General features: G+C 36.6%; 1 protein-coding gene across 1 annotated transcript; it reads right to left on the reverse strand.

The window, feature by feature from the left end:
• Positions 1-16,752: 16,752 nt before the first annotated feature.
• On the reverse strand, positions 16,753-45,455 carry LOC149183052 (proline-rich receptor-like protein kinase PERK10). The gene is made up of 6 exons (XM_089414801.1): positions 45,332-45,455; positions 27,231-27,301; positions 27,043-27,147; positions 26,486-26,700; positions 26,252-26,399; positions 16,753-17,109 (listed from the first exon to the last, which is right to left on the reverse strand). The coding sequence occupies exons 1-6, from the start codon at positions 45,453-45,455 to the stop codon at positions 16,753-16,755; spliced, it is 1,020 nt and encodes a 339-aa protein (XP_089270927.1).
• Positions 45,456-72,089: the final 26,634 nt, after the last annotated feature.

Below are 72,089 nucleotides of genomic sequence, written 5' to 3' on the forward strand. Positions count from 1 at the left end.
AATTGGAATCCATGGCCAGTCTCTCTTTGTAAGCAATCTAGTGCAGGATGCCAGCTAAATCCTATGCCTTATACCTTAAGGAATAATGGTTGTAGTTCCAAATCAAGAACTTGGCACAGAGAGACACTATGCTATTTCAGGATTATAAGCAGTTCATTGATCTTTGTGATGAAAGTATATTGGAAGATAGGGCCAAGATGTCAGAGTTTTATTTGCATAACATGTCCTTAACAAAGATGAAAGTATGGGACCCTAATGCCAAGCTAGGAGATTTACAGATGATGGCTTTGGCATCATGGATGAACCATGAAGAAGCAAGGGCTGTAGAAATGAAGAAGATATTGGCAATAGAACAAGCAGAGCCTCTTATGATCAGAGCTGAGCAGTCCAATCCAATGGCCCTCATTACTACACATAATTTAATTACAAATTATCCTCAGCTTGTACCTAGGTATCTTGCCTCCCAAGAGCAAACAATTACACATTTTGAGGACAAGTTCAGGTTCTTAGGAGATGACAACATGCAAGATTGCTTGAGGAGATGGAACACATTGCCATACTGTTTAAAGATAAGAGAGTACCACTCTCCTCAAAGAATGAGAGAAGCACTAAACATGACACCTATGCACAAGCAATCAATTCAAAGGCTTAAAGTCAATTGTATTGGCTTGAGACTCAGTCCACCACTGATCTTAGGGTTGCTAGAAGGAAGGAAGGAAGAAGAAGAAAGGAGGCAGTGGGAGGAGGTAGAAAAGAAGGCAGGTTTCTATGCATAAGAAGAGGAAACCACAACAGAGGCATGGGATGTCAGGGAGGCCACTAGAGCTATGAAAGACATGGATATTGATTGAGTTGCTCAGAGGATGAGCAACACTTTCAGTAGGGGGGTGATGATGAGCCTCATCATTGGGTAATTATATGGGCCTTAATTCACCTCCTAGCTTAGTCAAACCAACTCTTCTCACAACTTATTACATGTTTTGATTATATTTTGTTTAATGAGATGAGTTAAAGTGAGATATTATGCCTAGTGAACTAATATGCATTGAATGTAGGTTTGGAAGAGAAAATCAAGGAATTTTAGCAAGACTAAGGTTTGAAACTCGAATGGGACAAGGGAGAGATATTGTAGGAGGTAAATCCTCCTCATTTACTCCTCCCCCATTCAAATATTCCTCCATTAATCCCACCAGCTCGGAGTGCAAGCAACCAAGTCATGAAGATCAGAAGGCAGTCGAGCAAGTGATAGACAAAGAGTTAGTTCATCTCGAGTTTGGGAGCCAAGCCTCCCTAAATTTAAGGAATTCATTGGGGACTTTAGTTGTATAAGTAGAGAGGCCTAGAGCCTCATTAGGATTTGAATTTTTGTTGTAAAAACTCTAGTTATTTTCGAGCTCCAGACTTGTGGAAGACTTTGATGTAATTTTCTATTTTGGTAATAAGAATGAGCTTTTTCTTGATCCAGTACTAAGTTAACTAAGAGGGATGAATCCCTTGGGTTAGGGCCCAACCCTAGTAGCAAAGGCTCCTGTTCTTGTACCTATATGCTTAGCTTAGTATCATAGTTCATGGTTAAACTGTCTTTAGAGGTATTTCGTTGCAAGTAGTGTAGATTTGTTTAATTGTTTATTAGTTTGCTTCCATTTGTGCCTTACTTCAGTAGCAGGTTAGAAGGGATAAAAGAAGCACCACAAAGCTATCAGTAGGCTTCCTAGCCTCGCTTCTTCCTTCTAGGATCATGATTTGAGGAAAAGACCCTTATGCAGCCCCAAAAAGACAGATTTCGTTTTTTTCATAATATTTAGAGTTGATTGTACTTGGACCAGCATTTGATCAGTTTTTCAAAGTAGGATTTCATTTCCATATCTTCTATCTTCGTTCTTGTAGTAGATCTCATCCATGATTCCATTTTATTCAGCAATTTACTCATGCATAAGGTAGACAATTGGTTCATTAAATTCTGCTTTTCTAGCTCATGAGAATTCTTCTTGTTTACATGAATTTTTGGAAATTACACATGTTTGATGCAGAGCAGGTGCTTCAGAAGTAGAAATCGATATCATAGCAAGAAACCACCTTCTAACTTCATCCACCCATAGGCATTCCTTTTTTTCATCAAGACCTTCGCTAATTTCATCATTTTACATAGACTTTCCCTCATGCATGTTTAGCGAATCCAACCATCTCCTAAACTTGGTTTTGGCTTCTAAGTAATCCTATGCCTTTTCACACTCCATTCCACCCATAAACCACCTTCCCTAAGCCTTCCATCACCTCCAACACCCATCGTTTTTCTCTCATCTATATCTTGTAGAAATACAGGGAATCGTGTAGGTTTCTAATACATTCTGTAGGTTTTCCTGTAGGGGCCTGTTTTGAGGCCAAATTGAGGGTAAACCTCTAGGATGCCACCCAAGGGTCTCCCAAACCTTCCAACTATCTCTTGAACCTTCTAGCCATCCACCAACATCCCTAAGCCACCTTCCACCTCACCCAAAGAGATTAGCTTGCACATTTGATTTTTCATGAAAAGCATAAAAGACAAAATGGATTTATTATAGTCGTTTACATGCATAATAGTGATGTTTGATGTTTTTAATTTCCATGCTTAGGACAACAACATTTTTTTCATGTTAATTTATCATTATTGCAAAGCATAGCTCTTTGCAGTTAATTAGGAAATGTTGTGCCTTAGCATTGACTTTCATTCTTTTTCATTATTGCAGTAGATCAACTCTCTCTTAGACTAGATTTTTATTTCTTTCATCAAGGAACCAAGCTTCTTCTAAATCCATAGAAGTTTGGCTTGAAAACCCTAGTGGTCTCTCGCTAGCTGAACAGTGAAAAAAGGCGGAACCATCACTTTTACTTGTGTATACAGCACTGTCACCTCCAAGTTTGTACGAACCCCGGGTTGATAAAGTAAAGCTGGTAGCCCAAGAGTTGCAGAATTCTTGCTGCAATATTGGTACTAATCAATACACTTAGTTAGATCTACACTCAACACCACACCATCCTTCAAATCTTCTTGTTTTCATACTTCCCATGGTAGATCTGGTTTCCCCTTGCTCGGATCTCACACTTCACTACATGCACTGCGCAATGTGGGAGATCAAGCCCTCTGCCTTGGCTTCTGAAATTGTGCAAAGCCTGTCCTAGGCTAGCTTTACCTGCCTACTATGCAGTTTCAGGAGCTAGTCTCCTAGCTTGGCCACTAATACTGTACAATGAGCAGTCTTTCCCAGGCTCTATCCCAGACTGAACTGGGCAGTTCAAGTCATCAATATTCCACATTGATTGTTGGGAATGTGCAGTGCAGAGTTCCCACAATTAGTCAGTAACCCCTATCAGTCAAAACTACGTAATCCCTCTCATTAGATGCCATTATTGCTACTTGATCATGTTGTGAAGTTGGATTTGTAAGAGCTAATGTTTGTTTGCCATGAGTATTTGCTCTGTCTGAAAGGTACCAAACTTGTGAAGCACTTCTCTCTAGTAATCATTGTACCATGGCGTGAAAGAGAGTTGCTTCAAGAAACACCACTAAAAGCAATACCAGGGAAGTAGTTGAGAAAGTGCAATTTTACTTGCAAATAGATGTGGATGCCCAATTGTTTACAGAAAATGAGTCAACACAAACATCGCAGCAAGACCAGCAGTAGTGGTAGAAGGCAAAAATCCAGTACATGATCAGGGAAAGAAGAAATCGTTGACATAATAAAGGGAGAACAAAGCTACAGATTAGAAGCGGATTCAATATTCATGCAGGATTCTTTGACAGCAGAAGGGAAGAAAAGAACACAGACAACAAAGAAAAGGAAGATAGAAAAGAAGAGCTCGTAGGTAGTAGAACTGAGATTGCAACTACTAGAACATGAGTCAAAGGAAGAAAAGGAGATGAGAAGCAGAAATAGGACGAAGAAAAAAGGAAAGGTGCAATGAAAGAACAAACAATGCTAATACAGGTTGATGAATTATAAAAACCAGCAGCTGAGGAAGAGACTGAACAGATGTAGGTTTCATCACCGAAGCTAATCACAAGGACCAAGTCTAGTCAAAGGTCGTCAGGTACATGGAGTAGTTGATGTGTGAGGCCACTAGTGATGACTTGTAGTTGAGTGTAGAGAACATGCATAAGTACATTATTGGTCCCGCCACACTCAGGACAATGTTGTGCATGCCTCAGGATGAGATAGACACAGATTCGAAGACCAAATGCCTAGATGTCATGGAGACAAGAGTACGCTTTCAGCAAGATGACAGTAAGTAGTTTGGGGACATTATAGCACAGTACCAATATTGGCATCATTACATGAATGAGAAGAATCAAGTGGATGTTGCCAAGTTGGTATTTTCCCAAACCTTGGAGTCACAGTGTTTTGTCTTGTTAGGTTGTCTCTAGCCTATTTTGTCTCACATGGGTCATGTGGAAAATTGTATTATTGTAAATATAATGTTGTAAGTGAAATTCCAAGTGTCACTAGTGGAATGTGTACAATCACTATGTAATGTGAAGAGTCATGAGGGTATTCCAATATTCAAAGGGGAATGTGAAGGGTCACCCCACCCTTTTCTATATATAGAATCTCATAACTCGCAGTATAGGCTTTTGGGTAGCCAAGCTTTTGGCTAGGCATTGCTTAGAGAAAGCTTTGAGAGTATTGTGGTGAGCCTTAGCTTCTCCACATCATAGAGTGAGTACATCTCTTTGGAGAAGCATGTTGTGTTGATTGTTATGTTCCACTATTAGGGTTAGTGGTTGTCAATGGTCTATGTATGGATGGAACTTACACTTAATAATATAACTAAGCTAGCACGTTTTCATGCATATGTTGTTATTGTAGTTCGACTATTCTGGTTACTTTAGAAATGTATGTTATTTCACTTACGCATTTGTGTATGAACTATTTTTTATACGATTGTACGAATCTTGTTGAAGATGTGTTGTTGGATTAACCCGTCACTTTGGGTTGTGGTCTATTCTGCTTCTAACCTGTGATGTCATTCAACTCGTATTTTCCTTTTAGGTTGTGTACTAGTACATGCTTCTAAGGGACACACTTTCTTTTCCCCTCTATGTGTTAGAACCCCCATGCATCTCACTTGACTTGTTGCAAGGTCACACACTTGCTTCTAACAAAGTTATTATACTTACCTATGAACTACAACAGTCAAGGCACTACTGTACTACCCTCTACTAGAACTCCTACTCCAAACAGTCTCTAAGGTGTAGTTGGGACTTCTTACCGAGGAGATCCCTTGACATGTTGGCGGGTCAATTATCATCAAAATTTGTAGTGCTATAAGGAGGGATAGATGACAAGCTGAGTCCTCAAAGTCTATTTTGAATCTTTGCACATCATTCATGACTTACATTATAATGTCAACTCCGGCATGTTTTTCTCATGCACATGATTTCAAAGTGTTGGAGGATGTGATTTATGAATTGTGACAAATTAAGTATGATGGTGAAGGTAGAGAAACCCTGTTAAGGCATGAAATTTCCTTCACATGCATCTCTCACAGGAATGAAATCCCCTTGGATGACATTGCCTATGGCTTGTTCGCTTACACACTCGATGGGCATGCTAATCAATGGTTTCGTACATTGGCTTCAACATCTATTCACTCGTATGATCATATGATCAGAGAGTTAATCCATGATTTCTATCATTATGATCGCAAAGCACTCAACAAAAAATTCAGAAATTATGGAAAGCACCTGATGAATATCTTACACAATTTTGGGTGTACTTCTTGAATCTTGCTTTTCAAATCCCTGAAGATGAAATTGATTGGAAATTTCTCAAGGAACGATTTCAACATCTTGTTCACATATCTGCAAATCCTCACTAGTTAGAATCATTCAAACCCCTCCCAACATACCTCGATATTAGAGCTACCAAATCTAAGATAGAAAAGGTTCATGTCATAAGCGACCTGTCATCCGCTCCTCATCAAACAACTCTAGCTCCAAAGGACGAGGTGGGAGAAGTTTCGAACCCATATGTTGAACCGTCACCTCCTCCCACACCACCTGCTATAAATTTCTACACATATGTGGACTATAAGCCTGTTGGTTGTCACATGAACTTATTTTCTCAACCTACATCCTCTCGTTTTATTGATCCTCCAGATTTTCATGTCTTGTGTTCATCCATTCTAGACTCCACATGTGATGTTCACGAGGATCAACTTGTCGATGGAGTTGGTGTTGAACAACCAACCTATGCTCTCATTTTTTATGAGTATGTATGGGAATCTGAAGAAGAACTTGCAGTGAAGGATGACCTCCCTCTGTCCGCACCTCGTCTGCTCTATCATGACATCTTTTGTTATCCTGCCATTTCTGATTTTTCTTGTGAAAATTCATTCTTGGATGTTTCTTTTTCCGATCATTCACAGGACGCAAAGGATGTCAGTCTGTCATTTGATTATGCTGAGGACCAATATTTCTTTCCAAATCACTCAATTTGTCATCTTTCATTTTCAAAAATTTAGAGGTTGAAAATTTATGTTTCTCATCAACCCCTCTATATGATTTGTTAGACCATGAGGATGCCAATGTACAACTTGAATTTTCTAATCATGGTTGTCATGATCTCTTTACTGCATTTCATCATGATTCAAATTCACTTGTTGATGATCTTTCTAAGCCACCGGTATTTCATGATCTACCCGCTGACAAAGTGGAAACCCCTCAAGCTTTCGAGGAACTTCATCCCAAGCTGATAGCTATATCAGGTTCTTATTGTCTTGAGGTCAGTTCTGCACCCGATCATAAAACTGTTGAAACACCCCAGGCTCCTCATCACTGTCTCATGCACATTGAAAATCAATCTAATTTTCATGTCTTACATCCTCCACCAGAAACTCACGATCCAATCGCTCTCGCATTGGAGGAGTCATATGTAGCAAGTCATGTTGCGAAACACAAGTTGTCTTCTTTGTGCATGTTTGCTCATATGTCAATGTAAAAAGAGTGTACATGCTTGTTCTCTACGCATAGTGTGTTTCCACACCATGGAACATCCACAGAGTGTCTGTCATGCACTTTTATTCTTTTCTTTTCTACGGATGCATTCAAACTTCGAGCATGTTGGTTTTCATTGTTTTATCTTTCTTGTGCACTAGTTTTCCTTAATATATTTCTTGTTAACAGTCCCTTGACCTACATGGACCAACCAATGTGTTGATGGCTGCATTGGAAATATCACTTCAGGTGAGAAGGCCCATGCACTGTTTAGCTTTGGAGTAGGAGTAGTCACTAGTGTTTTATTTCTTGTTTGCTTTTTCTTTCGGTTACTTGCTTTGCTTTCATTTTGCTTATGTCCTTTGCTTTCTTGTTTGTTTGCTTGTTATGTACCATAGGATTAGTTTCACATTATGTTCAGCTCTTGAGACAAGCAAGGTGAAGTAGAAGAGGACTTGTACAACTATCAACATTTGGTTACTTGTTATCCCCTCTCTTTATGAAGAGTTTGCGCTCTTTATTCGATGATGCCCTAATGGAAAATACATTTTTTTTAGAGTGGGTCTTGGTGAAAACACAATGCTTGCACTTTTAACTAGTACCACGTACTCTAATCGGTTTTTCTATAACCAGTTAACCCTTTTCATCTCAGTCAGGTAGAGTAAGGTGAGGAGGAAAACCTTAACATGTATGTCAGAGGTATATATAATATACTTCTTTGAAGGGACAATCTCTTCTACTCCCAATAAGTTGGGGTCCCTCTTCCACCTCATGAAATAAATAAGTGCCTATGCACAGTTCTCTGAAAAATGAAAAGAATGAAAAGTGAAAAAAATAATAAATAAAGGAAAAAGAAGAGAAAGGCTTCCTGCGCAGAGAGGTGAAGCAAGGAACTCCACTAGAGTGTTTTCTAGGCTCATTGTAAAAAAAGTGTTGCTTGTGTTCTTGAAGTGACTCTGCCAGGGTACTATCTAGGCTTGCTGACAGTGGAGCAACACCATAGGTGAAACATAAACTCTGACAATCTACATTACTTGTGCATAAATATACCCTTCATCCCCAATCTTAACAACTCATTTAACTTGGCTTGATATGTGTGCTGACCGATCAAGAGAATGGCAGGGACTGTATCTTTAACTCAAGCTAGTGAGAAGCCATGACGATCAAAGAATCGAACGATACTTCCAAAGGAGTTAGACTCGCGTTACACGAGACAAGGTCCATACAAACAGCTAGAGTTCTACTGGTGTGTTGCCAATGTTGTAGAGGCTACAACCAACCTCCAAAATTTTGCCTTTGGTTCATTTTGGAGCCTCCCTCCTTAAATATCAACAGCTTGTCTTGCACTTCTTAGGTACTTGTGTTTTCATTTGAATTTATCTTTTGATTTACAGCTTGTGTTCGCTTACTTTCTTTGTTGTCTAAGCACAAGTTGAGCCCCCATGACTTGGTTGCATCCATTTCTTACACCACCTTCGAAAATTACACAGTCCTAGAGGGCAACCAACCTTTCTCTCAAGAATTGTGAAGTGCAGCCCAGTTGTGAGCTTTGCTTTCAAGAATTGCATAGTGCAACCCAATAGTGAGCTTCAACTCTAGAATTGCATAGACCCAGCTGGAAGCTTGTCTTTGGTTGGGAAACTATGTAGAGCAGCCCAAGCCAGCGAGTAAGCCTTCAACTCTAGAATTGCATAGAGCCAGCTGGCAACCTTCCTTTAGGTGGGAAATTGCACAGATCCTGAGAGGCAGCCCAGAACCACTCAACCCAGAAATTAAGAAGGACATAATGTGCTCAGAAACTACTCAGTGCATGAACTAGAGAGTTGCCTAGTCCTTCTCATAACTACACAATCTTTCAGGGCAATGCATGCTAGTTTGCCCAAAAATCAAGAAGCTAAGAGGAAAATCATCCGCGGGAAGTAAGGATCCATTAATAGTTTCCCGAAGGTGACACGTTTCCATCTTTAGAAGTTTCTACCAAGTGTCATTGTTGTCCTTAATCTCAAGCATACGCGTCATGAACTCCATTTTCTCAAATCTATGTAATGAATGCCTCTAAAGCTCAATTATGCATTTGATCATCAAGCTCTAGCATCCCTAGGAGATGAAGGAGCCTTTAGAGCATTATCATCGCTTTTTGAGGTGAGTTTTTCTTTTATATCCTTATGCCGCTTTTTTCGTTGCTTCTTCTTGTTTTGCTTGTGAGCGTGTTGTTTCACTCATTTTGTTGAATGAACGTTGGCGTTTTGACTTGTTTTAGCTTGTAGAAGTGTTTTTTCAAGTTATACATTTCCTTCCGTAAGTGTTGCATGAATTTTCTTGTTTTCACACAAACAGTCGTCATTGCAGTGACTCTCTTCACATGCTTCATGTTCCTTCAGTTTGATCCTTTGATGCACCTGTTTTACATGAATTCATCTACACTTGCTAAGATATATACTCAACACCATACCATCCTTCAGCTCTACTTGTTTGCACACTCCCCATGGCAGATTTCAGCTTCCCTTGCTCGGATCTCACACTTCACTGCATGCACTGTGCAATCTGGGAGCTCAAGGCCTCTGCCTTGGCTTCTGGAATTGTGTAGAGCTTATTCTAGACTCGCTCCAACTACGCACTGCATAGTTCTAGGAGCTAGTCTCCCATATTGGCCACTAGGACTATGCAATGCGCAGTCTCTCCCAAGCCCTATCCCATACTGAACTACACATTTCATAGTTCTAGTCATTAAGGTTCCACACAGAATATTGGGATTTAGTAGTGCACAGTTCCCACAGCAAGTCATTCACCCCTATCAGTCAAAACTGGGCAATCTCTCTCATCAGATGCCCTGATTGCTGCTTGATCACGTTGTTAAGTTGGATTTGTAAGAGCTAACATTTGCTTGCCATGAGTATCTGTTATGTCCCACGAGTACCACAGTCGTAAAGTACTTCTCTCAAAAAATCATTATACCATGGTACCAAAGGGAGTTTCTTCAATAAACACCACTAAAGGCAGTACTAATCAAGAAATTGAGCAAGTGCCAGTTTACTTGCCAAAAGATGCAGATGCCCAATTGTTTACAAAAAAAGAGTCAACGCAAACACTACGTCAAGACCAACAGTGATGGTTGAAGGCTGCAATCCAATACAGGATTAGGGAAAGAGGAAATTGCTGACATAATAGAGGGAGAAAAAAGATGCAGAGCGAAAGTACATTCAATCTTCATGTAGGAAGAATCGACAACCAAAGAAAGAGGAAGCAGATGAGATAGATAATAGAGTGAAGGAAGAGAGAAAAGCAGAGCTCTCATGTAGGAGAACTGATATTGTAGCTAGCAGAACAAGAGTTGAAGGAAGAATAGGAACTAAGAGGTAGAATTAGGAAGAAAAACAAAGGCAAGGTGCAATGACAGAACAAACAACGCTAATATAGGTTGACAAGATGCTACAGCCAGCAGCTGAGGAAGAGAGTGAACAGATGCAGGTTCCCTCACCAAAGCTAAGCACAAGAACCAAGTCCGGTCAGAGGTCTACAGGTACATGGAGAAGTTGATGCACCAGGCCCCTAGTGATAATTTGTAGTTGAGAGTAGGGAACATGAAAAAGTATATTGGTGGTCCAACCACACTCAAGACACTGCTAGGCATGCCTCAGGGTGAGACAACATAGGTTCCAAGACCACGTGCCCAGATGCCATGGAGGCAAGAGTTCACATTCAGCAAGACCACATCAGGCAGTTTGGGGACATCATAACATAGTACCAAGCTTGGCATTAGTACATGACTGAGAAGCATCAAGTGGATGTTGCCAAGTTGGTCTTTCCCCAAACCTCAGAGTCATAGTGTTTTGTCTTGTGGGTTATCTCTAGCCTATTTTGTCACGCAAAGAACATGTAGAAGTACAACGGTGGTCCAACCACACTCAGGACAATGCTGCGGATGGCTCAGGACAAGATGGACATAGTTTCCAAGACGACATACTTGAATTCCATGGAGGCAAGAGTTCGCTTTCAGCAAGACTGCATCAAGCAGTTTGGGGACATCATAGCATAGTACCGAGCTTGGCATAAGTACATGACCGAGAAGAATCAGGTGGATGTTTCCGTGTTGGTCTTCCCCAAACCTTGAACTCATATTGTTTTTTCTTGTTACGATGTATCTATCCTATTTTGTCTCACATGGGTACATGTGAAAATTTGTATTATTGTAAATATGTTGTAAGTGAAATTCCAAGTGTCAGTAGTGGAATGTGAACAATCAATATGTAATGTGAAAAGTCATGAGGGTAGTCCAAGAGTAAAAGGGGAATGTTAAGGCTTACCCCATCCTTTGCTATATATAGAACCTCATAACTCATAGTACAAGATTTTGGGGAGCCAAGATTTTGACTAGGCATTGCTTAGAGAAGGCTTGGAGAATATTTTGATGAGCCTTGGCTTCTCCACAGCGTTGAGAGAGTAAATCTCTTTAGAGGAGTAGGTTACGTTGACTGTAATGTTTCACTATTGGGGCTAGTGGTTGTCAATGGTGTATGTATGGATGAAACTTTCACTTAATAATATAACTGAGCAAACACGTTTTCATGCATATGTTGTTATTGTAGTTCAACTATTCTGGTTACTTTAGCAATGTATGTTATTTGACTTATGCATTTGTGTATGAACTATTTTGTATACGATTGTACAAATGTTGTTGAAGACGTGTTGTTGTATTAACCCGTCACTTTGGATTGTGGACTATTTTGCTTCCAACCTGTGATGTCATTTAACTTGTGTGTTCCTTTCATGTTGCGTACTATTATAGGCTTCTAAAGGACATACTTAATTTTCCCCTTTGTGTGTTATAACCCCCATGAATCTCACTTGACTCACTACAAGGTCACACACTTGCTTCTAACAAAGTTATCATACTTACCTATGCATGCTACCGCAGTCAAGGCACTACTATACTACCCACTGTTGGGACTCCTACTCCAAACGGTCTGAGGTATAGTTGGGACTTCTTATGGGGGAGATCCCCTGACATGTTTGCGGGTCCAACACTATTAATAGATACATAGCTTAAGTTCTGATCAGTGGGGGTTGAAGTGGCTGCTACTTTGTACTTCTATAATTGACCATTTTGGAAGGATTTACGTTTTATTTGTTTACTAGTTGGGTCAATATGATATGTACTCTTAAGTATTAAGATACTATTTATTGACAATTGTGGGCCCAATAAATGTTTTGGGAAATTTTGGACATAAATTAAAAGATATTTTCACTTAATGTTATTTGTTTTTGTATAGATATTGGTTTCATATCCCTCCATTTCTGGTGGCCTGGTGGGACTAGTACTATAACAATTACTGGTCCCTGCACAACATTAGACATCTCTCCCCTAGGTACAATAAATGCCAATCGAGTTTGGTTGGAGAAATGATTAGTTATATGTGCAGAGGCTTTCATTGTGTGAAGGTGCCGAGTAACTCCGACCCTCCACACCAACCAATTTTCAGAGGTAAATTTTTCACTTGGAATGCTTGCCATCCTCTCTTTGGGTATAAGGTTTGTATTTGCAAAGGGAAAATCTAAATGAGTGGAATGCAAAGGAACTTCCTCCGCACCTCTTCACCTTTGAACAATCACTTATAGCTAGACCTTTGGAGGTTCGATTCTTGTCCATGACGCAAATGCGTTCTCCCCACAATGTGAATGTGCCTCCTCCATAATTGGTACTCGAGGTAACCCTGGTCACTCCTGGTTTTGTTTCTGCAACATTTATGTGGAGCATAGGAATCTCATACTTACTTCTCCAGACTAGTCAAAGCAACTACCACCACCCTTCATGCAACTCTGGTAGCTCTCTCACATGTTTAATTTACTCCTCAACACATATACCCTATGTTGGATAATTGTTCATGTTGTAGGAAGGCATATGGAGATAAGATATAGTGATAACGCTAACAAACATGTCTATGGTGGAAGCAATGCTAGTGAATGAATTCAAATTGTATCATTTATGTAGTCATGGAATCATGTCATATCATACAATGCTCTCTAAAATCAACACCAGGGCATATTGTATGCAACCTAGAAATGTTAGACCTTGAATTGTCCCTAACACAATCGTTGATTCAAGTTGTGGATGTCGATTTGTTATGGAGCTACGAGGGATTGTTTAAATACTTGCCATAACAATTTTCTATTGCTTAAATGTTTGCCATAACAATAATCGATGTTATGGAACTCTAAGGCATTGTGCACTAACTTGTTGATCCTTGCAACCATAGTTACCAAGTTCGGTCATACCGGCAAAAAGAATTCGGAAATTCGCTGATTCGGTTCGGTACGACGAATAATTCGTCAGTGTCCAATTCGGTACAGGTCAGCGGTGAAAGATTTTGGTCAAAGCTTTCTATCAGTTTATTTCCGGCGTCCACTGTGCTGCTCCCGCTGACTTGACGAAGAGTGTGTCCACTGTGCTGCTCCCGCTGACTTGACGAAGAGTGTGTCCACTGTGCTGCTCCCGCTGACTTGACGAAGAGTGTGGCTGTGTAGGCTCTGTGTAACCATTGATAGGAACACTGACAAATCACTGCTAAATAAAATCACAAAAGAATAAATCAAGTTTTTCAATTACCTTTTATAAAATAACGCAGGGAAAGTTGAGAATTGAAATTTTATAAAAATAATGCAGCTATTTTTTTAGCTTTAGTGATATTTTTTTTTAGCTTTTCGGGTATTTTTTTATGTGAGGATTAATCAGAAAATTGGAAAAAAATAAACAATAATTTTTATAAACATAAAAATAAAAATAAAAATTAATAATTCTTATATTATAAAAAAATGATTTTTATTAAATTTCTCTATAAAATATTAAATATTATTAGAAATTTGGTTAGAAATTTGATTATTTTAATTTTAGTTTGATTTTGATATTTTATTATACATTATTTACAAATTATTCTACCACATAATATGGTATAATAGAAAATAAATTGCTAATACAAAAATCTAAATTTTTTATTAAATAATTAATTTAATTAAAAATAAATCAATATTATCATTGACATTAAATAATATAAATAGCTCATATTGAGAGATGAGTTAGTAATTTCTATATAATTGCAACTAAAAGAAATATAACTTCTATTTTAACAAGAATTATGAAATAATGAATTGGTTGCAAATTGGTACCTCTTTTATAAAAAGAAAAAATCTAATTTCTATATCGTGTTAAATGAATAACTCTTATTAAAAAAAAAGAAGATAAATCAATATTATAAAAAATTATAAAACATATAAAATGGTAAGCTTCCAAATCCATAATTTTTATAAAAAAAAAAAAAATAGAAAAACAGTAATTTCTATATTACAAAAAATTATAAAATGGAAAAATTCATTATTATAAAAGATATAAAATGGTAAGCTTCCAAATCGACAACTTTTATAAAAAAAATAGAAAAACAGTAACTTCTATATTACAAAAAATTATAAAATAGCAAAATTCAGTTTACAATGGATAAGACTTATAAAAAAATAGAAAAGAAAAGATAAATCCAATATTAAAAAAAAATATTAAATATTTGTAAGATGTATTATGTCGAATTTTTTCCAGGTCAAATTTTTTCCATATCATTCGAATTCAAATTCGGTAACTATGCTTGCAACCATCATCCAAAAAAATGTTACAGCAGTCCAGGTGTTTTGAGAGCCACGATTTTCATTGACCAAGAGACTTGGCTTCTCTAGAAAGCCATGTAAGTCGACCCAAGATAGTTTTATATCGTGTGCAGCCCAAAGAATAACCATTTTTCATTGTGATGGAGTGCGGAGCTTCACACTCCTTTATAAATGTCTGCCCTTGAATCAATAACATAATTTCAAATAGTTTTACATGTGCAATATTTATGATGTTTTAAGAGTTCTTTAAAATATTTTCTTATCATTACTTTATGAATTCAATAATAAAAAACTACGCGCTAATCGTTTTATTTGCGTTAAATAATGATGTGTCATGGTGCCTTGTTTCACCAAACTACATTGACGTGGACGTGTCACTCTTGTCGGGTTGAACGAACGATCTGGCATGTCGAAAACAAACATTAAAAAACATTGTTCCAAGAATTACAAACTACATTGCGTGATAGTTTATCGTTTTGTAGAGTTGGCCTTACCATAATCCACTCATCGTTTCTGATGAGTGTCTTTAACTACGCTAAAGCTGACAAGAATGATTCCTCCACATATGTCCACATTGTATATGACAATGAAATCCCTGTGCTGGAATAAATTTAATTGATTATGAGCTCCTCTGTGATTATAGGTCTATAGAATTTTGTCGTGCGATGAATGGTGCGATGAAGGGTGTGCAGAGATTTTCTTGTGTAAATATTTCTACAAAGTGAAATCTTCGCACAAGAAAACCTCTGCATAAGGGAAAGGAGAACAATTAATGGAAGTCGTTCATCCTTCTCTTTTTGGCCTTTGTAAAGAAGCTGTACCAACATCAGTTTTAGCATTATTGGGCAAAGCAATAGCATAACAATGTCATATTTGTTCAGCCCCATTCTCCTCACCCCAGCTACATAAAGGACCTACAACTGTGTTAGTTATGACATCATTGCTAGAGCAGAGTAGCATAACAGTGTCAATATCAGAGCACTCACTAATAGAATGACCACTCATAAAATTAGTTTTTTGTATATTTTAAAATGAAATGTGAAACATTGGGAGAATTATATCCCATCAAACTTGTTCATCCATTTGATACTTGGAAAAAATATTTCTAGAAAATTAAATTTTTTTATTGGATTTACTGGAAGAATAGAAATATTAAGAATTTTCCTTAAACTTTGGTTAAAATTGCATAAAAATAACAGAAAATGCAAAATATCGAGAGAAACTTAGAGTTCTTACCTTCATTAAAGACCTTTTACATCAAATTAGATCAGATTTAACCGACTGCCCATTGTTTCTGATACCGGTTTATCTTTAGTTGGTTGATGGTGTTTCTGATATCGGTTCATCTAGAGTCGTTTTATGGCGAATGAAAAGTATAAAAAAGAAGGTGACATTGTTGGTAGAAAATATATAATACTGAATACAGTATAATACTAGTAGTATAATACGTAATATATTGGTAAAATATTATGTTTTCTCAAAATATATACAAAATCATGAAACTGAAGGCGGATACATAATTCGGTGGAAGTTTCAGTTTTTTCATAGTTGTTTTCCCTTTAGTATGCATAAGTATTGGCAATACCAGAATTGCATAGGCCGAGAGGGCCCTTCGGCAAGGGTGCCCTCTGTCCCCCTTCTTCTTTATTCTTGCGATTGATGCCATCAGTCTTCATATCAATCGTGCTGTGGCTCTGAAAGAAATTATTCCGATAAGGATCTGCAAGAACATCAAGATGTCACACAATCTCTTCGTTGATGACGTACTCATATTTGCTATGCTCTCCATGGCTACTTGGCTATGCATAAAATCCATCCTGGATTGTTTCCACAAAGCTTCGGGGCTGGCCATGAACAAAGCAAAAACAATTCTCTACCATAATGGTGTCGATGAACACCTCATCTGCCAGATCGCCCAAATTTTCGACATTCAATATAAGCCTCTTTCAGATGGAATCAAGTATCTTGGATTCAGGTTAAAAGGTTGCTCCTACAAGTCGACGGACTGGCGTTGGCTCATAGATCGCTTTCTCAACAAGCTCACTCTTTGGAGCTTCCGCACCCTCTCTTTAGGAGGCAGGGTTGTTCTCGTCAAATCGGTTCTATCTCAGCTCTCAGTCTTCTGGGGTCACCTATTCCTTCTCCCGACTTGCATTATCCAAGCAATCAACAGAATTATTTCCTGCTTCATATGGGGAGCAAAGGCTGAGCGTTGCAAAATTCATCTTGCAAAGCTGGACCTTCTCACCTTGCCGAAAAGTGCTGATGGATGGGGCATTCTGAACATCAAAATTTTTGGGGCTGCTCTTATCTGTAAATCCCTTTGGAGGGGTATATATGGCACCAACCTGTGGAGCGACATCATTAGACAAAAATATCAAAGAGGCAGGGGAATCGAATTTTGGTTCAGATTTGATTCTATAGGCATCAAACGAGGCTCCGCAATCTGGGTCAGTTTCCGAAGGGTCCAGCAATATTTTCTCAGCAATCTAAAATGGAAAATTTACACAGGCAGAAAGATTTTCATAGCTCTAGACTCCTTCACTGGATTCAGGGGAACTTTACATTTTGCTCCTCCTCTCCTATTCTTCCTCCGCAGATCTGGCTACTTCACATGGAACCAAATCATAAAGGAATGGAGTGGCTCTTCGCCCATACTTCGGGATGCTGATGATATTGGCCTCCCTTTCGACCTCCTCCCTCTTTGGTCTGATCTATCTTCCTCTCTCCAGCGGGGTGGCTTGCAGCGATCCACCATTGATGACCACTTGATTTGGTCCCTTCCTTTCTCTGTTCCGCATGCAAATGTTAAGGACATATACTCTGATCTCATTTCTGTTAACTCATCAGCAAATCGGCGCTTTCCAGTCTTCTGGTGGAACCTTGGATGCCCCCTTAAGATCATCTTATTCTCGTGGTTGGTGCTCTTCAACAAGAATTTAACTTGGGACTCCTTGAGGCGGCGGTCATGGCACAGCCCCAGCTCTCTGCAAGATGGAAGAGGAGACAAATTTCCATCTCTTCTTCAAATGCTCTGTCACACAACAAATCTGGTATGACCTTGCACAATTTTTCTCTTTTCAACATCTTAATTTCATCTCTGTGGATGCAGCGTTTGTCTGGTGGGGGCGCCAAAACACTCTCCGGCCCATTCTGCCCATCACCATCTGGTCACTTAGGAGGTGGCGGAACCTGAAAATTTTTGAGGACTCTTCTCTATCTGCCAATTTTGTCCTATCATCTGTCACAGCTCTTTTCCTTCCGATCAGCTGAATGGTTTCTATGAGTTTTTGTTTTCTTTCTGAAAATGCTGTTAATCAGGTTCATGTTTTACATGATGGTCATCTGCTCAAATTGGTTTTGAGATGCAGTCTATCAGTAGCATAAGGTGTTTTTCATCAAACACATTCAGAACTATCTGAACATTATGTTATATATTTCCTCAATATAATATCAAGATTTTCTTTCTAGAAAAAAAATATTGGCAATACCACTTGCGGAGTTGCGATCAAATTTAATCATTTGACCAAATGAATCTCTTGGTTGTTTCATACTTTTCACTCCGACTAAATCTTATAAGCGTCGGTCGCTAAACTATTATGTAATTAGTAATTTTCTCCAGTCTCATGCTGACGGTAAATATAGAGTAAATCGATAATGTATTTTTAGATAATGAAAAAAAATAATTCATGCATCTATCTGACTCGACTATGTAGGAAATAAATAAATGGCCATAGTTCCAGCAAATGGATGAGGTGCAGTAGCAGAAGTTGAGCTCGCATAATCAGTTGCGACGGCGGAACACAACGATCTGGTTGCAGTAGCGAAAGTTGAAGTTGTAGAGTTGGTTGTAGTGGTGGAACTCACGCAGGTCTGGCTGCTGCGACACCTACGAAAGCTGGTTGTGTAGCCTGTAAAACAATCTCTGTATCGGTCGTTAATATGGAGGCAACCTCTGACATCGCCGACCGTAGCTCCAAAGAACTTTGAGTGCAAAAAAGTGCAATTGTGATCACCCTTAGCACCTTCTCTCTTGGATATCGGTCCTCTTGCGGTTAATCAACAATATCCAAACAAAAAATATGTTTGTATTTATCCCAAACCTGCAGCACCAAGCTCATTCTTTGAATTAAACGAGCGTCTTGTTAGAATAATAAACCAAAGTTATATAACAATTTATTAAAATAGAAACGAACCCATTCAAGAATGTACTTAGGGCCTGGCAGTTTTGCATCCACGCACTTTCTACCACTCAGGATTTCAAGAGCCATGATACCAAAACTATAAACATCTGCCTTTTTCGTCAATTGCCCATGAACGACATACTCAGGGTGAGCATAGCCCGTGTCACATAACAAATTTGTGGAGACATTAAATTAATGCTAGGATTATCTGCCTTCAAGGATATGGTGAATGAATTATGCGAGACTCCTTAGTTTATTGCTCCTTTATGGTACAAGTTATGGTTCCATGAAATTTACTTCATTAATAGGTTCACATTTCAATTCAAATTACTACAAGAACCTACTCAACATCAATTAATGGATTACAATATTAAGTGCATTCTATTAAAAAAGAATGGATCCAATTTAATACATATTGACATAATGAGTATATCATGTTTCGATCATAATTATATGTTTATCATATCAACTAATTTAATGAATATTCTTAATCACATCTTTATCATGATTCTAAATGAAAATGAGATAATTTTGTTCATTTTATATAAAATGATGTACTACAAAGCAACATGCAACTTACATAGAGTCATAAACATAAAACCTCCCAATTGTCTACACATTAATAAATATAATAAACATAGAGCCTCTCAAAGTGTCCCACATATATAAACAATGCATCCAATCCCATTAATAATGCTAGTGAAATCAACTTCATCATAATGCAAAACCCAATATCCCACTTTATAACAATAATTTGGGAAAAAATCGTTGTAACTAGGCATTTTATAAAAAGAGGGAGATGCATAATCTTTTTTTTCTCAATTCTTGAGGAGTGTTGATTTTTAAAAACAAAAACAAAATATTTATTGAATAAATAATAATATTGGTTATAATAGAAAACAAAAATAAACAAACATATTTCATTAGTTTTAATTAAAATCATTATAGAACGTCAATAATATCAGTCACACTAATATCAATCACATTATGATTGTTCAATTCATTGTAATCCCTAAATATTATGGTTGTTAGGTTTTTCCTCAATAAGATACAGTTCACTGTGAAAAAAATGTAACACGATAAAATAATTGAAACCATATCTATATATATATATATATATATATATATATATATATATATATATAGATATAGATATATCTATTAAAAACATAATAAAAAATTTAAATATTCATATTAATTAATATATCCATATTTATAAATAAACTCCACTTGCATCACTCCCTAATCGAGGTGCAAAATAGTTGGAGGCCTGCCTAGGTTTGATTGATATGACAGAGCCTTTATTGGTTTGGGATGGTGGGTGGTATCCCCCATGCATCACACGCTTATTCACTGTGATAACATGAAATGTCGTAGATCGTGGAAGATCTAAGACGTGAAGGTTGGTTACCCTTGGTGCCTACAGTTGGTGGGAGAAGAGGTGAAGCTAAGACCATTTTTCCAACGTATAAACTCGAGTCCTCAACTTCTTAGGGAGCCTAAGTTTGATGTTTACAAGTTTACAATGTTGGGAACACGAGAGGTATACCGAGCTTTTTCCTGTCTCTGTTCGAGGTTGGCGTATAAAGTATGGTATGTTATAATGTTATCTTTATATCCTGGGATGGGGGATGCTACTCGTGATAAGCCTCACGTCCGGAGGCGAAAGGAAACATTGGTCAAATTAGAAGTTTCTGTGACTACAAATATTGTCTTTCTCAATTATGTAATGTTGATTTCCATCTTTTTTGTCAACATCTTTTCTCGTATGGTCTTGTTTACTAGTTTCCAGTTTTTTCTTATGATGTTTCCTCCGCATGTTGATAATTGGGTTCCCTATTTTAAGCTTGGATTGTCTGGGCAAGCCCTGTGGAGAGTAAGGGTTCTAGTAAATTATTAGGGCCGAGTCTATGGACTCATGGATCAGGGGGACATGGGGAACACCGTTTTTATTCTGGTGGTACCTCCCACTCCCGAAGGGTTACTATTTATGTATGCTTGCTGGGTCGGGTGGAGAAATTATGAAGGGACGTAGTGTCGTCTGGCATTTCATTTGTTTTCTTGGTCATACATTAAGTTAATGCTTGTCTTTCTGGTGATTCTCTGTACAAATCATATTCCAGGTCCACCTATGTTGTATCCACTTCCTTCCTCTATAAAGTGGGATGGTTTACGAGCACGGGAAGATAGGATAAGGGTGAATAAAGGGGGACCTACCTTGGCAGATATGGTGAAGTCTCAACCTTGAGGTGGAGCCTCAGGCCAAGGCGAAAGGGGCCGCAGACACAAGGAAGGAAAAGGTAAAGAACCTGGTTCATCTTCTAGTCGAATTATGTGATAGAGAGATTGAAAAATGAACTTTGAGATTCTTCAGGCCACAGTTCAGGCATACTACGAAAGGGACCCGACTTAGGTGAAACAATTGATCGTGACCTAGGAGGTAGAGTTGAATTTGAAAGGTGAGCATCAATCATCAGCCGAAGATTGGGGGGAGCTAATCACAGACCCTGGGTATATACACCATTGTCTCACCCTGTTTAGATAGTCCATCCATCTCTAATGGTTAATGAAATGCATAGTGGCTAAACCAATGACTGCGACCATCAACACAATAGTGCAAAGTGAGCCCAAGTTGTGTCTCTGAGACATTCAAAAAGAGCTCCAACTTATTCAACCTCAGTTGTAGAATTAAAATGCTCACCTGGGCTGCATTGAATATCCCAATTATGCCGCTATCTGAATTTTCCAGGATCAAGTGCTAAAGATCTTTCTCTGATGGAATCATCAAATGATTAGTTGGTCAAAGTTATGCCTATTAATTTTGGCTTAATTTTGGTTGTATATGTCGGGTAGCATTTATGTTTTCAATGTTATGCTTACTAGTTGGTTTCCAAACTATCAGCCTTATAAGGCTTGGTTAAATAGACTCAAACTATTTATGTTTTGGATGGCTTATAATGTGATTCGATGGCAAACTGACCTAGTTTCCCACTGGGCAGGTTGAGGCCACTGAACGACTTATATATTTGTAACCTGCCTATTTATAGATGAATGAATGAAAGGTACTAGTAATCTTACAAAAAAAACTCCACTTGCATCACATGCCACATAAATACTTCATTTGTTATCCTTTTAAGTGATGACATTTTGAACTATATTAATAACCATATTTGAATACTAACTATATGATGTTTTGTAATATTTTTTTTAATTTCTTTATAATAGAATTCATGCAATTATATAAATTAAATAATTGATAAATATTAATAAACATCAAAATAGTTAACGATACATTTTATATTAATAAATTATTTTTTTTCCATTTTATCATAAAAAAAATTAATTATAAATACATGATGATGATGATGATGATGATGATTAACATCCACTAAGACCATTGTAGTCTATAGGATCTAAAGAAAATAGGAATTTAATTGTGATTCTTCAAGACCTTATTTCTATGATAAAAAAGAAGGGAAAGAAGTGCTCCAAGATCACTATAGTTAGGTTGACTTAACAAGTCAAGAAGATTGGAAGGGTGACAAATGTTATGGAAATGAGAGTAGATGTGAGTAAGAGCTTGGCAATCTAAGAGGACATGTTTTTCATCTTGCACCCTCTTAGCATTGCAAATGAGACAAATTCTTGGAATTTTGGGAATAGACCAATGCCCGGTTTCACTACTAAGCGTATGAGAATTAGTTCTTATCCTAGCAATGTTAATTTTTTTCTTAGTACTAATCAAAACATAGAGATAATTATGGTTAGCAAGGGTGGGGTTGATCACCTCATTATAATACCTTTGCTTCCTTTTTCCCTCCAGCTCCTTATCATCCCCCGATTTATCCTTAAATTGGGAGGTAATAGTGTTTTTGATACTATCCTTATTTCCTAGGATGATCTCCTCCTTTATCCCCCAATGATCGAGCCAAGACCCTTATGCCATCCATGCTTGGGGCAGAGGTGGGAGTTTTTACTAGAGTTAGAAGCAATTTTGGGAAGCTTCTTGGGATCCATGTTTTAAAGCTTCTTCTTATATGTCAAATACCTTAGCATAGTCATGCTTTCAATGGGGGGAAGGCTAGCTTCGATGAAGAGAATAGGATAGGGAATATTTCCCTTGATATTGAGGTTGTAGGTTACAAATTTCTTTTGAATCATCTCAATCTTTCTCCATAACTCTCTGGATATACTTCAACCCCAAACTTTACATCTGTAAAAAGTAATAGGGGTGACGAGAATCTCAAAGAGGAACCTTTGTTTTACTCCAAATACAAATATCAACCAACTTACAATTGTTTTCAAGCTCATAATAAGCTTTCCAACCTCCAATAATCTTTTTTCCAATGATATAATTCTATTTGAGTTGATGATGAATGTTAATGCCTAGGTATTTATAAGAAGAAACTTGCTCCAAATAATTGTTTTCATAGACGAAATGTAGTGTACCTAAGGGGGATAGTATGGGGTATAGAGGGAGGTACCTAAGGGGAGGCACCAGCTAGATCGAGTAATCACCTTTCTTTTGGATGGCTACATGCACGTGCATGGCACCAGTGGACTACTCTTTTGAGTAGATCTTATTATTTGTGTTCTTCTTGTGTTTTGGGGACGAAACATGTTTAAGCGGGGTGGAATGTAGTATACCTAGGGGGGATAGTATGGGATGCAAAGAGAGGTACCCAAGGGAATAATGTAATAATGGGATGGGCCATAGTTAATAAATAAAGTGGTTAACCTGCATCATGTAAGGGACCACAAGTAGTTAGCAATAATGTAATAAGTCCATTGTATTAGATATGTGGTATTGTAAGAACCATGGTAATGACCCATTGTATTGTATGTATGAGGCCTATATAGAGGATAGAGACTCCCCATGGAGAGATGTCAAAGAATATTGTATTGGCAAGCATATGGCTTGTGGAGTGTTCTCCTTACTTAATGAGTGATTGTATAGTGTTACCCTACCTCAAGGGTTTGATATTAATAAATATCTGAAGTTCATATATTTCTCTCTTGTTATTTCTGGGCATATTTCTATTCTTATACATTTGTAGGTTAGATGATACCACTTGTAATAGATTTGACTTGAAACATATATACAAATAGAAATATGCCCAGAAATAACAAGATCAACCCAATAATATAACATGAAAATGCTTCTCTTTATTGATCAAACCCTTGAGGTAGGGTAACACCATACAATCACTCCTTAAGAAAGGAGAACACTCCACAAGCCATATGCTTGCCAACACAATAATCCTTGACATCTCTCCATGGGGAGTCTCTAGCCTCTATATAGGATTCATATATACAGTACCATGGGTCATTACCATGGTTCTCTCAATACCATATATCTAATACAATGGGCTTCTTACATTATTTCTAACTACTTGTGATCTCTTATATGATGCGGGTTAACCACTTTATTTATTAACTATGGCCCATCCCATTATTGCATTATTCCTTAGGGTACCTCCCTCTGTACCCCATACTTTCCCCCCTAGGTATACTACACGAAATTACCATGATTGATCTTTCTGGATTTAATTATCATAACTTTGGTCTTGTCAGTATTTACTGTCATACCCATCTTGGAGCAGTAATCATGAAGAGTCTTAAGCTACTTATCGAGGTCATCATGGCTTCTGGTAAGAAGAGTGATATCATTGGCATAAAGGAGAAGAGTAATGATTATACGCGCAAGTTTGGGGCCATTGCAACCCACAATTTCCAAACACTGCTCTAGCTTTTCGATGTAAATGACAAAAAGGGTAGGGGATAGGGGAGACCCTTGCTTAACCTTGATATTGCATTTAATGTCTTTAAACCACCCTTCATTGGTCTTGAGCTGGGCAAAAATAGTCTTGTAAAGATGAATCACAACAATCCTCAACTTCGAGGGAATCATTATCTCTACAAGTATTTTCCAATATTTATCTTGAGGAACAATGTCGAAAGCTTTTATAAATTCAACAAAACAAAAAAATAGATCGGTTTTACGATTGCGACACGCCTTGGCAATGATCTTGAGGATGACAAGATTGTGGATAGTCGAGTGATGCCTCCTAAAACCAGCTTGCCCTCTAGCTCTTTTACCATGGTTTTCAAGCCAAAGGATAATCTTCCTTTCCAAAATGAGCCCGTAAAGCTTGGCTAAGATGTGGCTAATCATAATGGGCATGTTGTTAGAGGGAACATTTTTGTCCCCACTTTTAAAGATAGGGACAATAAAGCTTTGCATCTAGTGCTTAAGGGAGTCATGCTTTACTACCATATTAAAAAGCTTTTGGAGATGAGGGATGATGATAGACCTTCCCATTTTAAAGATTTCAGCTTATTAATCCCAACCTCTCATCCTCTAAAAAAAATATCCTCAATAAAAATATTTAAGATGATACACATGATAATATTGTTACGATATTATAAACCAATACCATATCATATGCCAAAAAACTATATATTAAAAAAAAAACTACCTTAAATATTTAATATAAATTTAAACTTTTAATATTGTCAAAGATGTACAATACTAATAAATTAAAATTATGAAAACTTATTCCAACATAAACTCATGTAATTTATTTCACCATGAAATGGACATTTACTTCACCATGGACATTTACCTACGATGGTAAGCATATCTTTATGTATAATATTATAATCCTAGCGCAACAGTATTTATTTGTCATTACTATGTTAAAAGGTTGTTATTTGTCCAGATATGCGGCATAACATTATTTCTCCACGATTAAATCATATATATCCCCTAATGCCCGAAGGCTATTTCGATTGTTGATTCCCAGAATATTAGGGAATCAGACGGACATGCGCCCATGTCCTTTTGATTCCCAAATATTTGAGGAATCAACAATTGACATTGCCCGAACTAATGAACACACGAGGCTCGCTAAAACATTATGTTATAGTGTAATTTACTCCATAGTTACCAAGTTCAAATTCAAATTCGATTTGATATGGATCTAAAATTTAATATCGAAAATTTCAGAAATATACATACTACTATTATTAAAAATGTTTTTTCTTAAATTTTGAATAATCTAAATTAACAATTTTGACATTCAAAATCTCAAATACTCCTTGTTTTCAATCATACTATAAAAGATGGAAATAAAATTAAATATTGAAATTAGTAAAAAAATCTCTTTCAATAGAATTGAATGAGATGCACTGAGGAGAACACACTCCATTTAAAAAGAATACATGTCTCATATCTTTAAAATGGTTAGTTGATGAATCAAAAAAATAATAGCCTTGTTTCTAATAATACATTTTTAAATAATTTCTTAATTACTAACTAAATAAAGTATAGATAAAGAGTAATCTAATTAATAATATCAGCGTCAAGTTCATTCTTTGAATTAAAAAAGCGTCTTTAGAATCATAATCCAAAGTTATATAATAATTTATTAAAATAGAAACGAACCGAGTCAAGAATGTAGTTAGGGCCTGGCAATAGTGCATCCACGCACTTTCTGCCACTCAGGATCTCAAGAACCATGATACCATAACTATAAACATCTGCCTTTTCCGTCAATTCCCCATGAACGGCATACTCAGGTGCAGTGTAGCCTCTGTCACATAACAAATTTGTGGAGACAATAAATTAATGCTAGGATTCTATACTTGGAGAATATCCTAAGTGAATTGCACAACTCACAATGTTCCTCCCACTGTTGTAGAGACATAGGTTTCACCTTCAGGGAACAATCTAGCCATTCCGAAATCTGCTATTTTCGGATGAAATCTGTCATCTAAAAGTATATTTCCACATTTGATATCTCTATGTATAATGCGCATGTTCGAATCTCTATGTATATTTCCACATTTGATATCTCTATGTATAATTCTCGTGCAGATACGATAGGCCTCGAGCTGTGCCCACTTTAATGTCTAAACGGTTTTCCCAGATTAAACCATTTCCTATCTCTCCTGCGTGTCTCCAACAATAGCATTCGGAACCCTCAATACAAGTAATAAAAGGGTAAACATGATTTCTGAAATTAAAAACTCGGATGTTGAAATCAACAGCTTTGATGGGAGTAACGTAGCCAAGAAATGCTTCAATACAATACAATACTGGCATACACTATTCTAGAAATTTAAAACTTGAAACCTGAAATCCACAGAAAAAATGAGCGCTACATACCAAACAAGTGCTTGTGCAGACCGTTATTTGACATAGATTAGTAAACGAACGAGATTTCGGTGACGGACGCTGGTTAGAAGCTTCACTTCTGTCTGAAACTCTTCCTCGCCTTGAGTCTTGTGCCTTCCATTCAGTTTCTTAACAGCAACATCCCTCCCATCCGGAAGTATTCCCTGCTCACCAAACTTAATAAAATTAAGCTGCCAACAACGCATAATTCAGGACAGACTCATCAAATCCGTGTTTGAAAGTATACCTTATAAACTTCACCAAATCGAGGCGCCGAACTGCGAAGCTCCTGAAGCAACAGGCCATTGTTTTCATTGACTGCAAATGAAAATTTGAGGACGGTATTTGCTTTTTCAATTTGTCCAATTATTTTTTATTACATATAAATTTCTTACAAATCTATAAATTTTGTACTACTTTGAATGATGGATAGATGTGTATAAATTAACGCTGTAAGGGGATCGCTGAGCTATACAAATTATTTTATCAAAAACAAGAAAAACAAATAATGAGTTTATTAATGTAAAATAAAGTAAAAGGTGTCGCATAATGAGTTTTATAAAGTAAAATAAAATGAAAGGTGTCCTTTCACGTGAGAAAGCACTTATTTTATTGAAGTGTAAAACAAGTAACATCATTAAGAAAAAATAATTTGAAGATTTTACATGGTTTTCGTGAGTATGTAGAAATTATGTAATTAGAAGAAATTCATGGTGTAAAAAAGGTAGAGATTTATGATGTAATTGATATTGTTTCTTTAGAATATGTGGAAACTAATTATCTAATTATTTAAATAGAAGAAAATATTCTACGTTCAAAATGATGTTTTTGGAAATTTTATGGTCTAGGTTCAAAATGATGTTTTTTTGGAAATTTTATGGTTTAATTAGAAGTTATTTCATGGTTTAGATGATGCTTCTCATGGATAGGTGGAAACTCATGGTACAATTATTTAAAAAAGAACTTATATGGCCTAAAATGTTGGTTCTCATGAATAAGTAGAGAATGTTGGTTCTTATGGAATAAAATGTTGTTTCTCATGAAAATAGAGAACCAATAACATATTTATTTATTACTTTATGGAAAAAAATCACCCATCTATATATACTTTCTAAAATAAATAAATAAAAACCAAGTATTGAGCTACACATAACATTATGCAGACATGTAATAACCATACCATACGCTCTCGAAAATACTATAGAGAGCGACCTTTAGTATAGGGTTTAAAGTAAAAGAGAAGAAAATGCCCAAGAAGAAAATTTCAAATTAACTAACTTGTTCCAAAATGGCATCATAAAATTTATTATCTTCATCATTGTTGGAGTAAGAAGCACATATGTTCATTCCCTCTTTCGCTCTTCCATAATGTTGATCTTGAATTTTTTTCGACCAGAATCAAAACCGCGACCTCACATCATCTATAGTTTTGAACTCTTTTTCCAAAGGCAAATTCTCATCATTGTCTTCATTGAATTCTTCATAGTGAAACTTGAGATATAGACTTGTGAGCTCAATGGTCACATTGTATCATGCATTATCTTTGGACTTGAATTCCATCTTGAGAACTTTCTTTCTCACCGCCATTGTGCAACTTCTATCAAGAACTGACTTTAAGCTTATATTTGTTAGACTCTTCATATTTTAGATTCTTTTTTCTACCCTACTCAGATGACTTCCGCAACCTTTAACTTAGATGTTGAACTTATCAAATTTTGGGTATCTATATTATAAAGCTAATCTAAGTAGTTATTTAACCCAATAAAATTTGAAAAGGTTTAAAGCAAAATCCACCCAATCAGCAATTTAAAACCCTATGGTCTTTGAGATCTTTTCAAAATAAGTTTCAGAAGGTAAAATAACTAAAAGCATTTAAGCAACATACATTGACAAGCTAAGAAGAAGCACACTTAAATCATATCTAGTCAAGAATTTTAGAACACTTGACTTACTCAAATAAGAATAATTTAATAGTTGAGCATCAAATTTCTTCACATGGTGGTAGTGATGTAGAGGAGGAAACAACCCATAATTAGAAGCTAGGATGTTTGATGCTCATGATTCATGACTGGTTTTTGTGTGATGGAACAATTCGTAATACACGATCAAAACCTTAGTAACGCCCATGAACTACTTACCTCACATTCCAAACCCCTGGCTGCGAACAAAGGTTAAATTACCAACCAAACTTCATGTAATAGATATTGTTATTTGGAGGGTCTAGTCTTTGACAACCATATGTAAACTAGTGGTCGGTCTTAATACCTCACCCACTCATGGGCCTTAGATCTAGTGGCAAATCACTATCGGGGCTTCCAATTGAGCAACCTTGTAGCTCGATACCTTGACTCTGAATAAACCCAAAAGAAAACAACCTTTAAATGTTATGTGATGACGATGTTATAGTGTGGGGTGAGGGAAATTGATCAACAATGGAGGATACAACCTACGAAATAGAGACTAGTGGTCGAAGGCCCATTAGGTGATCACCAACTCCAACCCCAGTCGACTCCCCATGAACGTGATGGAATGAGATTGGTTGGTGAGTGTGGACACAATAGTGTATCAAGAACGAGACTAGCCCTCGATGAACCCCTCCTAAGCACCTGATGAAGCGTGATTGGCCGAAGTTTCGATGAGAAAGATTTGGACTCCACAAATCGATAACTAGAACCTGGGCCGAACACTCCTCTTGTAAACTATGCCACCATTCACAACCTCATACACATCTCAAATATTCTTACTATGAATTATAATGGCTAATTTCAATCAATGAACATCAAATTTATGTTTTAAATTTTTTTAACCAGTCACTTTCGGTGTTTCAATTTTTTCTTGCACTGTCAAATACATTTAAAATGATAAAAACCATTCCATGGAAATTCAAATTCTAGGCCTGGTCTAATTAGCTCTTCTTCTTTTTCTTTTAAAAATTTCTTTTTTAAATTAAATTTTAATCTAAAATTACTTATTTTTTCTTTAAATTAAATTTTAATCCAAAATATTTTTATATGTGTAGATTGTTGTCTAACTGGTTGTTCTTCCTTTTCTTTTTTCTTCTTCTTATTTTAATTAAATTTTGAACTAGATAATATTTTTTAAACATTTAAGAATTTTTTTTATCATCATATTTAATTAATTTAATATAGTTTTTGATAACATTTCTTTATAAAAAATATATCATCAAATTCTCCCTTCAAGTAACCTTTTTGTGTATGATTTTCAAAGCTTTGGATGTTCCAATCCCACTACACACAAATAGTTTCGAACACTTGTTTCCTGTTGATTTTTTAGGAGCATAACAATATAGCATGATAGCACGATCTCTACCTTTCACTTGGTCATTTTTACAAATTTGTGCTGGTAAATATGGTTGAAATTGTAGTGTTTTATTGTTAAAATTCATAATTCCATCTCCAAATTTGTCCCCATAAATACGGGTAAAAATTATGGCATCCATTTTAATTAACTTGCTCATGTAAATAATTATGAATTCTAATTATGAAAATTAATTAGAATGAACTAGCTAAGAGAAAAGGTCAAAAATTCAGATGCTTGAGGAAGGGAATTGCTTGGGAATTGGGAATGGGAAGTTGAGTGATTAATGGCCATCGTATCCTTGATTTTTTTATTAATTAGGCCTAACTGAGTCTTTAATTGCTACGTGGTAGAAAGGAGCTAAAGCATAGGGCTCCTCAGGTGGAGGATAAATCCTTTACTCCCTTGCCACACCTTGTAGATGGCATGAGGAAGCTCAACATGCAAGTCGAGTTTAAAGGAGAATTGTGGGGAAAGTAGTAAGGCAAAGAAGAATGATGAGATATGAAGAAAGGAAGAGACATTATGACTCAACATTAGAAAAGAGAGGGCATTCGAGGAGCAAGGATGAGACTAGGCATTATACTATTGGATCGACAAGAACCATAGTTGAAAAGAATTTAGATAACAACATTGGATCACAACACACTAGAAAAACATAGATGAGAAGGAAGAGGAGAACATTGGCAAGGTCTAGGTCATGGAAGAAGGAAACATACATGGTGAAAAATAGTTTAGGTGAAGGAAAAAGGACCTCTAGATTCTTGGTTTGGATCGAGGACATGTTTGTTACCTTTGGATTCCAGATTTGTGTTGGCTATAATGAGCTCTAGATTCCTCGTAGGTTGGACTTAGTGGGCTCTAGGTTCCTTTAAGGGTGGAGATAATGCACATTGGATTCTTGGTTTAGGTTAGAGTCACTGTGCTCTGGATTCCTAGCTAGGATGGAGTCATTATGCTCTAGATTCACATAATTGGGGTGGATACACTATAAGCATTATTGGTTGGTTTTGGAGGGCGGAGGTGGTATAACCTCTACATTTATGGTATCCCACAATGGAGATGGTGTAGCCTCTGGATTCCTTGTATTTTAGGGTAGAGATGGCATGATCTCTAGAATCCCCATTCTAAATAGTTATTGTGGTTTAATTCCTTTGAGCATTCCTCCTCAAGCTCTAAATTTGTTTCAGGGGTGGTTGACTGCAAGAAAGATTGTAGTTTAGTCATCCTAAGGTTGGGTGGAGAGTTTAAGTCCTAATATTAATTGCATAAGCTCAAGAAGGATAACCCATATCCGAATAAGGGTTGAGGGCATCCACCTTTATATATATATATATATATATATATATAAGCATAGGATGGGTTTTCCATGTATTGCAAGCATTCCTCATTCGGATATATACATACATAAGTGGGTTGAAAACCACATAAACCTTTTAAGTGTAAGGGCTTATCAAAGGGGTTGCTTTTGCTATATGAAAAATAGAATCTTTGTCTTGCCCTATTTTAGATTCCTTGTAAAGAGGCTAGGGTAAGGGAGAAGCATGGCATGAGAAACATTGGCATGTCATCATGGCAAGAGATTTTTCATGATGATGAGATGGCGTCATCTCGGGGTCTTAGGTTCTCTGACCTCGAGGAAATTGTTGTGTGCACATAAGAGAAGGGACAAGAATGATGGGGTTGGGAAATGGAGACAGTCCTAGAAATTGACAACAAAAGTGTACACCTCAGGACCTCGAGGTCTGGGATTTCAATAACCCTTATTGTGGCAATGTGCATGAGAAGAGAGAGTCTGAGGTTGGCTGTTGAAATTTAGGCTGCCTAGAAGGTATTTATGAGTGGATAAAATCCACTATAAGTGATCTTGTTGGCGAGATACACAATGTTTGGGGTTTTTAACCCAAAGGTGTTGGATTAGGACCCAAGAAAAATAATATTCTATTCTAATATGTTATTGAGTGGTAAATAGGGGTTTTTTGAAGGGTAAAGGAGACCCCAAAGACACTCAAATAAGAGATATAATTAAGGTGTCAAATGAGTGGCCAAGACACAAGTGCAAGGATGCATTTGTGAGCAAGAGATATACCCTAAGTAGAGCTCGAGCCTAGAAGAGGAGGACAAGTAAAAGAGGAGGCTAAGATAGTGTTCTATGCTAAAAATGACCACAACAAGGATGAGTTTTTGTTTGAAGGAAAAATTAAGTGTTCTAGTCAAAGTGTCTTTCTATTGAAAAAGGCTAAGTTTTCTATCCTAGAAAAGGTCAAGATTTTTATATGAGTGTGGGGCTGGTTTTGTGATTGTTGGAGAAGTTTGATCCCTAGAAGAGGGCTACATTATAACTAGCACTAAGTTGAAGTTGAAAGAAACCCTAGTCTAAGGGGCAATAAGGAGAGGCCATATGAGGTATTTTCAGGTGGACACAGGAAAAATAGATAGGGTTGAGGTCCTATTAACCTTAGAGAACAATATTTGTAAGGTAAATAGGTCTATTATATGTGATCGTAGAATAAATAGAGGTTTAGTTATAGTTCGACGGCTGGAAGGACTCCATGAAGGTGAGTTGAGGGTAGATCGGGTCTGAAGGAGGATGACTGAGGGTTTGTTAACTTGGTTAGGACTATTTGAAGTCATGGTAGGCCTGATTAAGGTTTGAACGAAGGTGTTACAACAGACCGAGGGCAAAAAGAGAGTCAGAATAACCTACTAAGGAAAAGATGGGAATTTGAAAGTAGGAAAATACCTATGAGAGCATAGCTAAGGGATAGAAAGTGCCCATACTAGCTAGAAAAAGGAAAAGAATATTCTACCTAGTGCTACCTGGTGGGAAACTAAGATAGGATGAAGGGCTTGGCTTAAAGGAATAAGCCAATAGTGAAAAATAAAACTTTAGTAACAAAGGACAGAGACTACAATAAGGACAGTAATAATGTTGAGGTCAGTGAGCTAAAGGAATCAACCCAGGTAAGTAGGTATCTAGTTGCTTGTATTTTGTATTTTTATTTGGGAAGATGACGACCTGATGGACTAGGCCTTTACCCTATGGTTTTAGTTAAAGGACAAACTATGTACTATAACATTGTATCACAGTTTAAGGCAGGTTGCTCTTATTTGTTTCATTGCTTCTTTGACGAAATGTGAGCACTCATCTAGAGTTAAATAATTCTGACGCACTGCAACACTAGTGACATTGTTTTCAAGTGAAGTGGCATAGCCATCCAAGGAAACTTTTAAGAGGGATTCTAAAACACTATCCCAAATTTGACAAAAAAATGTAGCATTAACATCAGAATAAATTTCATTTCCATCAATCAGATCATGTTGCTCATATTGGGGATTGTTATTTGTTATAGCTATTGAAATCATCACAACTATTGAAGTAGCTAGAAATGAAAAATTTATTACTTTTCACATGCCTTGAGAAAATTAACATTGCATGGATTGAAAATAATTAACGACATATATATTAAATTTTTAATAATCATTTCATCATTAGTTGATTATGGATATTGTGTGAGCATTGCTCACAATATGTACACCCTATTTGACTTTGTTAGTCAGACACATAATATTTCTCCTCTATCAAGGAAAAAAATATCCCATTGCATAGCCTTTTAAAAGAAACGTAGAACATTGAATCATGTTTCCTAGAAAGTTATTGAGTAAACTTCACCATTCACTTTGTCATGAGATCAAAATAAGGGGACTAGTACTATGGCATGTTTTGGTGGTTTAGTGGAACTAGTCCTTACACAACAATACACATCTCTCCCCTACATGATGGATGTTCAAAATAGAAATATGGAAAGGAATTTGACTTAATTTTTTTCATTGACCATGAAACAAAGATAAAGTACAAAACTGTCTAAGAAGTGACTAGCAAGAAATAAAATCCTACTGATTGTGATGTTCGATGTTTGATAGTTGATGTATTTTTATACATGTAGTCTAACTAACATACTTTCCTACCGATTTTGATGTTCAATGTCTGGTAGCTATGATATCTTCATACACATAGAATGTAGTCTAACTGACTCTTCTTCTTTTTCTTTTAAACTTTTTTAAAATTAAATTATAATCTGAAATTACATTTATTTTAGTTAAATTTTAATTTAGATAATAATTTTCAAACATTTAGTAGAATGCTTTTTATCATCTTACTTAGTTAATTTTATCCAAAATTTAATAAAATTTCTTTATCAAAAATTATATCATCAAATTCTCACTTCAATTAACTTCTCTATGTATGGTATTCAAAGCTTTGGAAGTGCCAATCCCACCATGCATGCATATTTTAGAACAATTGTTTCCAGTTTATTTTTTATGAACAATACAATACAACATGATAATACTCTCTCTACCTCTTACTCTACCATTTTTAAAATTTTATCCTAGTAAATATGGTTGGAAGTGTAATGTTTTATTATCAAAAATTATAATTTCATCTCTAAATTTGTCCCTCTAGATAAGGGTGAAAATGTAATGGTTTGTGGTTGAGAATCGTAATCCCATCTCTTTATTTTTGTTTAGTGTTTTCTTTGTTGATGATTTTTTTAAAAATGAAATGGAGAAGAGAGACTTTTTGAAAGGTATAAAATTAGCATACTTTTCAAATAGAAAAAAAATAAGGTGGTTACAATGTTTAAAGAATGTAAATGTAAATAAGGCAGTTTGTAATGAACATTAATTTTCAAAGTGTCTTCAATTTGATGTAAATGCATATATGATAGAGAGATGTGAGTTGATGGTTTTGAGATAGGTCAACACCAATTAGTGTTTTTTAATTGAGTTTTCAAGAATAATAAAATGGTGAGATTTCATTAGGTACCCTAAAAGATCATCTCGGATAGGAATGATAAGTCCAACTCTAAGTTTTACAAGGCCATGTTTGTTGGCTTTTGAATAGACTTAGCCTTCAACACATCATACCATCCTCAAATAGATGGGAAAATTGAAAGTGTTAATAGCATGCTAGAAGACATGCTAAGGATGTATTTCATGCATTAGGCAATAAGGTGGGAAGAGTATCTACCTTTGATAGAGATTTCCTACAACAATGGGTACCAACAATAATTAACGATGAGTCCATTTGAGGCTATTTATTGCAGAAAATGCAATACATCTATCAATTGGAATGATCCAGTGAAAAAGGTGCATATTGGGCTAGATATGCTAAAAGAAATGGAACAAGAAATCATTGTTATTAGCTAGAATTTGAAAAAATCCCAAGACAAGAAAAAGAGCGATGAATAGTAGAAAAGAATACACATATTTCCAAGTGGGAGAATATGTTTACATCCGCATTAAACCAACGAAATTTTCTTTAAATATTGGGTCCTATGTTAAGCTAGCACCAAAATATTGTGGACCATTTCAGATTATTGAAAGAGTGGGGCCAGTGGCCTATAGATTGGCCTTACCATTCATAGTGAAGGAACATTATGTCTTCAACATTTATTTTCTTAAAGGTTATGTAGATGATACTAATCATGTGGTTGATTAGTATGTGATAGCAATGGAATTTGAGAGAGAATTCTAGTCAGATCCACGATGAATTATGGGTTAGGGGTAGATTGCACTATGGAATAGAGTAATCAAGGAGGTCAAGTTGTAGTGGAGACACTTTAGACTAGATGAAGCCATTTGGGAGATGGCTGAGAAAATGAGGGTATCATAACCATTTTTTTGGGTAGGAAAATGCAAATAATAAATATAAATGTAAAAATAGTTCGGTATATAAAGATCTTGTAAATTTTGTGGCAATGAGGCTTCAGATCACATACATGCTCATTACCTTTCCTTCCGAATTTCCTCCATCACGTTTCCTAACCTAATTATAAATTCTTGTCTCTCCATATGTTAAATGGCCTTATTGGGTGGGTTGATCAAGATATTTATTGACATAACTTATAGATTATGGGCTCTTATCGGGGATTGCTCTCTTAGGTTCTTCCTGCCAGAGAGGAGGCCTTATATATTATCTTAGTATATATGGTCTTATTATGAGAACTAACCACTCTCCATCACTATGGTTTTCAAGCCTAAGACAAGCAGGAGATTGAGTGATAACACTTACCTAGATTTATTGAATTAATATCCTGAAGGATCTTTCTTATTTATAGATGCCTATTTTCCCTAAATTTCTTATTTACCAAAGTTTTATCATTCTTATCCAATTTGTATCATTAACTGTTGTAAGAATTATTTACAAGCTCATATATGGATATTAAGTAGATATAGAACACTGAGGATAGTGTTCCTCTACAGGGGTGGGGTGTATGATAGCCCTTTTTTGCTTTTCCTCTTGTAAATATTTCTACGAATTGTAATTCATGTAAGTAATGTGGAAATGTAACACATTGAATGGTTGAGGAAAGTGGACACATATTTAGAGGACTGAGGAGGACGAGTTTCTTGTAAGCCTAAGACACTATAATTACTTCACCACCTATCTCCTTAATGGATTTATGGTTGTGATGGTGCAAGCATTGAATTTAGGGAATGTGCTCCCTTAGTGAATGATGAACCATGTGGTCTGTTTTCTCATAGGCACATTCAACACATAGGGAAAACCATGGGAAGTAATCCCCAATGCGAGATGAGGTGTGGAAAAAGGAAAAGATTCAAAAAGAGGCAAGGATATGGATTGCATACTATGTGAAGTAGGAGTGAGATCTTGTTGAGAAAAAGGGTGTAAAATAAAAGAAAAAAGAGTAGAAAATGGGTAGTGGATGTGAATCTTCCACAGAGAGATAACCTGTTATAGCCTATGTTTTGTTTTGGGATAGCATTCACTATGTTTTATAAGGCTCATGTGTGTTCTTGTGACTCAGTTAGCGAGGGAGAGTTCAACGGAGTTGAACACTCAATGCTAGTCTTGTGGTTGATAAACCATTGGGGTGTTAGTTGCATCCAATAAGTCATTTGACATACTAAGAAACTTAGGTACTGGATGAGAAGACTGATAAATCACTAAGTGTTAGCCTTGGGGGTGATAAGAATTTGTGTTAGCTCAATCAAATCATAAACTAACTAAATAAGTAGACTCATGACTCCTGTAGTGTTAGCTTAGAGAATTTAACTAAGAACCCACCTAGATAGCATGCAATTATCTTAGAATTGAGTTATAACTCACCAAACCTTGTATGAACCCTCATGGATGATTTTTTATTGAATGGAGAGTCACTATTGTGTTACTATTGGGGGAAGTTGATAAACCACCTGAAAAATGGACTCTTCTATTACCATTTGTTGGCTAGTTATCAGTGAGGATAATCTTGAGGAATTACCTCCTTAGGCTCTAAATTTTCCTCGGGGGTGGTAAGCTACAAGAAATATTGTAGTGTAGCTAGCCTACAATTGGGTGGAGAGTTGAAGTCCTTCTCTCAATTTCAAGTCATTAAGCTATACAGATAAGTGTATCTACCTATTCTTGTATTTCAATATTAATATTGAATGATATTGTTATGGGTTATAACAATGAATGTGTCAGTATTTCTTATGAAGGAATGATGTTGTTCCTAGCTTCCTTTAATGAGATGCATGTGCGATTGTTCTCATGATTTGAGAGGGATTTCCAAATCCCTGTGATTTCTAACGCTTTACTAAGTGCAAGATTGATTACATGACATGTATGGATAATTATTGTGTCCTGCTGACTATCAATGTCTCCTATTTCTATTGTTTTTTATGTCATGAGTATTATAGATAACTATTATTTATGGACTAGTGAGATTCCTTTGTTTATGATGTGTGTGGCATGTTATATCAGTGGACCTAATAGTGGTTGTTGAATCCATTATGTGATTAATGGAATGTTGTGTATCTAAATTCCTAGTTAAGTCCTAGATATGGTTATATGAGTTCTACGATTGTTATGACGAACAAATGACTGTTAAGAACAAGAGAGATCTCCCTAGATTCAAAGTAAAATCTAGAAACAAATAGACAAGTACTTTCTACCTTTCCTTAATCTATAAGTAAAATATGATGTATGAAATATGCAAGAGACTCTTACTTTTGTACGAAATTCTTGTGGAATTTGTTATGGTGGAAAAATCGGTCTTGTGGACAACAACGATCTCCCTAGATTCAAAGACAAATCTAGAAACAAATAGACAAGTAACTTCTACCTTTACTTAATCTATAAATGAAATATGATGTATGAAATATGCAAGAGCCTCTTTCCTTTCATGAAATGCTTATGGATGTCCTTTCGATGCTTTTAAAAGCCTTTCCTGAATATTTCAAGAGAATATTTACATAAACATAAATGAACAAGGAATAAAAGCACAACATAGATTAAGAGTGAAACACAAAGTGAATGGAACTTGCAACATAGCATAGATCACCATGTTAATCTAGTAATCAGTGATAAACTATACAAAAGATAAAGGAGCTTTGCAAATAACTTCATAACAAGTGAAAATAGGAGAGAAACAATTGATTGTATTAATATTGAATAAGAAGTAGAAATAGAACCTTAGAATTGATGAGGTAAGCCTCCTCCCAATGGCCTCCAATACTCCCTTTATGTGAAAAGCTTCCATCCCTAATCCGACTGCATAAATTTCCATTCCAAATTCCTCCCTTACAATTTGGTCTATGTTGAATTTATAGGCCAGGAGGAGGAGGTTTGAAATCCTCTTTCAAAGGATGATATCCATAAAGAGAGGGATTAGGGTTCCATACAGAGAGGGAGCTTTCTCCATGAAAAAGGGATGAGGCCCAAGTATGTAGGGGCTTGATGCCTTCAGTTGGGAAATATTCCTCCAACAAAGCTTCCAGAAATCACCTTTTATTTTTACCTTCATTAAGAGATTTGCACAGCTTTTAGTGGAAGACAAAGTGCAAGATTTCACAAGCCACAATGGTCAATATTGCGCTTGCATAGGAAATGGATAGGAAACTGTGGGAATGCCTAGAAATAGATTTTTGAGCAATGTAATCCATGATTCTTGGTGCCTTTAGGATTATTTTTCTTTCAAAATTGTAGGGGAATTCTTGGAACACTTCATCGAATAGCAAGAGGTCTGGATTGGCAGTTATTTTCCTAATGGTGGCATAATGATGTGTAACAGATTTCCCCCTAAAGTGTAAAGTCAAAAAATATTTTTGAGGACTAAAGTGCTTTATCATGCCAAAGTTTGGAATAGAGACTATGTTTAGAGACCTAAAACAAACAATAGAGGGTTAGAATACAATATCTTCATATAATAATCACTGAGGTAGGTATTCCCATACTTAGAGTAAAAATATATCAAAGAATCAGTATGGAAATACACTAAGATCCATGTCAGCAGTAGACATAGTATGGATGCAACCATTAAATATGGATCTATCTTTACAATCATGAATATCTTGAAACTCCATGCAACCTGGATGGATGAAACAAGATCTTGGTCTTCATCTCTATCGATCCATAGTAAAATATAACCATGCAAGTGAATGTATCAAAGTCAAACATGGGAGAAACCACTTGATTACCAGTCAATGATGTGAACCATTAACAATTGTGAGAGAAACCACCAATAATGGAAAGGGTTCTCAAGGTACCCTAGTACAATCTATGAAGTGTAATTAAATGTCTTAAAGTCGAACACTCATAGAATCATTTGATTGAATGTCAATGATTAGAACATGTCGTCAAAGGTGAGAAACTTGTCATTGAGGCATGTAGGTTTCAAGGTACTAAAAGAGATTTCTAGATCAACTTCCTAGATGATGAGCTGAAGTCAATAAGAAGTGACTCGTCATAGGAGTGCCTGTGACATGAAACTCATGTCAAGTTTTGAAGAATAAATTTGGAGTGATTTAGGACTAACTCAGGGATGGATGAGGTGATTGAGGGCTATGAATTGTAAGGTAATTTTGATTGAGGTTCAAATTATCTTGAACATATTGGCGAAATGAAATTTTGACTTGGCAACATTTGACTAAAAAATAATACCAAAAATTAGTTTGAAGACTTTCAATAAGGTATGATTCACTGAGAGACAAATGGATTTCCCAACCCAAACAGAAAAGTGATGTAGTGTCATGTTCAAGGGTGACATAATGCCTTTTTACAATACAAGAGCAAATGTTTCTTTCCAACTTTTTCCCACCATTACTAGAAAGTACCTTTTTATTTTTATGGAAGATTGAGGATGATAACTTGGGCTTGTCCTGTAAGCTCATCCTTTGGAATATTTTTAATGAACTTGAGGAAGGCGTGGTTTGGTCTCATCATGATTGATGAGTCTACACCGTTTACATTTTACGACTGCACTGAAGGGTTAACTCAATGTTGTTTTCATATTTAAAGAGTTTGAAAAAGACACAAAAAGTAAAAATCATATAGTTCTTTTAATGTAAAATTTTAACCAGCCCAAAGAAAGTAAAACTCGATGTTTCTCATATTTAGGGAGTTAGGAGAAAAACATATGTAAACTCTAAAATTTCCTTTTTCATGAATTTATTCTCTCATGCCCATAGTAGGGGTTAAACTATGTGGGAGAGAACTCTTTTTAACATGATTAGTCAAAGTATAATTTTTTCCTAAATAGATGCCTATGCACAGTCCTCTTGAAAAATACAAAGGCTAAAGAAGAGAAAGGCTTCTTTTGTAGAGAGGTGAAGCATGCAACTCCACTAGGGTATTGACCAGGCTCGTTGGTAGTGGAGCAATGTGTGTGTTCCTGCGTGACTCTGTCAGGGTACTGTCTAGGCCTACTAGTAGTGGAGCAATACTAGAGAGGAAAACCTATACTATGAAAATATTCAACTCGCGAGCTAAACTACCCTGCATGAATTCGAAACACTGGGATCAAGCTAAACTTTTGATTGTGTTTGACAGATTTGTCAAAATGTGAACCACATATGTCTATTGGGTAAATGGGGAAGCCAAAGTAACCCACACAACGATTCAATACTCCTCAAAAGACCAAGGCCCTTTGTTGTCAATGAACCAAAACAAAGAAGTTGGAATTATACTAGTGTGTCGCCAAGTGTTGTAGCGGCTGCAACCACCCTCCAAAATTTTGGCCTGCACCCAATTTCAGAGCCTCCCTTGAGAGTTTCACTTGATGACTACACAAACTTGGGTTCACTCCATGAGCTCGCATGAGTCTTTGCATTTGCCTTGCTTGTTCATTTCACCAAGTCTTGCATGTTGATTTCAAAGTCATGCTTGCGACCATGTGTTGATTATGTTGAAAGTCTTCACTTTGTGTGTATCTATTGTGATTGATATGAAAACATCTATCGCACTCACCGTTATGATGAATTTTGCATCTACATATAAATACTAATTCCCTAGGTAGGTAGCTATACCTAGAACAACAGATTTAAAGTGCTTATCCTTTTTCTATAGATGATAAATAAGACAAATTGAATCATAGGAACTACTTGTTCTTTTGCTTTCCTTTTGTCTCCTTTGTATGACTCTCGTCGCTCCTTCTTGAACTGAACTCGCTCAACAAGTACCTGTAAGCATAAATAGAAGAAAAAGAACCAATCAAAGCAAGAGATCTATCGATTATAAGTAAATGGAATCAGATGCATTCACACATATAAAAATCATATATCAAGATAAGCATATGGAAAAAGGTGTAAACAACTTTATTAAGTAGAATGAAGAATTCAACCATGAAGTTCGATCCATTGTCACTCTTCCAGCTTGGGTTCCAACCAACATCACATCAATAGCACAACACTCCAACAATATAAAAACACTTTCTTATACTCTAAGTTATCACACCAACAGTATCTCCTTACAAATTCTCAAAGTCCAGCCCATGATCACTTAGATGAGTGCTTGATTTATAGGAAAATGGAGAAGGTTTGGTCATAAATGAGGGTATTGAATGGCCTTCCAAACTTGGATTTAGTTTCCATGGAGGAAGGGATGAGAGGATAGGAGGTTACTTAACTCATTACCTATCCAATTTCGAGCTCATAGGAGATGATAAGTGTGGGAATCTTCTTGATGGCTCTAGAAGATAAGAATATTCCCAGAACCCTATGTGAATTTCACTAAATCTCGCTCAGTGCAGGTCAAAGTGGGCCTAGGTGCTCTGCAAAGCACCTTGACATGGGCCTACCTGCACTGAAGCGCACTTAACCCTATCCAAGGTTTTACTAGTCCCTAAAGGAGGCATTTCTAGAGGGATTCAGGCGAAGAAACTCTTAGGGAAGGAAGCATTCAAAATGGTGACTTGTCTAGGGCATGTAGCAACTAAACTAGGGTTTGATGAGCCCTAATCGTACTTATCTAAATGATGGGAGTGATGTGCCCAAATGGATCTGTAATAGATGCCCCATAATGCATGAACTCTAAAATAATGATGTCGAGTGATATGCTTTACGATGTGATGAGGAGGTTCCGAAGTGGTTGGTGACCTGCATCGATTACAATACATAATATCATGATATTTTGATTTTTTCTCACGAATCGCTGAGGGAAGGCATTGATGTAGAGCAAACCCTACAATACCCAAATTCTCAGTCTACCATGCATATAAAAATGAAATTCAAAATTCATCTCAGCTCATTAGCCATTCCCAATCATACAAGCGGAAGCTTAAAAATTTATCTTCAAAGATGATTATCACTTTATGATTATGAACCCATTCTCATGTTTAAACTATAAAATTAATACCACTGTTCGGACTCAAGATTGCAAATATATGTGCGCCTTTACCTTTTTAAACCTGCCAAACTGTGTGAAGACCCACACATTCTATGATGACATCGGTTCATACTTATGCAAGAAACCGCCTTTGTTTGATGCACATTCCATCTGTGATGTGTTTGTATGGAATCATGATTCCATTCCGGCGATTCCACTGTTTTCTACACAGCTTCTTACCCGCTCAACGATTTACAATTCTGAGCAATCAAACTTCCAAATCAATTTCTCCATTCTACGTCATTCACCGACTGGCACTTTCAACATCGAATCAAGTTCACCAACATTAACATTGCACTGCCCAACACATATCCAAACTTCACTTTCCTATATCTGATCAATGCACTATCAGACAATTTAAACTTACTTTCTCTGTGCCTTCATGAGACCATACAGCTCCATTTCTGTGGTCATATAAGAATGTTAGCACTACAATATTTCACTCACCAAATTTGTCAATTTCATTAATGGCTTGTTCCTCCATTTTGCTCTTTGGTGCTACACCACATGAATTCAATTATATATTTGCCTAGCTAATATTAAGTTTCCAATGCCCACAAAACTCACCTTCGTTCTTGGATTAATTATACAAGTACCTATTCCATTCAATGCCTCAGGAGACCAGCCACGGCTTTTATATATGTTGATCGATACAAGGACGGCTTGCCTCGCGTTCTCCAATGACAGACTTTCTTGTCATTCCGCTTTTCAAACATTTAGACGTTCTCACTGTGGAGTCAACCTCATCTCTACAGCTGATTCAGTTTGCTCAGCACTCTTTTCCGCATTCTGTTCAATCGACTGCTCTCCGGCATTTCACAAATCGACTTTTAAGCCTTCACTCTGCACCTCCAGCATTTATCGGTTACTGTTCCATAGATAGAAAACAAATTCTACGCCCTTTCTGCATTCCATCTTGTTCAACGTTATAATTCGACTTGAAAACCTTCTCACATTTCTACAATTGAATCATCGACCTGCCATTCATGATTGATACTTCGAATTGCCATTTAAACTTATGGCAATCGCTGTGGGTATTACATTTCAATTATGCGCTGTCTGCAAATCTTCAGAAAGTCGACATTATTTAAACAATATCGATTTTCCCTACAGATTTTTGTCTACTACAATTAATAACATCGATTCGTTCAACTTATGTGCAGAGTCACATCTCAAAGATTATTAAAATCAACGTATTCATACAAATCGAATTCAGTTCTGCACAGGATTGTGTCTTGTGGCTTCAAGCGCTAAATCAATAGCGATTACTGCAATCGATTATACTCAATAGAACTGGTTAACAATAAACTACGGCCTCAAATGTATTAGAATACCACCATTCACACAGAGATTTAACACCATTTACATTCAATGATTATGGATTGCAGTTTTCACACAAATTGTTGTGGATTTAAGCATATCGAATCAGTGCTTCATATATTGAACACATAACTTCAATAATGGCATAAACTTCAGAACTTCAAACGTTGTATTAATATATACACTACTTACATAAAATCTCCTTCCTTGGATTGATTTCCAATCAGTGGCCCTTTACAATTGCCCGAAGGCTTCCAAGTAGAACCCCTGCTCTCTACTCACACTCTCACTCTCTCTTCAACTATTCCAGTGTGTTCTCCTCACAAAAACCACTCATATATATATATATATATATATATATATATATATATATATATATATATATATATATATATATATATATATATATATATATATATATATATATATATATATATATATATATATATAGATATATATATATATATAGATATACATAAATAATGAATTTAATTCACTCCAAAAATCTCTCCACCTAATCCTCAACTAAATCTACATTTTAGGTGTGGACTCAACAAAGTCAGGTACATAGAATACCTACTCCCTAATTTTGCTACCTAATTCTATTTTCTCTCATATCCTTTTAATTAATAAAAGAATATTTACAAAATCCTCAATTTGATAATTTATCTCCTTTTTTATTCAATTAAAATGTCACACCCCCCTTTATTACATATTGAAAAAATGAAAATTGGCCTTGATGCTTCTGCATCAGACTCCCAAGGTGGAAATTAATCATGATCGCTTGATCATGTGTTCAGATCTGTCTTTGCCTGGATCCCATATCTTGTGCTGTAACTTTCCACTTGTCGCTGCTTCTGTCTGTTGTTCTTCTCCAGGTTTCCACATTTTATGCTGCATTGCCCCACTGGCTATTCTTTCACAATCTTTTACTGTCTTTCTCTTCCTTAAATTCTTCTGCTTTCTTGCTGTTGTTTGCTACCTATGAGACACCTTCATCATCAGTCTTCTAATGCTTTCAATCTCTATGTCAAGCCTACTGCTGCTTCTTTCACTTCCTGTTGCTGCCGCTAATGTTGTCTCAGCTGTCATCCCCCCGATTGTTGATAACATTGGTTTTACTACTGCAGGTATCACCCCACATGTTGCTTCAGCTGCCACCATAGATGTTGCTGTCTACCAAACTTCCTGTCCCTCTGCAACATTCTTTGGCTCATCACTTGCAAATTTGTCTTCACAAAATAAATTATCATTTAATTCTCTTCCTACAGTAACATATCCATTTATCTCTATTTGTATACTAGTAAGCAAAATCAATTTTAACAAACTAGTATCTGCTCTTTTCACAACTTCAAGCAAATTTACTTCAGTGCCTGCAACTTCTTTCTCTGGTTCAAATGTCTCCAGCAAACATTTCAGTCGTTTCTCCTCAAACATTTCATCAACATGCTGCAAATTAGTTCCATCATAACCTTCGTCTTCTCCTTCGACAATCTTCAGTAATTGTCCATTATCATCTTGATTGATTCTGGAAATCAAATCAAGTTCTTCAAACACTGTAGCCTCATCCTCTATCATTGTAGCAGTTCCAAAATTCTATCCACCAGTATTCTCTTGGCTATTCAGACAAGCCAACTCTTTCTTGTCACCCATGGTAACAAGCCTCTGCATATGAGACATAATTGTCTCATCTTCTTTCTGCAACAGTTCTTCTTCTTCCAAGACAATTCCAAGTGATGAACTGTCCTCTGTATCACCTGTAAACACAATCAAATTGTCAGCTTCAAAATCACAAGACCCAATGGTCTCACTTGTTGATTCAGTCATCAAGTTTTCTCTCTGCAACTCCAAGTCTTCTTCAGGACTCAGAAAATCTTTACTGGCTTTCTCCTCAGCTTTCTCTGGCAACACTTCAGTATGTTGTTCTGAGTTCCTTTCCAACTCCTCTGTTAGCACATCAGTATGCTGATTTTCATCCTCCATGAGACTGTCAGCTAGTCTCTCCTTCTTACCATCCTCTGCTCTAGGACTATCATTCATGAAAACTTTCCTGCCTTGTTTCCTCGGCAAATTATCCTGTACATAGGTCCTTTGTCTCTCCAATTCTCTTCTCTAAAGATCTAGTTTCCTATACAATTCAACAATTTCATTAGGAGTAGAACTTGGAAACTTCACACAATTTTCTATACCTTCACCGACTTTTGACTCATCATCAGATGGTCCTTCTCTCTCTGCACCAATATTCTGATTAGACTCCTTTGTCTCCATTTCCTCCTGAGATCTTGCTATCTCACCATTGATCTGAACAGACTTCATTTTCAACTCTCCTTGAACAAACTCTAAAGCTTGCTCATCTCCTTGTGCTATACCTGCAAACATACACAACTTATTAGTTTTAAAACCGCAAGACTTTTCAGTCTCGACTGTTTCCTCCAGCACTTCCCTTTGAATAGATTTGCGTGTGGAATCTTCAAATTCCATCTCTAGCTCAAGAACTCTAAGTTCCTCCTTCAATAAGGCAATCTCACTTTGCCTCAACTTCATCTGCAATGGTTGCCAAATCACTTTCTTTCCCTTCAGTGGAAAGATCCATCCTCCTTTCTGATTTTCCTGCTCTTGCAGCCATTCCTCTAGTACCTGCAATTGTACCTTCATTACTGCAATTTCTCTTTCTCTAACTTTATCAGTCATCTTACCTCTGTGGCATTCCTCTAAACCTCTTCTCTGATCCTCCATGATCATCTTCTCCATGAGTTTCTCACTCACCATGAGTTGCACTAGCCTCTGCAACAGCAAGCTCTCCTGCTGCCACTTACCTCACCAATCCACTTCACTGGATCTGGTCTTTTGGTAAGTACTGGTTCACTGCCTCTGGAACCTCTTGAGCACTCTCCTCTGCTCTCTCTAGGCTATCTCTTCAACTCACTTCCTCTTCAGGACACTGCAATTGTCCTCCTTATCCAGCCTTTAGCTGAATGTCAGGTTCACTGCCACCATTTTGTCTGCAACCACACCTTAATCACAAATTTCAAATTAGAAAAATCATCTCACCTTTAAGATCCTGCATGATCTTGTCCTCCATTCATTTCTGCAATCCTGTTCACTGCAATTGTGTAGCTTGCATATCAGATTTAGAACACATTCAAATAAAACATACTTCAGTTCTCAACAGAACCTTCCTGCACTTATTCAGAAAAACAAACATCTTCAATTTCAACAGAGCCTTCCTGCTCTGATACCAAAATGATGCAGAGCAAACCCTGCAATACCCAGAATCTCAGTCTACCATGCATATAAAAATGCAATTCCAAATTCATATCAGCTCATTAGCCATTCCCAATCATACAAGTAGAAGCTTAAAAATTTATCTTCAAAGATGATTATCACTTTATGGTTATGAACCCATTCTCATGTTTAAACTAGCAAATTAATACCACTGTTCGGACTCAGGATTGCAAATATATGTGCGCCTTTACCTTTTTAAACCTACCAAACTGTGTGAAGACCCACACGTTCTATGATGACATCGGTTCATACTTATGCAAGAACCCGCCTTTGTTTGATGCGCATTCCATCTGTGATGTGTTTGTATGGAATCATGATTCCATTCCGGCGATTCCACTATTTGCTACACAGCTTCTTACCCGCTCAACGATTTACAATTCTGAGCAATCAAACTTCCAAATTGATTTCTCCATTTTGCGTCATTCACTGACTGGCGCTTTCAACATCGAATCAAGTTCACCAACATTAACATTGCACTGCCCAACGCATATCCAAACTTCACTTTCCTATATCTGATCAACGCACTATCAGACAATTTAAACTTACTTTCTCTGCGCCTTCATGAGACCATACAGCTCCATTTCTGCGGTCATATAAGAACGTTAGCACTACAATATTTCACTCACCAAATCTGTCAATTTCATTAATGGCTTGTTCCTCCGTTTTGCTCTTTAGCGCTACACCACATTAATTCAATTATATATTTTCCTAGCTAATATTAAGTTTCCAATGCCCACAAAACCCACCTTCATTCTTGGATTAATTATACAAGTACCTATTCCATTCAATGACTCACGAGACCAGCCACGACTTTTATATATGTTGATCGATACAAGGATGGCTTGCCTCGCATTCTCCAATGACAGACTTTCTTGTCATTCCGCTTTTCAAACATTTAGATGTTCTCACTCTGGAGTCAACCTCATCTCTACAGCTGATTCAGTTTTCTTAGCACACTTTTCCACATTCTGTTCAATCGACTGCTCTTCGGCATTTCACAAATCGACTTTTGAACCTTCACTTTGCACCTTCGGCATTTATTGGTTACTGTTCCATAGACAGAAAACAAATTCTACGCCCTTTCTGCATTCCATCTTGTTCAACGCTGTAATTCGACTTGAAAACCTTCTCACATTTCTACAATTGAATCATCGACCTGCCATTCATGATTGATGCTTCGAATTTCCATTTAAACTTATGGCAATCGCTGTGGGTATTACATTTCAATTGTGCGCTGTCTGCAAATCTTCAAAAAGTCGAAATTATTTAAACAATATTGATTTTCCCTACAGATTTTTGTCTACTACAATTAATAACATCGATTCTTTCAACTTATGTGCAGAGTCACATCACAAAGATTATTAAAATCAACGTATTCATACAAATCGAATTCAGTTCTGCACAGGATTGTGTCTTGTGGCTTCAAGTGCTAAATCAATAGCAATTACTGCAATCAATTATACTCAATAGAACTGGTTAAGAATAAACTACGGCCTCAAATGTATTAGAATACCACCATTCACACAGAGATTTAACACCATTTACATTCAATGATTATGGATTGCAGTTTTCACACAAATCGTTGTGGATTCAAGCATATCGAATCAGTGCTTCATATATTGAACACATAACTTCAATAATGGCATAAACTTCAGAACTTCAAACGCTGTATTAATACATACACTACTTACATAAAATCTCCTTCCTTGGTCCAATTTCCAATCGGTGGCCCTTTACAATTGCCTGAAGGCTTCCAAGTAGAACCCCTGCGCTCTACTCACACTCTCACTCTCTCTTCAACTATTCCAGTGTGTTCTCCTCACAAAAACCACTCATATATATGAATTTAATTCACTCCAAAAATCTCTCCACCTAATCCTCAACTAAATCTACATTTTAGGTGTGGACTCAACAAAGTCCCGTACATAGAATACCTACACCCTAATTTTGCTACCTAATTCTATTTTCTCTCATATCCTTTTAATTAATAAAAGAATATTTACAAAATCCTCACTTTTATAATTTATCTCCTATTTTATTCAATTAAAATGTCACACCCCCCTTTATTACATATTGAAAAAATGAAAGTTGGCCTTGATGCTCCTGCATCAGGCATACCCATTCTCAACATATAAACTTTCATTACAAGTACATAGACAGTCATCTACATATATAGACCCGTGATAGGATGATCATCAATGTAAAGACATTGTACGGATGATTTGGTACATTTACTGAAATTGCAACCCAGATGGATGAAACTAGATCCGAGGTCTTCTATCTTGTTCAATTATTCACTCAAGTATGAGTCTAACCATGCGAATATGTGATCTGAAGGCAAACATGGGAAGACACCATCTGATTACCAGCCAATGATGTAAGCCATTAACAGATGTGAGAGAAATCACTGATAATGATAATGATCCTCAAGGTATTGCAGTACATTCTACATGATGTGAATGGATGTTTTGACGTCGAACACCATACAAAGTATTTTGGTCAAAGGCCACTGACGTCAACCTATCGCTGGCAGTGAGAAACCTACATTGATGAATGCAAGCTTCAAGTTACTGGAAGGGTGTTTCTAAGTCAACTTCTTGGATAATGTGTTGATGTCGATAAGAAGTGACACATCACAAGAGGGCCTTGATGTATCCCACATCAATGACATGAAATGATTGTAATGATTTTGGAGACAGAACTTGAATGAAGACCAAGGTTCAGGAATGGTGGTCATGAAAATGAAGGTTTATGAGTATTGAAAAAGTTGAATTTTAAACTGAGTGACTTCTCTTGAACATGTCAGCGACACTGAATGGATTGGCAGCATTGACCCTGTTAGTGTCAGTCTTTCCAGCCTTCCTACAGTGATCAAATGTGCTCTTACAAAGTGGTCTCAGAGTGTCAAGGTCAAATTTTGTCATTTCAGTGAGTCTTCAAGCAAAATTTGGTCACTAGGCATTAGGTCTAGGGTTTGCCCAAATGTCAGTCCATGTCACCATTCAGCTGAGTTTATCATCATTCGTAGGGTTGTCATTATCATGTCAGTGTCTAATGAGTCATTTTACACCTTGTTCATGCTTCATGTTGCGCCCAGGCAAGGTCATTTCCCTCTCCTAGGGTTTTGAAGGAAATTTCTCTTGGATGGTCAAATCATCGGCAAAACTTGTTTCCTGATGTTCATACACCTTCCCCTATCCTTAAAGTACCTTATCAAACACTTCCCATCCCTTAGATCCGCCAAATTCCTCATTTTTGCACAAACCCTAGTTTCTAGCTACAACCTGGCAATTTTCTAGGTTTGGCCTGTGTTTTGTCCTTTTCGACCCCTAGAGGTGGGGAAAGGAGTTAGATCAGCTATATGATGCCTTCTCATCCTCATTTTGATGGTTGGACTCTTGAGGGAGAAGCTCTATTGTATATTTCACTTGTATCTCTGCAATTTGAGGAAAAGGAAGGCCAGGGTTTTGCAGACATCATTGTGGATTCTTGTGGATTATTGTGTTGATGGTGTGTTTCCTACTTGTCATTGTAAGTGTGTTTATGTGTTCCATCTCTTATTCTATTGCTGCTAATTAAACAAAAGAAGTGATAAAGTTTGAATTCATGCATGCCATGCTCAGCTTTCAATTTTGTTTAATATTTATGTTTTCCACTGTCTAAAGAGGATTCAAAGTCATTGTTTGCCCTCTTTAGCTCCCTCTCTTTCTTCCTTGATCATCCATCTCAGCTAAAGGCATCATCACAAACTCCTACCTTGCCCCAAAGACCCACCTGCAAAAACTGAGCTCAATCCCCACACCCTGAATTGCACTCCCTCCAATTGCCACCAAAAACCCCAAAAAACTTTAAATCAACCCTCCTTATCAGTTTACTAGCCTAATATCAGTGTTAACTTGTTGGTCATCTCTGTCCATTGAATATTTTACTGAGATTGACCGGAGAGAGCCTTCTCATACCCCGTAGGGCTAGCTACGAGGTGAAATGGTTTGATGTTGCCTTGAAGGTTTACCTTCCTCAGCCTAGGGTGAAATCTCAAGCACTAACAGACCCAAAACAAAAGTAATGTATGGTATGACAGACCAAGGTATGATGACCATCAAGCAGATAACCCAACCCAAATAGTCATAATGATGAAGTGAAAGTGTCATGTTCAAGAGCGACCTGCTGCCATAAAGTGGTTTACCCCTTTTTCCAACTTCCCCAGTCATTACTGACCAGTACCTCTTTATTTTTATCAATCTTGAGGAGGATAACATACGCTTGTTGTATAATTCCACCCTCCGGGTGAATCCATTGCTATGTGATGTTTTAATGAGTCTAGGAAGGTGAAACTTGGTCTTGTCATGATGGAAACGTTTGTTGCTATTTGATGTTTTAACGAGTCTAATGATAATGATAACTCAGTCCTTTTCATGTTTAGAGAGTTTGAAAAGGGACAAAAGGAAAAATCCATAAGTTCTTTTTCATATATTTGTCTCTCAAGTCCGAAAAAGTGTAAAACAATACAAGAGAGAACCTATTGACCTTGTTCAGTCAATGTATTCCTTTTTCGTAAATAATCTATCTCAGCCCGAAAAAGGGTTAAACTTATATTAAGTAGATGTCATTTCTAATCCATTAACGAGCTGAAAAGGACAAGCACTCAACAATCCTTTCATATTTCGAGAGTCTAAAAGGAGCTGAAAGAGGACTCCAAGGGGGTTCCTTTCTCGATGTTTAACAGAGCTCAAAAAAGAGATAAAAGTATTCTTTGTGGTCAAAGTACAATTCATGATTGTGCATGTCAAATTCTATAAGTTAGTTGTAAATTTGTTCAAAGCAACACGAAATGGATTAAACATACTTGTTCCATTGGTAAAAATAGGTAAATACTAAAGTTTATTCATTTAATGTTCATGAAATATCATTATTTTACTGTTTCATGCAAGTTTTTAGGTTTTTTAGGGCCCCTGCGGTTTGAATTTTTCATCCTGGGACCAGTGCAGGCTTTCATGTCAAAAACTGCACTGGGAAGCACCTAGATAGAAGGGATTCTACACTGCAGTGCAATGTTTCCTTGCTTGGGCTATGCTGGGCAAGTTTCAAAAACTTGTTTCACCAAATTGACCCAATATTTCTCTATTTTTTTGCATGAAAAGGATCATAACTAAGCTTATGGTTTGATTTCAGGATTTCATCGGATCAGAATGTATATTACTTGGTGCTAAAGAGAGCATGAAGAATAAGACATGGTTTCCCTAAATGATTCGGGTACAGTTGAGGCCCTTAGAAACTATGGGTTTCTCAAATACTTCAGGTTGTCTGGAATGAGGCAACAATCATAACTATTGCAGTTCCTAGTTCATGAATGGGATCCGACAAATCAGGATTTTCACATAAGAGAAAAATTTGTCCCTATTGTTATCGATGATGTTTACTTTTGATTCAGTTTTCTGAGAATCTACAGTAAGAACCGTTTTCTGCCAACATTTCAAATCCCAACCGGGATCCATCATCAGGGCTTCTTGAATGCTTGATAGAAGAAGAGCTAATTTAAGAGATTAAATAGTAATGAGGAGAGAATTTTGAGAAGAATGTCGGCTATCCTTTTGAATAATTTTGATTTATTAATGATGAGAGTAAATTGAGATGAATGTCGGTTTTCTTTTTAATAATTTATTGATGAGCTAATTTAATTAATATAAATTATTATTATGTTGATCATTATCATAATTAGTATTAATTAATTAATTATAATATTATTAATAATTAGTTACTTTTATTCTAATAATTATTATTAGTATCCATTGTTAATATTATTATTATAAATAATCATAATTATTATAATTAATAATAATAAATAATATTTACTTTCTTACAGGGCTGTCAAGACATGGTGCCCCCATATCTCTTTCATGTTCTTCTCATGGAGGGGAGATAGTGAGGGACTATGTTCGATAATTCTGTTGGCTAGGTACACAGCCTGGCAAGGAAAGAAAGATAATCATCAAAGATATCTGTGATTTTCCTTTGAGAACAATGTTTTTCACCATCGCAAAGTTGGCAAGCAGTTTGACACTTCATCTGCGAACAGATCATATGTGCAATATGCTCTTGAGTGTCTTGAGCCAACTTTATTCAATTGGTGCGAAGCAATACTTTCTTCACTGAAAGAGTAGCTGACAAAGGTTAAGAGTGGTAAGACCAAGAAATATAGTTATGGATCACTCTTAATTTCTTTTACCTTAGAAATAATTCCATTGATGCAACCCTAACATGTAACACTGGGTGTAGCTAGTCCTAGAGATCCACAGATGCAGTTGTTCAGTCATCAAATACATTTTCCACTGCATTCCTTAGTTGGACCTATCGACAACACACTGTCATCGAGGATCATCCATATTTAGGGATGGATTTTCGTGGAGATCTAGAGTTGAGTCTACCAGTGGGCGCTTAATGGGGTGCTATAGGTAAATTGTTTTTGACCAAAATGTTTTTTAATTTTCAAGTTTCTACATGATTTTGTGTTTTTATGTTCCAATACTAAACTAAAATAATTCTCATGCACGCAGATATGGGTATTGTTCGACCTATGAGGCACCGATAGGATCCAGGTGGACCAGCGCAGAGAAATGTTGGGAGAGAAGTTCTCTGAGATTTGGATTTGGCCGAGACACTAGCAGAGTTACAGGATCATGTAGAGGGATTGACCCTTGGTATTCCAGATGTCTGGATCGAGGAGTTACCTATGATGCTACAACGCTATACTATTGGTGTTCCAGGCCGTTGTATGCGGCTCTTGTGCATGATAGCTCAGGTTGTGACCTGTTATCATGAGCATCACTAGGTCTACTTAGGATGTTTTTTGCATGCGTTTTGTGTTTTTAGGTCAGATGACCAAACATGTCTTGGACACAAATTTTGTAAAAACTTTTAAAACATCTATCTATTTTTACTTTCATAGTTTTTATATATATAGTTATGTGCAATCCTATTCAACTAATGGTGTGAATTGAAAATTTACTTTTACATGTGTCACAAATGTCTATTTAACACATAGTTTGCTAATGAGTTGGTTAATGTGCTAAAGTTTATGGAAATATGTTGATATTGAATGTACTCAAAATATCTTTCTGAAATACGAACTCTAAGGAACATACGAAGAATTGTTGGGTTTCAGACGATATAAACATTTGTTAGTTGCAGTATGACGAGTTGTGAGTCCAACCTAATGATGATTCAGTGAATGCCAAGTGAAATGGAATCAGAGAGAAGTTCGATCAATGCGCTATACTCAACGATATTGTTCGTCAATCGACCGATACAAATCCCTTGAAAACTCACTAACTCGCCACTTGGAACGAAAATGTCCATGCTGCAGAAGATAGGTTATGAGTACTACGACTAGCACCATCAGTGTAACCAAAAAATGGTTCCAAAGGTTTCGACATCTGCAACAAATTCAAAGTGGATTACTTAACCACATAAAAACTCTAAAAGACACACTGAGACACACATGCAATTAAAGAATATATACAGTGATTTTTACTACACTCAATTAAGCATAGTAACATTTGAGGTACAACCCATTTTAGGGCTATGACAATGGAATTCCATCATAATCCACCAACTTGTAGGTACCTTTTGCCAAAACATGCTTGAAAATATAAGGACCCATCCAAAGCAGTTCAAATTTTCTTTCTTCTAGTTTATCAGCTTCCTTATCATAAAGCAAGACCAGGTCTCCTTCTGAGAAAATGCGAGGCTTGACATTTCTGTGATATTGCACCTTTATTCATTTCTTATGCGCTTTGTTAGCCAATGCAGCTTCACGACGGGTTTCATCTAGATGGACAAGTTCCAAGAATTGCACTTCTTCTTTAGAAGTGTCAGGTAACAGGTCGATCGTGAGTTTGAGAGATGAAATTTCGCATTGTATCAACAAGATTGCCTCTAGACCATACACCAATTGAAAGGGTGTGAATCCAGTTGCATTTTTCACCGAGTTTCGATATGCCCACAAGGCAGAGTACCGGATTAAATGCCAATTTCGTTTCTGAACCCCTATATTCTTTGAAGCATTCACTTCAGGACTTTGTTGATGGCCTCAACTTGTCCATTCACTTGTGGATAATAAGGAGTATAACTATCATGTGAAAGTCCTAACTTGGTAGTTAAATCATCCATCATGTGATTGCGAAAATGCAACCCATGAACTGTAACTATAGCCTATGGTACACCAAACTGAGCAACCACGTGGTTGAAAAAAAAAAGAGCAGTTGTCTTGCTGCTATTGTTTAATGTTGGCATCGCCTCCCATTTTGTGAAATAGTCGACGATGACTATAATGTACGCATGCCCCCCAGCCTAGGTGTGGTTACATGTCATGAAGTCAATACCTCATTTGGCAAAAGGTCCAACAATGATGACAGGATGCAATGGTGCAGGTGATAATCTAGCTTTACCATCATAGATCTAGCATGCGTGAGAGCTTCTGACAGCAATTATGCAATCTTTGAATATGGAAGGCCAAAAGTTACCAGTGTGAAGAATTCTCTGTGCAGTAGCATAACCAGATAAGTGTCCACCAAAAGCACCTGAATGGCAATCATTCAAAACTTTCTCGGCTTCCTCTTGAGTGAGGCACCTTCATAAAATTGTATCAATAACACGACGATAAAGAGTGTCACCAATGATCAGAAAATATTTGGCTTCGTATCGGATACGTCATTGTTACGAGTGAGAGGTATTAGGCCAGAAAGCTTCGATCTAGAGATAAATTAGTATATCTCCATACCACACGTCATATGAAAAAATCAGGAATAGATACTCATCCAGAACTGATGGTTCTAATTTTGAATCAATGGTATTCGAGGGAAGGTTGCAAAGAAGCTCGACGAAGACTAGAGATTTCTTTGATTTGGATTTGATGAATTCCAAATAAAACTCCTGCAAAATGATGATCCATTTTGAGTATTTGCCCCCCAACAATTGACGTGACAAAATATATGTCATAAGGTTGCAATCCAAAATGACAGTGGTCTTTTGGAGTAGGATGTAGTGTCGAAATCTTTGTACAGCTTGAACAGCAGCCAGAGCTAACTTTTCAACGTAAGAGTACTTAACTTCTATATCATTGAGATTGTGGCTCCAATAATATATCGTATGTTCAATCCCATCTTCTTCTTGAACTAAAATCATTCCTATGGTTGTATCTGCAGTGGAGAGATACAGGAAGTAGTCATTTTGATAATTCAGGGAATACATTAATGAGGCTCTAATCAAGGTATCTTTAAGAGCATCAAAGGAATATTGCGCAACTTAGTCTCAATGGAAGGGTATCCCATTTTTCAATAAACAAGTAAATCCTTTAGCCATTTCAACATAATTGGGAATGAACCTCCTCAGAAAGTTGGCCTTCCCTTGGAGTCTCTATAACTATAGTAGATTGGAAGGTGGAGGCAAGTCAAGGATTGCCTTAACCTTTAGTGGATCAAGTCGAATTCCCTCCTTAGACAGTATGAATCCAAACAAATGACCAGAACCAACACAAAAAACACATTTGTGTGGATTGGGTCATATTTTGTAGTGTCGGCACCGTAAAAATATAGCTCTCAAATGTTGCGGGCGATCAGTCCACTTTCGTGAATGAGCAAGTAAATCATCAAGGTATGGTTGAACAATATGTTTGATGTCATGGAAGGCATAATTCATCACCCTCTGAAATGTTTCCCCTGCATTCTTCAAATTAAACAGGAGTTTCCTATAAGCGAATATGCCCCATTGACAAATAAAAGCAGTTTTAGATTGGTTCTCTAGGTGAATATTGATCTGATTATAGCTGGAAAAGCCGTCCATGATTGAGAATATTTCACATCCAGTACATTCATCAATAATCTGTTCGATAAAGGGAGTAGGATAATTATCTTTTGGACAAGCCTGATTAAAATCCCTATAATCGATGCACACTTGTATTGTCCCTTGTTTCTTCATGACAGGAACAATATTGGAAACCTAGTCAGTAAGAGGAACAGGGTAAATGAAACTAGCATGCAAAAGTTTTTCAACTTCTACTTTAATAGCAGCAATCTTCTTTGGATGAACATGACGGAGGCGTTGTCGTGCTGGTTTGACATTAGGATACATTTTTATTTCATGTTCAACTATACTAGAGAATTCCTGGCATCTCCTCGTATGACCATGCAACTATATCTCGAAATTCACGAAGGAGAGAACGGTAAATATCAAGTTCTTATGGAGAACAAGATTTTCCAACATCAATTTTTTCGACAATGTTAGGTTTGGTCGAAATAATGATAGAAATAGTTTCTTTGATATTTGATAGGATTCGCTCAGGATCTACTGTATTTATGAAAATAGAATTCGAAATAAAATCGACAACTGAAGGGTGATTAAGGTCATTTGAATAATCTTCTATGTGATCTAGAAGATGGGAACGATGATGATAATCTTCCCATGGTTCTCCTTCCATCATCATTGATTGGATGATTCCTTCATCAATAGAAAATATACGTGAAAAAGGATCAGAGCAAGCACCATATTCTAATGAATGATCTACCCATAAAATTTATGAAAATGGATTTGGATTTGCCACACAAGCCAGAAAGATTGATTTCTATGATACCTCAATAGGGCTTAGCAGCATGATTTCATTACTACTATGAACTTCAAAACTATTGGTAATCTTCCTTAAGTCAAATGAAGTGGAAGATATCATGTTGCAAGTATCAGATTTTTCCACTTCCACCAAATTTGATGGTGGTGGTAGTGAAAAAGTACCCATTAGCGAAGAATATTTAAAGAGACCTACACCAATGTTTTCAAGAGATAGTGGGCTCTGTGTACCAATGGAATGCTTCCAATAGCCTGTGAACTAGAGGCGAAAAAGGCGAGTTGGTCGATAACTCTGCTTCCACCTTTATTAGGGAATGCAATTGTATGCAATTACGTTGAAACCATAGCAGCCACAGCATAAACTCATGGTCTTCCTAGTAGAATGTTGTATTCAAGGGATCCGTCAAAAACCTCAACTTCAATAGTTATTGTTTTGCCTCCTAGTTTGATTTGCAGATTACTCAATATTCCACAAGGCATATATGTGCATCTGTCAAAAGCTTTTAACGTTGTTGGTGAATGTGACAAAGGTGGTGAGCCAAGTGTTTTCCAGCAATTCATTGACATAATACAAGTAGATGCCCCCTCGTTAATAATGGTTCAATGAACAAGTTTATTTAAGGCATTTACTTGAATAAAAAATGTTGATTGTGCTAGTAACTATGGCATATAACCTACATGGTTCAAAACCACAAGATTGGAATCAGTTGGATTGATTCCACCAATTGCTGACAACAAAGCCTGCTTTTGGGAGGGATAGTTCTAAAGTACCTCGAGCATTGACATAGTAGAAGGTGACTAAGCCAAACCTTCTACTATATTATAGTTCTGTGCAGCTCAAGCTCGAGGGTTAAATGTCGATTTATGTACAACTCCCTTGGGCAGTTTTATTGTTAACTTTGGTGCAATAGGTGGTGGAATAGAATCAGTCGAAGTTGAAGTTGAAGAGTTAGGTTGATCAGCCTGGTTATTCAATGTCGACAATTGATTTCCATAATCTTTACTTCGTTTTGACACCAAAACTTCAATTTTAGGCTTAGAGGCAAAGAGCATAAGCACTTGGGAAGTGGAAGCATTGTCTGTAGCAACCATATTTGTCTCTGGCTTTAGAAAAGGATCAGTCAATACCACGAATGTATTAGATGTCTTCAGAAGTTTTGAGACTTCAGAGCGGTGAGGACAATCTCACATAAAATTCTCATCATTATAGATCAAACATGGGTAACGAGGTTTCCTAGCCGAAGGAGAGGAATTAGATGATTTATCTTGAGAGGAATTATTTTGTTTCTTCTTATTTTTCCCCTTCTTCTTACTTCCTGGGATCTTTTCACTCTTGCCCTTGTTAGATGACATGGCATTGATTTCAGAAGTAAGAGTGTTATCAGGTGCATTTGTAGTTTGATTGGAAATGGCAAGTGTTTGACCAGATGGTCTACCTGCCATTTGTGTGCTCGAAGAACCAATCACACTGTCACTGGCATGAGAGTCCTTACTCGATGGTGGAGGAGGAACAATGAAAGCTAGTCGGGGTGCATTCGAGATCTTGTCATAGAGCGTGCCAGACTGTGTATAAATCAAGTCCAAATATTGGGCACAAGAAATTACTTGCTCTTCAGTGACAACTCCACCTTTCACCACATCCTTAGTGATAGACGATAGCAAGGATTTTATAAACCACTCAGCCAAAAGTTGATCATGAACATATGTTTTAACCATTCGACAACGACAACGCCACTCATGAATATGATCAGAGATATGAGTAGCAGTAGTATGTTTAAAGTTGGTTAATAGTTCCATTCTAGTCTCATATCGTATGGGTAACTAGAAGTGGGTTAAAAATGTGGTAGCTAAGGCAATGAAGTTATCAAAAGAAGCTTGTGGTAACTCAATGTACCACTTCACAACCAGACTAGTAAGTGTTCCTTGGAAAAGACATAGTATAACAGAATCATCATTCAAGGAGTTTGATGAACACCATAAATGAAAAGTCATGACATGGTTGGACGGGTCTTCTCTAGGGTTTCCATTGAATTTTAGAATATTAGAAGGTAACTTATGAGGAATCACCAACCACCAAGGTGCATAATGAATTGGGTTATTGGTGAGTTGGTTTAGATCTAGTAATTTAAGTGTCACGATGAAAGGCAATTGTCTATTGAGGTCAGGTTGAGCATATCCAGGGTAAGATGGAATTGCCTGGGAAATAGGCCTTTGCATACCAGCATAAGGCATCTGCTGCTGGTAACCTTGATAAGGGTAATTTTGTTGAGAAAATCTAGCATAAGGTTGTTGTTGAGCATCGAGATACATTTGTTGTTGTCCAATCCCAGCATAGGCTTGCTGACCAGGACCTGGATAAACTTGTTGCTGACCAAACCCAGCATAAGCTTGTTGACCAAGTCCATGTTGAGGTTGGTATTGCTAGAATTGTTGTTGTTGATATTGGGGCTGCCAAGGCTGTTGAATCAACTGTTGTTGTTGTTGGTACAATGATTGTTGATTTAACGGTTGTTGTTGCCCACCAATGTAAGGTTGACCAGGTTGTGAATACACTAAACCAGTGTAAGTCTAAGTCATTTGAGTAAAAGGTAAACTAGCCATAAGTTGTTGCACTCCAGACACAAGTGGTTGTTGTAAAACTGCCTTAGAAGGCTGGACCTGTATACCTGAAAGTTGGGGGTCTGAGGTTGAAGGGCCAACTTGCACAGGTTGAGATACAACAATCTAAGCTTGTGACTGTCATACAACTGTAACAATAGGTGTTGTAGGTATGGATGAGATAGATTGCATAGGTTGTGATGGATACACAAGACTAGGTTGAATGGGCATGGTTGGCTTCCACTGACAGACAGTCATTCCAAGCTGACCTAAAGATGACGGCATACCAACATATGGTTGCCCCGAGAAAATGGAGGATAAGGAGAATGTGCATATTGCTCTTCGTATGGGGGTAGTCCAGTGTAAATCGGATACATAGGACAGTAACTAGATGAAACAACTTGATATGAACTTGATGGGTCCAACTATTCCGTATCCGTTAATGAGGAACTAGATAAAATTCTAGTAGAGGACATTGGTGAAGACCAAGGGCTAGAAGCAACACCTGAGTGGATTCCCGGTAAATATTGGTAACCCAATGGGATGGAAGGAACACCATACAAATATGGCTCAGGTGCCATAGTAAACATCAAAGAGCTTGTGACAGAATATTTTTCCATAGCCATAATAGATGGTACGGTTGGGGATGTTGACTCTCCCATAGTCAAATGTCCAAATAAGTTTCCTAACGAATCAACGGGTGTCTAAAAGTAATCAAGATCAAAAGGAGTAGTAAAATGAGGAGTGTAAGGATATAGATAAAGTCTAGTTCCAAAATGGAATGGAGTTATGGGTGATTATACCTCAGGCTCCTCTTCTAGCGAAATCAAACCAAGTGGAATAATTTCACCATCTAGTCCGTAATAGATTTCTCGTATTTGTTGCTAAGGTAAAGAGGAAGTCTCGACAGTTACAGATGTCTGAGGATGTAATGATCAATCTTCTTCTGGTAAGGTAATAACTTCTGATTGTTCAAGCTCAAGATCCAAATGTTTTGGTAAAAGAACAAGTTCAAGTTGGGCTTCGTGAACAAATTTTGGTTCAGAAGTAACTTCTAATTGAACAATGATGGTTTCAGGATCCACTTTTGGTTGAACAGATTCAGGTTCAGAAGTAATTTCTTGTTGAAAAACTTCAGATTGAGAATCTGTTATCACTCAGAATTTTCTCTAGCAGTTATTAGAAGAAAGAAAATGATCGAGGTAACCGCAAATCAACTTTTTGGCACAAGCTCTAGCTAACCTAAGTATAGAGAGGGCTCTCTTTATACGATTTAGCTTTGTTTGCTGGGATATTAGGCTAGTTCTTAAGGTTCAGGGGTTTTTGATTTGTATTGAAGATTGGGTGGTGGGGTTCTTTAAACAGATGGATAGAATGATGTCTCTAGACCATTGGGAATATGGAGTCAAAAGAAGGGCAGCATAACTAGATCAACTCACTAAAGGGAATGTTTAAAGGCAAGATAGCACAGTGGAGTGCAGGTCTTTAGGCTAGAGGGATGGAAAATGTTTTAACTAGGGTGAGAAAGTAATTAAGAATTCTCAGATCGAGATTGAAATGAGGAACATAGGGTAATCGGAAACAAAGGGCAATTAAGAATCCTTTGTTATAGATTAAAAGAAACAACCTAAACTAAGGAGCAACTGAGAATTCATTAACTTAGATTATTTGTAGAAAACATGTATCTGCCTAACTATTATAGCAGAATGTAATTAAACAAATTCTGATACAATATTCCAATTATGGAATTCAGATTTAGATCAACAGTATGAAAAACTTTAAGAGATAACAACAATGTGAGAAAATAATTGTCTATACTTAACTCTGCACATGAATCCTTTGAAATATCTGGTATTTATTTATCAATCCAGCTTGCTGGCTCAGTCAATGCTCCAATGGCTTTACAGTCTTTCGATCAAGAAGTCTATAGAAATGTCTAAGAATCCACCCTACATGCTTCGAATTGTGAAGTATTTATACTAAGATGTTATTACAAATATCTCAAACTAACTTGAGATTTAATCTAGGAAATACAAAATATCTTCTCACAGGAAGGTAGAGGCAGCTAATGAATTGCTTTCATGTTGTCCCTTTTATTGTTGTATTACTCACTATTATGGTTTGTTTTAGCTCTTTATGCTCTTTTCTATTTGAATTATCATGCTGGAGGCTTTAGTTACTTCTGTCCTTCAGCGGATACTCTCTGCCACTAATACTCTTCCACTTTGATGACTTGTCTTTATCCTTCACTGTGTTTTCCCTTTTACTACTACAATTTAAATTTTACTGTGTTTTAATAGTAAATTCTTTTGTTTTTTTATGTGTATCAGCATCGAGAATTCGATTTTGATCAAGTCTTAGTATGTTTTATTTATTTGTCTTCTAACTACATCTCTAGTCTGGTTCCTCTGTTTTGACTGTCACTACTCTGTATAGTTGTCCTCTTCTTGTCTCTGTGTGTAATTGTCTTCATCTTCTGTTCCTTGTATAATTGGTCTTCTTCTTTTGAATATAGGATTTTAACTGGTTTCATGGTCGAGTTTTGGAGTAAACAGGTTCTGTGACTAGTATCAGAATTGTTTATCCAAAATTTGGCTTCGACTGATAGCCTGTAAAATTCATTAATAATTAAGAAAATATTGATCTGTTGGAAGGGTGCTTGATGGTTTCATTTTCACAGGGATGCATGGAAAATGGGTTGTGGCAGCGTTTAGGACATGAACGGAGGTGAAATTGGTGTTACAGATGTTCGAGGTGGCGCTGAAGGGTTTTATGGGTTTACATTGATAAACAAGCGAAAGGCTTGAAAACACGAGTTTTCAAGGTTTAAAACTTTAACGGGTAGCTTTTCAAATATGGCGCGAGGTTTCATATTTATGGAGGATAGGCGGTTTATCAGAATGGTGGGGAGGCAGCTTTAGGAGTCGTCGCACCGCTTTTATGGCGTGGGCAGTTTTGAGGAGGGGTCACCCAATATGCATTGGAGCTTGACACATAGCCATCAGGGGGTCGGGGAAAACTGCCTTATCGGGATGGTAAAGGCAATCCATCGGGCGTGGCCAATATGGCTATGGTCCATTAAATCTGGGTGTTTGTGATTTGACAGTAGTCACGCAGAGAAGCTGTGCGAAGGAAATAAACAAGAATTGAGGGGGGATCCACGGGTTTAATCATGGCGGTTTGGGATTAGTTTAGGGATTAATCGTGAGTTTAAAAAATGATCGGGCCGAGCTTAATGAGGGAGTTTAACTCTTTGGGTAAAATTCGAGCATCGGGTGAGGCCGATATGGCTGTGCATCATTGGATTTGGGTGCAGATGATCGGACAGTGGTCAGGTCGATGAAGAAGCACGGGTGAAATGTACAGAGGCTTAAGGGGGGCCCGAAGATTTTAATTAGATGTAATTTTGGTTTATTTGGGGTTAATGGGGGATTTACGTTTTTAGTCGGGATAAGGGGTAATTCATATAGTTTTTATTAAAACTAAAGGTCGGGGTATTTACATAGGGTTTTAATTTATTTACAGGAAAAGGGTTATAATGGGATTTATATAATAATGTTAATAATTAATATGAAATGAGCGGAGTGAGGTTTTTCCTTAGTAAAGAGGCAAAGTGAATGCATTTGTGCACTTAGCTTTATACTTAGGAAAAAAGGATTTTGTGGATTTTTTGAGCGGAAAGGGATTTGCTTGGGGGGTTTTAGCTTTTTCTAGGTAAATGGTGTTTAACCTTAGGAAAAGGTGTTTACTTAGGGTGATGAGGGGGAATGATTTTATGAAGGGGGAATGTGTTTATGAAGGGGATTCTAGTACTTGCATCCATAATTCATTAAGCCAAGGGTCCAGTCCCACCAAAAGTCAAAGAAATACTCTGAACCTCTTTGACTTGTAGGATTTAAAAGTACTAGAACATATTTGTAGATAGGAAATTAGTAAGTAAAGGGGAAAAGTGAATGTGGGGGAGTTAATCATATGAACTTGTAAATATTTTCCTTTGTCTTCATAGTTGACCATACATGTTGAAAGATGTATCTAAGCATGATGCGTGTGCTTTGATCCAAGTAACTTTGTAGTTCAACAACCTTTCTTCTACTTGCCCATTTCTTACCTCTAACATATTTTCTTCATTTCTTTGGGTGCATTTAGGCTAGCAAACCCTTATTCATCTATTTTTCCTTTGAAAAGTAATCTATCTAATTCTAACCTTATATCATCCAAGGGCTCAGATTAAGCTTATGATCTCCTTTTATTTTCTCTACCTAACTATGATCTGCGAAGATTAAACTGTTTGGTCAGATTTTACTCTCTAATCTATAAACATAAAATCCAAAACATGAAATAACCAAGATTAAATTGTTTGATTACCATGGATTGTGGCATGAATAACAAGTTGCACACAATCATTATTCTGCATAAGAGTAAATAGTAGTGGCATTTAGACTTGCACACTTTCATGGTATTTTTGTTTTTGGGGTTCATATACTTTTAATTTTTTTTACCTTCTCTTACTCTTTTTGTCCTTTGATTTATATTTTAGGACATACCCTCTTTACATTTTTTTATTTTTTACAATATGGAAAACATTTACAGAAAGCAAAGACATGTACCATATTACAAGGCTGAACCTTAGTCATTCAAAATTATGACTCCTATTGGTATAGGAACGTAACAGTGGCACCACTTGGGGTTGGAATTTCCTTGTGAAATGTCAATAACTTTAGAGATTAGTACCCTGTGAACTATTGTTGATGTTGCCTTGCAAATTGTCCTTCTATGAATCTACATTATTGATACTTATGATAGTTAATCTTTTAAAGATTAGGGCCTTCTCTTTGAGCTTTAACTTCAAAGATAATTATCCAATCCAAACTTATACTTTTGAAAATAGAATATATACACATGAAAATTAGTAAGTAGGTTCAAAGTAATGTTTTAGCATTTGACCATTCACTGGCCCACCTTCTGCATCTGTACCATCAATTTCTCTTAAGAAGAAAACATTACTTCCTCTATAAGCATAAATGACATAGGGACCTTTCCATAGGAAATCAAATTTCCCATGTTTTCCTTTATCTTCCCTCCTTGAGTCCCATTTGAGCACTTTTTCACCAATGTAGAAATCTTCAGCCTTGGTTCTCTTATCGAAAATCTTTTTTATCTTTTCTTGCACAACTTGAGGCTTGACATAGACCTCTTCTCTTTTTTGTTGTAGATGAATAGTTTGGTTGATTCTTCTTTGGATACTATTTGGTTCAACCTGTATTTCTTGAAGTATCTTCATTACTGGTACTCCCAAAGAGGATGGAAATATAGCTTCCATTTCATAAACTAGTTGATAGGGAGAAGTACCAATTGATTTCTTTTTAGTCAATATGTCTGCCCATAAGGCATTGACTAGATTTATATTCCAAGTTTTCTTATTGTCCTCTAGTAACTTCTTGATGATATTTACTAGGCTTTTGTTTGAGGATTCAGCCAGTCCATTACCTTGAGGATAATATGTTGTGGAATGGCCAAGGGTGATATGGTATTTATTGCATAAATCTATCATTCTTTTGGATTTAAAGGTTGCTGCATTATCAGTGATGAGCTTAGTTGGAAATCCAAATCTAGATAGAATATTGGCTTCAAGGTTATGATAACAATATCTGTGGCTTGCTTTGAAGGTATGGCCTCTATCCATTTTTTAAAGTAGTCTATGGCTATGAGGATCCATTTGTATTGGGCAGAGGAGGGTGGGTGAATTTCACCAATGAAGTCTAGACCCCATTGTTGAAAAGGTATTTCAGTAGAGATTGGATTGAGGGGTAATGGTAAGATATTTTTCCTCCCCTCAAAGATTTGACATTTGTGACAGGAGGTCACATGTTTTTTGACATCAACAAACAAGGTGGGCCAGTAGAAAATAGCTCTAAGGATTTTATTTGCAGTAGTCTTCTAGTAAATGTGTCCTCCACAGTCACCTGAATGAATCTCTTGGAAAACTTTGTCAGCTTCTTCTTTTAATAAGAAATTGAGAAGAATACCTTCATGGTCTCTCCAAAACAAAACATTGTCTAATATACAAAATCTTAAGGATTTGATCTTTAAAAACCTTCTTTTAGTCCTAGATAATTCAGGAGGAGCTTGTAAATTCAGTAAAACATAACAAATATCAGCATATCATGGTGATTCAAGAAAGGCCTGGCTGATTAGTGTAGTCGCCATCTCCTCTTCATTATCTATCACTGCAATAAAGTTAATATCCAAGGCCTGATAGTTCGATTTAGCCATAATCTTGGCTAAACCTTGGCCCTTTCTATATCATACTCTAAGATAGTAGCAATCCACTTTCCCCTCTTTCCATCAGGACCATCCTGAGTTAGGATGTCTTTTACTTTTGAATTAGGAATGTAGGCTACTATGTGGGAATATAAGATGTATACCCTAAAATCCTTAATAGCTTTGACCAAAGCCAAACCGTGTTTTTCCATTATATTGTATTTCAAGGGGGCATCTCTCAGGGCTTTGCTAAAGAAAGCAATGGGTTGTTCATAGCCATGATCATTTTTCTGTAATAGGACTGCAGCTATTGTGTGCTCTGAAGCAAATGAAAACAAAATGAAATCTCTATCAAATTTGGGACTGATTAATACAGGTGTTTTAGTTAAGGCTAGTTTAATGTCTTCAGAGGATTTCTTAGCCTGAACAGTCCATTTAATGGTGGAGTCTTTTTTCAACATATTGTTTAGTGATATAATTAATTCTGCTAGGTTAGATATAAATCTTCTAAGAAAATTGTTTTTTTCCTAAGAAAGCTTGTAATTCTCTAATGTTCCTGGGGTGTCTTATTTGTAAGATGGCTTCTATTCTTGTTGGGTCTATTCTTATACCATATTTCAAAACTATGTGACCTAACAACTTCCCTTCCTCTAACCCAAACAATGACTTTTTGGGGTTCAAGGGGATTCCAAGCTTCCTGCATTTAATAAAAGCTTGCCTTAGATGATCTAAATGTTGATTGTCAAACTTTAAAAAAGCAGTAATGTCATCTAGATATATCACAAGGAAATCAAGAATTTCTTTAGCAAAGGCTATATCCACAGCCCTTTGGAATGTGGCTCCTTCATTCATTAGCCCAAAAGGAATTTTCACATACATAAAAGTGCCCCAAGGAGTAGTAAAGGCAGTTTTGGGTTTGTCATGAGGATGAACTAAGATTTGATTATAACTAGAAAACCCATTCAACAATGAGATTTTGGTTGATCCAACTACTCTCTATAAAATGTGATCCATTTTGGGGAGAGAGTAATTGTCTTTAAGTGATACTTTATTAAGGTTTCTAAGATCCACACAGAGTTTGATCTCACCAGTTTTCTTCCTAGTTGGCAATAATTTTGAGACCCAATCAAAGAATTTGATTGTTACAATTATTTTAGCATCATACATCCTCTAAATTTCTTTTTCAATAGCAGGTAATAAGACAAGATTGATCCTTCTTAGTTTTTGTTTGAAAGGCTTTTGATTTTCTTGTATAGGAATAATGTGCTGGTTGATGTTGGTGACATAGGATTTAAGGTCCTCGTAACGCCAAGCAAAAACATCCCTAAATTATTTTAACAACTCAATGTATTTCACTTTTTTAGTTGGAGGTAATGATTTTAAATGTTTGATCAATTTAAGATTTTCATCAGTGCCTATATTACGTTCCTCAATGTAAGATCTTAATGGTTCCATTTTAGGTTTCATAGTAACATCATTTGAATCAAATAAATCTTCGAGAGGGGTTAATCCCTTTTGTAAGAAGTTATCCTTAAGATTAATTACTTCAGTTTATTCGTTGATTATTTCATCGATCTCCATTAGCTCTAAGTTATCTACCTCTGATTTGTTAAATTTAGTTGGGTTAAGTCTATCTATTTTATCATCTTCTATCTTAGTTATTTCTATCTTATCCTTACTGTTAAGATCTATGGATGTATCATTATTATATTATTATTTACAAACTCTTCTTTTGAAAGTAAAAAGTTATTTATCTATTTATCATTAGTAAATATTTGCCAGTTCTTCAAATTATCTGGAATTGCAAGTATGTGCCTAACTTCGGTAGCATACTGATAGTTAGGTTGGAAGGGTAATTTAAAAGTGCAGACAAACATTGCTAAACTATGGGCTTGCGTGTTATGTTTTATAGGGATTACCACAAGCTTTGTTTCTAAGAAAATGTTAAGTATTTCTACAATAATATCTCTATAGCAACTTAATCTAGGGTCTTTAGTCATATATACAACATCAATCTGTTTTACAATTAATTCAGAGTCTCCCATGATAGAAACTCTTTTAGATCCTATATTCCTAACTAACTTAAGACCTAAAATTAATGCTTCATATTCAGCTATATTATTTGTACATTTAAAATTCAATCTATATGCATGGCCTTCTGAATAATTTTTCTCCAAGTTATATATCCACACTCCTGCTCCTGCTCCTAACCTATTTACTGAGCCATCAAATTCTAATTGCCATAAAATCTCATGATCATAATTTTCACTATCTGGAGCAACAAACTTTTCATTTTTCACAGCAATTATACCTTCTTGTTCATTGAATAACTCTGTGGTTTGATTAGTCTCATTTTATGTAGAAACTGCAATTTCTTTTGGTTCTGTATAAATGCTATCTAAAATTGTTTCTTGTGTTTGATCAGCATTATACAAAATAAAAGAGTCAATATCAGAGTGTATGGAGTATACGGGAAAGTTTTGAGGCCGATCCTAGCTACTTACCATATATTTCATTAAGGTTTGTTGGTATAGTTTCTTAGGTTGTCCAAAAACAGAGATTGTTGCATATGACATATCTAGTTGTAGATATCCTTGAAGTTTGGCTCCCCATGATTTGGATAACAGCATGCCATACTTTGGTGGGATGTCAACAACTACAATGTCCATTAGGATGATTTTGGTAGCATATTGGACTAAAGTAACAAATAGGTCTTTGATTAATCCTAAACACTTTACTTGAGTAGAGTCAAATGAGAATTAGTCTTTGTAGGGCCTTGTTATGTCTAGGTTCAACTTTTCGATTACTGATTTGGGCATTAAATTGTGAGAGGCTCCAAAATCTAACATTGCATTGTGTAGAATTTTGCAATGGATACTAAGGCTTATATAAAAGGGTGGAGCTCATCCTTCTAATGGTTTTCCATTAACATCAGGACCAAATATAAGTTCTGGTTTATCATCAAACAAGTTAACTGAATCTTCATTTTCAGCAATGTTTAAGGTCTGGTTTATCTGTGATTTGTAAGGTTCATTATTGATTAGTTCTATTAAAGGGACTGGAATCTTCAGCTTTGCTATCTCTACTCCCAAATTGAAAGGCAGAGAGGATTTTTCTCTCTGAAGGTTTGGAGTTTTTGTAGCAAGGATTTGAGTAGGATTGTTTTCTTTTTCTTTATTGGGGATCTCTTTCTGTGGATTTTTAAGTGGAATTTAAGTGGATGGTTGATCATTAGAAGGTTGATCAGGGGTTATATCTACAATTGTGGGGCCAGAAGGATTTGGGTTCTGCCTAGGTAGAATTTGGAGGATCTTTGAAACAAGGGATTCTTTTCCTTTCTTGGGTTGATTTTGTGTTTTTTTCTTTGTTTGGTCAGGGACATTATCATTCCTTTTACTTCTTAGATTATATTTCTTATGGACTTCAAAAATAGCAGAGTCATATCCTTGTTTATAATCAAATGATTCACCAGATTATACCTATAATTGCTGCAGCATATACAGTCCCTGCTCATCTCGGGTTAGAAAAACAGTGTCTTCATCATTTACTCCCATTAGGTTAATTTGTGTATCATGCTCTAGATTTTCTGGATTAGATGTTTCTACATAATTTTCTTGAAAATGAGGCCTTATGTTCTGATCTGGTCCACTTTTCCCTGTGTTTTGGTTATTTATGAAATTTGGGTTTCTAATTGGAGGTGCTTGTTGGTTATCCCATTGGGGTTTCCTTTCCATGTTACCTATTCTTTCCATTAGTCTTTCCATTTTTTTATCCAAGTTATCTATTTTAAGATCAGATGGTGAAGTTTCCTCCTTAGAAGTTCTCTTTTCATTTCTAACTCTAGCCCTTTTAGCTAACAAATTTGCTTCTACATTAACAACTACACTTTGCATCTCTTCTAATGTTGGAGGGTTTCTTTCCTTAAGTTGGTATGACATATCAGTATCAAAACCATGAGGGAACTTTATTAATGCTAAGTCAAGTGGGGGTCTAAGGTTAACTGGGATTACATTATATATATTATTGAATCTAGTGCAGTAATCTTGAACAGTTTCATTAGGTCCTCTCTTAATATTCTCATATTCTGAAAGGATTTGTAAGGGATTCTTTTTCTTTTCCCACCTATCAATAAACAACTTTTGGAAGTTTACTAGGTCTGCTATGTGATCGGCAGGGAAGGCTTTAAACCAATTCTTGACATCACTAGTCAAAGATTGGGCAAAAAGTCTCATCTGGACATCGACTTCATCTAATTCATGTAGTCCAAGAAGTCATACATCTTGTTTACATGTTGCTGGGTAGTGTACTGACCAATAGAATCAAACAAGGGAATCTTCCTCTAATAATTTGTAGGCATAGCATGAAGTTGGGCAGGTAAAACAAGAGGAGCATATATGTTTTCCATTGTTGTTGGTTGGGATGAGATAATATGTGGGGTTGATATACTTGGAATTAATGTAGTAATGGGTGAAGAACCAGGACTAGTAGGGGGTGAATGAGTATTGATAGGCTGGTGAGGGAGTGAAGGTGTAAATGGTGGTGTAGAATGGGATTTAGTGGGTATTGAAGTTGAAGGGAATAATGGTGAACTCAAAGTAGTGGAGAACTATCCATAAAACTCAGGGGTAGTAGTAGTATTAATGGATGATTGTGGAGATTCCAGAATATACTCATCAATTGATATGTTGGTCTGTTAGAATTCAAGGTCTGCAATGAAATCAAGATCTAGAACAGTTTCATATATTTCACTTTCACACTTTGTTTTAAATAATGAAAGACCAAATTTCTCATCAAAGGGAAGATCTTCTAAAAATAACCACTCATCAGGACATGAATTAGCTTTAACTAAAGGTGTGTGACTAACTAAAATTTCTTCTTTTTTAGTTTTTCTTGAAATCAGGTTGGGATTATCAAATACTAGGGGAGGATTGGGATCTCTATTAGCCCTAGTAAAATGAGTCTTCTTAGAAGCCAGAATTTCAAAAATTTTAATTATTTTTGTAAGATTTTTCAATATAACGTCTAACAAATGACTTT

This window comes from Pinus tabuliformis, chromosome 3_2 (genome assembly GCF_031772625.1).
Source record: "Pinus tabuliformis cultivar Carrire ecotype Pingquan chromosome 3_2, CPIR1, whole genome shotgun sequence".
Lineage (NCBI taxonomy): Eukaryota > Viridiplantae > Streptophyta > Pinopsida > Pinales > Pinaceae > Pinus > Pinus tabuliformis.

Coding starts and splice junctions, on each gene's coding strand:
- LOC149183052 (XM_089414801.1), bottom strand. CDS start 45,455: ATGGTGGCAGCTGAAGCAACATGTGGGGTGATACCTGCAGTAGTAAAA. Junction 27,302..45,331: donor AGGAAGTGAAAGAAGCAGCA/GTAGGCTTGACA, acceptor TTTCATTTGCAG/TCAATGAAAACAATGGCCTG. Junction 26,400..26,485: donor ACAACAGTGGGAGGAACATT/GTGAGTTGTGCA, acceptor GTTATGTGACAG/AGGCTACACTGCACCTGAGT.